A 72,089-nucleotide genomic window follows, 5' to 3' on the forward strand; every position below is an offset into this window, starting at 1 on the left:
AATAGGAAGAAGTCACTACCTCCCAACCATGTGGTTACCTAGTTAGGCTTCCACTCCCACTCTGTAGGAACAATAATGAATGATCCATGTACAACTAATTAGACCATAAAATATTCCTAGGAAAATAATCCTAATAGCCAAATCTACCTCAAGGGTAACACAAACTACTCAAAAAGAAAATATAACCAAAGTTGAAAGAACATTCTTCCAATACCAACACCACATACCAAGTCAACATGCATATACCAAGTATATATTGAGTGCAAAATCATGATATAAAATCCACAAAAGATATCCACCTCAAGTCAAAAGTACAATCACCATCACTAATCGTAAACTCCAACAATAAGTACAACATAAATTACTATACCACTAGAGTCATATACAAAATTTATGGAGGAGACTCGAGCTACATACTAGGGAGTGTCATCACATTGTCAAACTATTTGAGTTACCCTAGACTAGTCTATCATAAGACCCCAAACCCTCAAGCATTGAGTTACCCTATATTGGTCACTCTAAACCCTAGACCCTCAACATGAGATATGTTGAACTAGAAGACCTTCTCATGAAGATGAGGAAAACTAGTCATACCTCTCATTAGGTATCATCCCATTCCCATCCTTAGACTGTACAAGCACTCAAGACATGGGAAAATCATATCTCTAGCTTTTTTTTAATGTATCTCAAGGAAAAGGGCTAGGTAAGATATTTTATTTACTATTTTATCACTTATTACACAACATATAATAGGTTACCTTGGTATTGACCACATTGGGTCCCGAACCCTTATTACAAGCTACTCCCAAAGACATGTACCTAGACAACCTCCCCTAAGCACATACACCATAGTTGTGTCTCATACCAAAAAACTCATAATGATAGAATGTGGTTCCTTAAAAAGAAATCCAAAATAATTTTTTTATCAAAACCTAAGTCATCATATATGCTCACCAAATAAATCTCATGAATGTAAACCTGAACTTTGAATAATAAAGTATATCCTAACATCTAGTCAAATAACCCTAGATTGGTTAGCTAAATAGTTCACATAAAATCCATCACAAAATTAAATGTCACATTAAAATTTATAAAACCCATCACAAAACAAATACCACAAAACCTCAAATAAACATGCATCAAATAATACAAGGTTCCATCAAATAATTTAGATTAGATTGTTTTCAAAAAGTTTTGTTTGATTATATAAAGGGTATATAAGTGTAGATAAATTTAGTATTTATTTATCTAATACTTTTAGAATTAAATTTTATTTTATTTTTAAATCAATAATATTTAACAATAAAGATAAAAAGATTTTCAAAGTTCATAATGGTGAGTTTTTATGCATTTTTTCTATGTAAATCAGTTGGTAATTTAAATTTATAATCTCATATAGAATGATATGCATATAAAGCCTATATTTATGGAAATTTAATTTAATTTCACACATTTTTCATTATTAGATGTCCTAGAGGAAAGTTCATTATAATGGTGTAAAATATGAATCTTTCTAGCAACACTATTTAGATTTGAAGGTTACTAGTTTAGATGAAAGAGCATAACTTTTGTTTCAACTATTGGATCTTGTTGAAATTCAAGAAAAGTATTCATAATAAACTTATTTACAATAAAAAATAAGGTATTTTCCTAACCATATCTTTTTCAAAAGTTATAAGTGATAGTTTGTGTGTCTCTAATTGAAAAATCAAGCTCATATAGGCCTAGTTTTAGCATGACAATCAATATTTGACCATGTCTATACAAAATAATCATATATGATTTTTATATATGTTAAATATAAAAAGAATTAGTGTCTAAAAGTATCTTTACATATTTGATAAAATATATTAAATAAAAGTTATAGAAAAATCACATGTTTCAAACCCTCAAACTAACACACAAGTAACTGCAAACACATTTCTTCATAATCAAGAAAACAAAAAGAATACAATATTTCCAATAGAAAGTGAAAATAGATTTGAAAACCCCTAACTTCAAACACCAAGTTTATTTTCTAAGAAGTTGAAGAAAACCCAATTGCAGACTTTACTCCTAAGCTTTGAACAAAATCTTTTACTTCCAAAATCTAAATGCATAACTTGTAAATCTCTACTCTAAATTAGCTAGTTGTTCTCAAAAAATCATCCCGCTGAAAATTACTAGAATGATCTCTTAATAAAGAAAAATAAATAAATAAAACTAATAAAATTAAAGTTTCTAAAATGAATAAACTTACAAAAGAAGGTAACTCAACTAGAATAAAATAATAGTTTTGTGAAACTCTTCAAGCACAGGGGTCATCTTCTAGGCAAAAGGAGAACTACCATTCAGATGGCAGAACCAAGTTCACTATCATTAGAGGAAGAGGCCATGACTAGAACTATGTGTAGTTAGGAGAAAGCTCTTATGTGGGAGAGAGGGCACTTGACCCGCCTAATTTGCCTAACCTCAAAATTGGTTCTAAAGGGACCATATTGAGACCTTGGGATTCAATCAAATTATGACAACTAGAAGCCTATAAAATAGTAGGGGAATGAGAAACCATCAAGAAAACAATACGATTTAATTTCCTTTATGCATGAATGAAGACTCACATGAATCTATCTTCCTATTGATTAATTATTAAAAGCCTTAATAAGGCTATGGGTCCCCTAGAGGACCTCCTCTCCCTAGCCCTGCATTTTATTATAGATAGCGGTTGAGTGCTTATTCGGGACCTACCATTGGTTGTTTTCCTATGTAGGGGTAGATGTGGAGTGAATGCTCACATGAATCTGTATGCTCAATCTACATGTAGGTTTCGCTCAACATTTTATTGTCTTCATACTTGGGGTGTGAATAAAGGAGAATGGATTGGAGGTCTCGTTAGCTCAGAGAGAGAAAGATCTAGTGCCCAACAGAGTTGACTCTTCACTAATTCCCACTAGGGACCAAAGGAGGAACTCTAGTTAAGAAGACTCCATCTAGAATGAGAAATACCTAATTACCTTTTTTTCCCTTTCTTTTAATATTAAATAAATAAATATTCTTTCTTTTAAATTAAATATCTTATTTCTCACTCAAAAATCCTATTTTAATTTTATTAATTAATGTGCAATTAAATTGCATACAAAATTTAACCATTAATAATAATTAAGGCCCACTAATTATGTGCAACTCTGATTTTATAATCATGATTAAATATTCATGATAAATTAATATTTAGTCTTTAACATTTTAATTTTTCATTTTTGCAAGTTTCCCAATTAATTAAATACACTAATATTTTAAATTTTCCTTTTATTTAAATAATATTTAATAATTATAATGTAATGTGATTGATGTAAATATCATAATTAAACTTTTAACCAAAAAATTAACATAGTCAAATCCACATAAGCAAAACCATTCAAACCCAAACTCAAGCATTACAAGTAAAGATAAACTTGCAGGTTTAAAAAGGGGTAGAGAGTTAGATATGAGTCCTCTTTGCAAGAAAAGTGCTTAGGCTATGGCTAGGGTTGGACCTAATCATTATCTTCTCATTTTTACTGTTGAGTTATTTTGATAGGGCATGCTCATCCTGCCAATTCAGGGAAGTTGATGCCCGATACCTGCAACCTATATATATATATATATATATATATATATATATATATATATATATATATATATATATATATATATATATATATAAAACTAAACTAGATAGACAATGGCAAAGAGTTATACATCATGTAGATACCAAATAGTAGGTGACAATTACTCCCTCTCTTAACCATATTAGACACGTTAGATAGAAAAGTAAAATAGACACATACATACACATACAAGTATGGGGTAAGTACCATAATGAATTACGAATCAACCCATCAAATGCTCAGATATAACAATGTATTACTATGAATATAAAATAATCATCATTAAAGAAATATCATCTGACATCATTATAAAAGCAGTCACATTTACTAACTAGGAACCATTAAGGAAACATTAACACATAAGTAATCATAATTATAAGATAAAACATGAAATATAATAAACTATGTAATCATAAATGATGTTTTGAAGTCATGAAGTAACATCATACCATATATCTTTGAAATTAACACATGTATGAAACAAGCCTAAAAGAGTTCAACATATATAATATAAAGAAAACTATGGTTGGGCATTACATCCACCCCGCTAGAATTAGGCTTACTCCTAGAAGCCTGCTACTATAACTAGGGTAACAAAAGGTCAAAATGTACTATCCAAAAACTATTACAAACAAGTTAACTATGCATAAACTTATAATCAATAAGAGCAATATGATTCTAGTTTAAGAATAAACCAAAAACTATATTAATCTAACATTCATCTATTTAACAATTACAAAAAAAAATCTAGACTAGGAAGTCATCTCTCCTACTACTCCCAAAATCAAGAACAACATCTTAGAACCATTAGAAATTGTAAGGATACAATGCATAGACATAAATTAAGATTCCAAAACATAGATTTTATGAGTTTCCAAGTTTCACATTCAAAAGTTCTATCGTTCCAAATTATATTGTTCAATTTTTGGATCTAAGTTTGACATCACTAAATGTTTTATGTTTAGTCTTATTACAAGCTTAACTAATGGTGCACAATATGCCTAGAGTTCCCAATGTTGAAACATAGGATTTGATACTAGATGTAACACCCCACTTAGGAAACCAAAAGAAATAAACCTAATATGTTACAAATTTTATTGAACTATTTTTTTCTAAAGTTTATACAAGATTAAAGTAACAGTGTGTAATAGTGTGAACACAATATACACAAACACAACATTTACACATGTAATTATAATATAGATTTCATTCCTCAAGGGTTCCTTCACATTGAGTCACATTTAAGATTTTTTCATTAATTATTTAAGTCTTCATTAAAATATCCATAATTATAAAAATATAACATATTAATCTCATAAGAAAATACATGAATAGAACTAATACAATGAAATACATCTAATGGATAACATCCACTACACATGTCATAGGGTATGTGAGAATAGATACAAGTACATCAAAATACAAGATACATGATAACATATGAATACATCAATTAAATAGAAGTCTCCAAGATAGGGATAATAATGATAAAGGTACAACTGCATCATTAACCTTCCAACATATGTAAATTTGAGGGGGGACCCAAATGGTAAATGTATATGTGAATTGTGGGCGTCAAATTCTCACACACACTTCAACATGGTCATTATCTAAAAGATCATCCTAGGATAAACATTGAATTGTTCATCTGAGAAATATGGTCAATGGGACCTATTGCCTTCTAACTAGAAGGATTTTTCCTTGCTCTCAGACCGAGAAGTAGGCAACTAGATATTTTAGTACGAAGTATTTATGAAGCTAAATGATAATGCAATTAATCTAGATGAGAGATGCAATTTATCTAATGATAGGTAAAAACAATTAAACTATATGATTACATTTTAATCTAAATGATATTAAAGCTAAACAATGAAAGCTATGAGAATACTAAGCAAATGAGTATGAAATTCTATAGTAATTTGATGCAATTCAAATTCTAACCCCTGTAACAAGGAATTAGAAGCCTCTTAAAATTAGTTCTAGAATTGGTCAACAGTCAATATCAATCGAAATGAATGGTTGAGATTGAAGATCTAAGTGTGATGAGTAGTTAACTAAGCTTCACATGAGTGTGAGAACAAGTTAACTAAATTAATTTCAATTTGATACATAGTTCACTGAAAGTTTCCATTTTGGAACTAAAGAGAAGATTTGAAGAGATTATTTAATTTAATAAAAGGATATGTGACTTCATAAATGCATATTTTAATTAATTGAGTAATAAAATCTAACACTTAAAATAAGGACATTATTAAACTAAATAAATTTAATTCCTTAGTACATTAGCTTTAGGAGATAATTTAATTTAACCAAAGCATGAACACTTTAAATTAAATTAAATCTAATTAATAGGTTTAATGTAGCTAATTTGAGTCAATACTTTAGGAATTAAATAAATAATGTGATTAATGAAGATTAGGGTTTTTTGCATTTGATAATTAAGTCAAGTAGCAAGAATCAAAATGAGAATTACGTGGTGATATAGGACTTTAGGGTTGATCAAATAGACTAGAATTGGTTAACATGGCAATGTGCCAATTTTGGGGTATTACATTTGCCCCTCTTTGAATGAATGTGTGAGCATCATGTTTGATTCAAAGAAAATCAAAAGTATGATGCGTATATCAAGAAATGAGGTTGGTTTCAAAATTGATGGCATGGAGACCAATTGATAAGCTTTTAAAGATTATCTCTAGAATAGAGCTTAACCTTAGGGAATCTAGATAGAACACCTAGATACCAAGATGACAAGATTTTAAAGATTATCGCCAGAATGGAGCTTAACCTTAAGGAATCCAAATAGAACACCTAGATACCAAGATGAAAAGCTTTTAAAGATTATCTCCAGAACAAAGCTTAATCTTAAGGAATCTAGATAGAACACCTAGATACCTAGATTGATAAGATTTTGAAGATTATCTCTAGAATGGAGCTTAACCTTAAGGAATCCAAATAGAACACCTAGATACCTAGATTGATAAGCTTTTGAAGATTATCTCTAGAATGGAGCTTAACCTTAAGAAATCTAGATAGAACACCTAAATACCTGGTCATAAAATATAGCAAGATCCCATTATGAGTCATAGAATCATCCCCAGAATGAGGCTTGACCCTAGGAATCAAGGTTTAGACTATCCCAATACCTGTCCATCAAACTCTGATAAAGACTACTATAAGGTGTGATCAATTCATCAAAAGATGAGATATATGACATAGATGTTAGATAGAAAGGGGACAAGATGCCTTGAGCGATGACATGCCCCGAGTGATGAGGACATGAGTTTTAGATTGGGTTGAAATTTAGATTCAATGATGTAATCATCCTACCCTCTTAGGAGAAAAATCAAAAGATGACACACTAGAAATATGATATAGAGTAGTATATCAATAAATACAAAAGAAATTAGAGATTGAAAAGAATATAGAAGAGATCAGAATGATGAGGAGAAAATTTGAAGTCAATCTAGAGTGATTTCAAGGTCTAGAAGACCAAGTTTGACCAAAGGTCAACTAGAGTTGACCATAGTTGACTTTTTGATAATTTTTTGGAAAATTTGAAGAAATTGTGATTTGAAAAGATTCTAAGATTTATAAAATATCAAAAAAATTGGGCTGCACAAGCATTTGATTGCATTAGTCCCAAAATTTTAAAATGCAGTTTTGAGCTGTTTAAGTGTGTCAAATTTCAAATTTGATCCTGAAAATGGATTTAAAATGGTTAAATTAGTCAAGGGGTGATTTTCACACCAATTGGAGCAATTTGAAAAATTAGATCAAAACCTATATAAGGCCCACAAGGTCATTTTCAAATCATTTTCACTTTTTTCTTTAGTGAAGAATAGAGCTTTGAGGCAAAGATGGTGACCCCATTGTCTACATAGAGATTCAAGCACTCCCAATGACACAATCAGTTGGCAGACTATGAGCATATGGTAAGTGGTTGATAACCTTGCCCCACATTAACTTTTTCATGCTTTACAATGAATTTTTAGCATGTTTTTAAGGCTTTTAAGTAGTGTCATATCGATTCTTGTGCAAGGATGTCTCTCCTCATGCAAAGTTGATCTCTTCTCATTACTTCTTCACTTGGCATAGTGGGTTTTCTCACATGGGAGATGCCCATGTGTCATGTGAGAAGCCCTAGTTTTTGGGTGTTTTTTTTTGGTAGTTTAGTTGCTCATCATGTGAAGAGTTGAGTTCTCGTGCAAAGATGTGCAATCTTGTGCGAGAAGTTGAAATTTCGTGTGAAAACCTAGTTTCTTTGCATGTTTTAAAATTGAAATTTTGGTTTATTGTTGCAATTTTTGCACATATTTTCATTGTATTCATTTTTTGAGTGGAGATTGATCATTTGTATGTTGTATGTGTTTGTGTGTGTAGGTTACTATTGATGGTATCAAATTTTGATCCCATTACCCACCATACAAAGCTTTGTTGCAGCAGCTTGATGATGTAGATATGGTGCATATTGATAGATTGGGGTTATTGTATCTATGTTAGATTCCATCTATGTTGGTGAATCACAACCTACTGACTGCACTGGTGGAGCATTTCTATTCGAAGATGAAAACCTTTCATCTTCCATAGGGGGAGATGACTATTACCCCAAAGAACATCTACCAAATATTGAGGACCCCTTTCCATAAGCCAAGGGTGGTCTATGACATAGCTCTACAAGTAGGCACAGAGGCACTGTAGGCCATCTCTTAGTAGGACTTTCAATTATAGGTAAAGCGATCACATGGTATGATCTCATGCATATGTATGGTCCCACTCACATATTAGCATTAGTTTTGGAGATTTTCATCAGCTATTTCTTGATTCCTGATAGAGCCAAACATGGATTAAAGTGTGGATGAGGCAAGATTCTTTAGAGGATGTTAGAGAACCCAGAGAGATATGGGTGAGGATACTATATACTTGCACATATGTATCATGAGATGCATGAGATAGTGTATCATGAGAGGAGGAGCATGGCCGTTGGGGTCTATGTTCTTCAGATTTGGGTATGGGAGCATTTGTTCATTACAAGAACCATTTTTGAGGATGAGATGTAGTTTATGGAGCCCTATATTTGTAGATACAAAGGCTAGCTTATCTAGATAGCTCTAGGGAAGACTGAGTAGTGGAGGGCATGTCTTGATGATGTGGTGTCTGTAGTATGGAAGCCCTAGAGAGAGATCAAGGACTAGGATGATGTACCCCAAGAGTTGAGTCATATGTTTTCTTCACAACCATTGATAGGTCATTTTTTATAGATAGTAGAGAGATTTCCACTTACTTGCATGTGGTGTCAATATGGGTATTTTTAGGACATCTCCTAGGAGTATTGCTCATATGCACGACTGGTGAGAGATTTAGATCGTGGGTGGTCATAAAGGTTAGATCCGGGGAGGTATATGATCAATGTGTGCAACTTAGTTGGAGCACAGTGGGACTACTTATTAGCAATAGTGGATGGAGGGATGATGCCAGCTTACTAGGCATATTTTGTGAGTCATCCCTTCCCATGCTTTACAGATCTAGTGGGGATGGGAGCTCCTAGACAACTAGTGCAATCTCCATAGCCAACACCATAAGAGCTAGAGTAGCCACCATAGGTGAGACATTAGACCATATAGGTTTATATTTTTTTGTAGTAGTTTGGAATAGACCCTAATGCTGGTGGGAGTGGAATAAGTGAGAGACAATGATAGAGACCTTGGATAGAGAAACAACAACCATTAGACTAGGGAGATGAGGAGATGTAGGATCAACCTGCTATGGGATCCCAGGGCAAAGATCTCCTAACATAGACACAAGATGTTCTAAGGAGAGTGAGAGAGTGGATACAAACCACACAACAGTAGCTAGGAGATCTTCACATATAGGTTGCTATTAGGGATGCCCAAATAGCAGAGCGAGATTGAGAGATATGTGATTTGTGGGCATAGCTAGAGCTAGAAGTGCAGAGGGAAAAATAGAGATTTGAACAACAGTAGGATGAGATCTAACTATAGTCATCTAGAGCTACATATTACTTTATAGCTTATGTGGTAGTTGTACCAGATGAGGCTTAGCAGGTGCCTCAATTTTCATAGTATGCACAAGAGTCAAGAGGTGTATGATCAAGTGTGAGACTTAAGATGCCTCCTTCTCCTCCTCCTCATCCTCCACCACTAGGAGATGAGGGGGAAAGAGAGAGTTAGATACTTTTTTATTCTAATTTTGATTTGGCTCTATATCCATTGGTGTGTCAACACCATTTTTTGATCAACAACACTTGAGTAGCATACAGTTTTGCATTGATGTATTCTTTCTTATATATATATATATATATATATATATATATATATATATGAGATTTTGAGTTGAGTACTATTTGCATGTGTCACTTTTTGTATTTTAATTTGATGTACATGAGATGTTTTATGTTATGATTATGAAATGTAAATATGATGTGATGTATGAATGCAAATTAGTTTTGATATATGAATGTAGTGTAGATGAGATGGACTATGAAATTATGTATGAAATGCAAAATGTAAATAGACTGACATCTCATGTAGTGTTCCATGTTTTTGTTGATAGTGACAGGTATCCATTGAGGAGCGAGAGGATGAACCAAAGAACCAAATTCTTGTGCAACCATAAAGAAGAATGATACTTTGAAGAAACTAACAATCCCTCATCACAAAAGGATTTAAGTGAATTAGTCTTTGAACCATGTACTTATGCAATGCAAGCTTATACTAGATGTGAACCCTAGGCTAGATGCAACCCTAGGTTTGGTTACCAAACTTCACCAATTATCATTACTGAGCATTTAGATAAACCCCACATGTCATATAATTCTCACTATCATTAAAATCATGAGAATATGAATATGAGACATAACCCTAGTGAATACTAGAGGTTGGGTGGCCCCCCCTCTAAAAACCAATTGAGGCCCTTTACTTTCTAGTTTTGCTAGGATTAAATGTATGGATTCGAGACATAAGAAGCCAGAATGACCAGAACACCTATCCCTTTTAATGTAGAAAGTTAACATAAGCATCAAAGAATAAATTCTAGAATGAACCAAATGTTTCTTGCATGCAAACACACTAGAAACATGAGAGAACCTTCCTATGCTAAGTAATCAGTAAGTGTTCTATCTGCAATGACCCTTGCATTTGTATCTTGAGACAAAAATGTTCTAGATATATTCGCAGTGACCCGTATGTTCACTTAGCAGGATGAGTATCAATATTTACCATAGCATATAAAATTCACTCCAACAAGCAAGGAAAAGAACCAACCTCAAAGAAGAATCCATATAAAAGGAGTCGAGGTACACACGTCCATCCAATATGAGATGGAGGCTCTTGTAGTGCACACCCCTCTTATAGGGACAAACAAAAAATAAAGAAAAGATCATGCCCCCAATCCTTGCTTCTCTAGTCAAAAGAGACATCATCGAGTTTCTTGAATAGACATAATAAAGTGAAAGCCAAACAAAAAAAGAAAAACTCAATGTATCGAAACAAGTTTATCATTTTGAGTTCATTTTCTATGTTATAGGATTGATGTCAAGTGTGAATATCTAGAAAATAGATGAAATAAATCTCTTCAATAGGGTGACAAAAATAGATAGATATATTTAGAATAATTGGTGACTAAAGTCAAAGAGAAATCTTTAGTAAGAAGAACCTTAGTAGGAAACTAAGTAACAATAGATAGACATAGTTAGAACAACTAGTGACTGACATGAGAGAGATTGTTCATGAGAGGAATCTCAATAGTGACACAAGAGACAATAGGCATACATAGTTAGAACAACTAGTGACTATTGCAAAAGAGATTATCCTTGAGAGGAATATCAAAAAGTGACACTAGTGATAGTAGGTAGACATAGATAGAAAAATTGGTGATTATCATAAAAGAGATTATTGTATGACAGTGTAGGGTGTTGCCTCTGAGTTATGAAAAGATTTGATCTATGGATAGATGAGTGAAAGTAGCAAAGTAAAGTAGGAAAGCAATAGTACATGAAGCCAAAAGGTGTGCTGCAAGATGTAGCATTGAGAATAAGAAGCCCCTATTTTCCAGGTTTTCACCTTCTTGATAGAGATTCTTTTTTTTTTGCTACCATGATGCCTATTTGCTAGGTTTTCATCAATGGCACTTCCTTCTTCTTCTCTTTTTCTTTTTTTTTTGTATTTTTGAGTTTTTCAATTTTTCAATTTTTTTGGTATTTTTGATTTTTTTTGGTATTACCAAGGCACCTATTGCTAGGTTTTCACCAAGGTAATGATTTTTATGAGGACTTTTTGCAATTTTTAGATTTTTTTCAAGACATTGTGATATATATAGAGAGCTTTTAAAACCAAATCAACTATAGAACCACTTCAAGTGAAGAGTGTTGATGAGCTCCTTGAGCACCTCTCCCTTGGTTGTAGACAATTGGTATGCACTAGATCTAAACACTATAGTAATTATATAGGGACCAAGCTAGTTGGGTTCAAATTTCCCTTTTTGTACCTATTTTTTCTAATTTTTAGGGTTCTCTCTCAGAACGATATCACCCAACTAGAATTCATGTGGCTTAAGTTTCTTATTGTAACTTCTGGACATACGCTATTGATAAGCTTGAAGATGATCACACTCCACTTGTCAACATTCATCTAACAATACTATCTCTTGAAGCTAAGATAATCTATAGTCATGGTCATTAATGAGGCCCTTCATGGAGATTCTCAGAGTAGGGATATCAACCTCAATTGGTAGCACATCTGCTCCATAGACCAAAACAAAGGGCATTGTACCTATTGGAGTTCTGATACTTGTTCTGTAAGCCCATAAAGCTAGATTATTCTAAAGGTGCTATTCCCTTCTAGATTTGTTGACTGTGCGATGCAAGATCTTAAGGATTACCTTTTTGGAGGCCTTCACTTGACCATTACCCTGAGGATAATAGATAGAAGACTAGTGTTGCATAATTTTGAACTTTTTGCATAACTCCTTAAGATCCTTATTTTTAAACTATCCTCCATTGTTATTAATAATGGAGGAAGGTACACCATACCTACATATGATGTAATTCATGATAAACAAAGCTATAGTTTTTCCATTGGTGATAGAGAGAGGTATTGCCTCTACCTACTTAGTGAAGTAGTTTGTAGCTATAATAATGAGCTTGTGCCCATTTGAAGAAGATGGGTTAATTTGAACTAGAAGATCAAAGGCCCATTGTTGGAATGGCCATAGTGTGATAGATGGAATTAGCTCTGTGGCTGGAGCATGAATCAAATTCCCATAGAGATGGCATTGTTTATAGGACTTGGCATATTTGATTGCCTCTTGCTCCATATTTGGCCAATGATAACCAACTCTAATAAGTTTATGAGCTGTCAGGCCTTTTGAGTGAGATCCACAAATGCCCTCATGGACATCTATTAAAGAATGTTTGGACTCATTAGGTTCTAGAAACCTAAGGAGTGTTCCATCAAGACCTCTCCTAAATAACTTGTCAGCAATAATGACATACCATGAAGCATTATGGATAAGTGACATTTTTCATGTTGGGTTAGACCGTTTGAAATAGTTTTCTCACATAGATAGGAGTATATGTGGTGGTAGCAGGATGAATCATGTTCTAAAATAGAATAGATCATCTAAGATTCAAGAGTATCATAGGCAGGGTAGGGTAATCTTTCTACTAGAAACTTGTGTTGGAGATCATTCTCTAGTATCTGTAACATGGAAGCAAGAGTAGCCATGGCATCAGTCACTTTGTTGTTTTCTTAAGAAACCTATTGAAAAGTGATATGAGAAAAGTATTTATTTAGATCATCCACCATGTGTTTATAAGGGCTTAATTTCTCATCTTTCATCTGATATACATCATTGACTTGGTTGATTATGAGTTGTGAATCACTGAAGATATTCAACTGATCGATTCTCCATTCAATTACAATTTTCATGCCATTAATGAGAGCTTCATATTCCACAATATTATTTGTAAAAGGAAATAGGATCTTGTATGCCTTAGGAAGTGAATATCACTATGGTGTTATGAACAATAACCTAGCATTGGATCCTTGTTGTGTGAAGGAAACATCAAGGAACATTTCCCAAGTTTGATGTGTGAGTGTTAGAATTGATTAATCAAGAAAATCAATGTTCAATGGGAGAAGACTCTACATCGATGCTTTGGCTAGTTGATCAACAATTTCTTGTCCCTTGATAGCCTTTCGTTCAACATACTGAATGTCAAACTTGCTTAGTACCATGACCCATTTAGCAAACCTTCCTAGTAGAGTTTCTTTGCTGAGTAAGTACTTTAGTGGATCAATTTTAGCAACTAGTCATGTAGTATGGGCGAGCATGTAGTGTCTCAAATTTTGGGAAGAAAATATGACTACCAAGTAGGCCTTCTCAATGATACTATAATTATTTTCATAGGAGATCAATGTGCAACTCAGATAGTAGACGACTCTTTCTTTGTTGTCATTTTCCTCTTGAGCAAGCAAGATTCCTAAAGATGTCTTTGTTGCTAAGATATATAGAATAAGAGGCTTCCTGTGAATAGGAGACATCAAGATTGGTGGACTAGCAAGGTATTGCTTTATTTGTGTCAAACTCTGATCACAACCTTGGCTCCAGTTATATTTCACACCTTTATGCAAAGTCTTGGTAAAAGGTTGTGACCTATCCACCTGCTGTGAGATGAATCTGCAAATAGATTGGAGTCTTCCTTGTAAGCCCCTCATTTGACTGATATTATAGGGTGGAGGCATATCTATGATTGCTTTAACTTTCTCTAGATGAACCTCAATTCTTTTTGTAGACACAATGTAGCCCACTAATTTCCCTGATGTTACACCAAATGTGCATTTCTTGGGATTAAGTCTCAAAATAAATTTCTCTATGCAATCCAGGATAGGTCCTAAATCTTGAAGGTGAGTGTGGAATTTTTCACTCTTAACCAAGGTATCATCCACATAGTCCTCCATGGTCTTATGCATCATGTCATGAAAAATTGTAGTGACTACCCTCTGATATGTAGCACGAGCATTTTTCAAGCCAAATGACATCATGTTCCAATAGGAAGTTCCTCATGCACAGGTGAAAGAAGTCTTCTCCTGATCTTCTAGTGTAATTTTGATCTGATTATAACCAAAAAAGACATCCATGTGTGAGTACATGTCATATCCTACCATCATTTCCACTATAATATCAATGTTAGGGAGTGGAAAATCATCCTTCAGATAGGTTAAGTTCAGATCTCTAAAATCTGTGTAGACTCTGATAGATTTGTCATGCTTGGAGATTGGAATGATGTTTGATATCCATTCAACATAATGAATAGCATGGATGAAACCAACCTTCAAAAGGTTTTCTAATTAAGCTTTAACAAGTAATGCAACATGAGGATACATTTTCATAAGCTGTTGTTTGACTAGTTTAACACCTAGAGAAATAGACAAGTGATGCATAATGAGATCAAGATCTAATCCTGGCATGTCTAAGTATGTCCATGCAAATTTTATCTTTTTCTCTTAGAAGAAAGTAATGAATTCCTCTTTTCCTCTAGAGATGGTGACTATGCAAGATGTATCATGTGAGGTTGTTCCTCTATTCCCAAGTTGATTAGTTGTGTTGGCTCTATCAACACTAATGGTATTTCCTAAAAATGACTAGTAGGTGCATCAAATATCTCATCCATAAGCACCTCAGAGAGGTTTTCACCTTTGGATACATATTTTATTTTCACTTTGTTTTGATTCAAATACTGCCATAATGTGGTTTTCACCATCAAAACTTCTATTTTTTTCTTTTTGATTCTATGACTATGATATTTGATGTCAGTTTCAATCTCTTTGTTTGCTAGTGGAAGATGTTATTGGTTTGACAGTGTTTAAGCAGTAGGCAAGAGCATAGTCATTTTAGAATGTGAGGACTTCACTAGATGCATTGGAATTCTAGTCTATGAGCTTAGGATAGGTGAGTCAAAGAGACATGGTGGGTTAAGGTGTGTTCATAGTATAATCATTAATTGCTTTGACAAGCAATTCAAGACCTAGAGTGGTTTCATCCACAAGTGTGTTCAACAAGCAAGCAATGCCTCTGAGCACTAACATTGTAAATTGAAAACTTGAGGACACTAGTTTGATAGGACCCATCTAACCTAATCCTACTTCAAGGAGGTTTTCATAGACATGAACTTGATCTATATCTTTGTATATAGTTTCTTCTGAGAGAGAGTCAAATTCATACTCTTAAGAATCTATAAGGCATGGAGACAGGCTATAGAATTCCCTAACAGTGATAGGGACAAACTCTCCTTCATCATCTAGATTTTTACAAAGGTACTCAATATGTAAAGCATGACTAGACTCTCCTTATTCTTGTTAGGTGTGATGTGAATCGATAGTATCCTTAGAAGAATCACTATCACCATCCATGGCATTGACACATGGTACAAAGTCATTTAGTTGTGCAAAGAATTTAGCTAGAGGATAACAATAAGGATCCTAATTTTCAACATTGTCTTCATGATCATCAGACTCAGGTTGTGACTCATGTTTAGATGAGCTCTTAGGTTCTAGTATGAATTTGTTACTACCTAGATGGAAGGGAATCTTCTTGAAGCCTAGGCTAGATGTGTCTTGATTCCTTCTAGCTATCACTTTGACAAGATCAATCAAACCATTTATGTTGCATCCAACAGGGTTAGTTAATTTGTAGCCAAAGTGTTTCATAAGCCTAAGACCTGGACCATAGTTCTTAGGAGTGATCTCATGGGCCTATTTAGTGAGATCAACATGAGTTTCCTCTTTGTAGATCCATGCAATAGTAGCTCTATTTTCAACTTCCTCCTCAAGAGGAACAATAAATTTGACAAAAGTACCATCAAACTTAGTTTGAGGTGTCAACATGAAAGGTTTCTTTGTTTTAGAGGGTCTCCCATAATGATTAGGAGACTCAAGAATAGTGTTGGAATTAACAAGTGGGAAGGTTTACTTCTAGGGGGAGGGATCAATCAAAAGTAACTAATTTTAACCTTTTCAAATCCTTATAACTGAAACCATTCACATGCATCAAGTTTATCTAATAAACAAGAAAGTAATGACATGCATGAAAATAAACCACACACAAATTTGGTAAACCAGAAACCCTCCAAAATTAGAAGGTGAAACTAGGGTGGGGATGGCACCCAAAAAATATCACTATAGCAATATGTAACTATTCAAGGTTACAATGTTTGACCACTTCGAATGGTCTACCCTGTGAAAGACCTATCTTGTCAAATACTATACACTCTATTAAAAGTGACCTAGTTAGGGGATTTTACTACCCTACTAAAAGTAGGCCTAGTTAAAGGACTTTTTTATATTTACTTGGAATGCCACCTTGTTAAAGGATTTACAAATGGCTACTAGGCCAACCTAAGTCCATAGGATTTCCATATCTACTACAATTGCTAGAGAGCATTAGAAAACTTTTGACCTGATAGCTTTGCAATCTAAAATTGTTGAATCTAGATCCTTGTTCTGCTCTTTATGATTTGATCCTTGCTTGATCTAATATGTCACTCTATGAGGTTTTGATACTCTTTCTTTTCAACAACTAAATTCTACTATGCTACTCTATTCTTCACTAAGTCCTTTGCAATCCCCTCTAAATTTTGCTATAGTTCACCAATACACTTCTCTCAACTGCTCATACAATGGGGATTTGTCCTCCTTTTAAAGATTTTAAAGACTTAGGGTTAGGTATGAATCTATGATCAATATTAAATCTTTATTTCCCATTCATTTCTTGCACTTTTCCTATTGGTTGCATGCCTTCTCCATTTTTCTTATTGGTTGCATTTTGATTACATAGGTAATGTAAAAGATTCAATCTTATCTTCAATATCCTTTGAGATTCATCCATGTCAGCTCCAAAAATGATTTACATTTGAGTTTGTGAAGGCACAAGCTCATATTCTAATTTTGTGTTACTCAGCACATACTAGTTGTTGATGCTCAAAACATATAGGAAAATTGGCTCACTTGGCTCCTATAGTAATTCTGTTTCACTCGACATCTATAGTGACTCAACACCTATACTTTTCTTGGCACTTGAACTTTTCTCAGCACCTAAAGACTGCTTGGCACTTGAAGTTTACTTGGCATCTGTTGAATTCTCTAGCTTAACATACATTGTAGCTTGACTTCTATATTATAGTTGACATTGACTTGAGAATTTATTAAGTGTGTTGACACTCAAATGTCAAAACCATTCTAAGACTAACAATCTCCCCCTTTGACATGAGTGGAAAAAACACTTAACAAATCAATATAAATATGATCGCTATGAGTGAACTACATATTCTGTTTGGCATATATACAAGACTTCAAAGATTTATTCAAAATTGTGTTACCTCAAAATCTTATAACTCCCCCTGATTGATGTGTCATTTCCATTCCTATAACCAAAATTCTTGTGCATAATATGTCTCATGTTGATATATATGATACTCTTTTCCTTATCAGTGCTTATCTATATCTATGTACCCTGTTTCTGCTTCCTGTACTCTATGTCTATTCCCTATCATATCTGCTTGCAATTTTGCATCTTTTTGGCTTTATTTCTTTCTCAAAAATGTGAATATGAATACCTCCCACTTTGGATATTCTTTATTGCTTCCATCAAAGAGTGTATTAAGTAACCATTCTTACTCATATCTTTCCCAAAACATTATACCTCCCCCTTTTTATTAAATGCAATAAATAATGAATTGATTATTCTTATTCTCCCCCTTTTTGACACTTATGTCAAAGGGTCCTAAGGATGAATAGAATACTTTGCCAAAAAAAAATTATTTACCTCCATAATCATCTTGAGAGAAGCATCCCAATTGTCTAAAGCTATCTCCAATGACTTGTGTTGGATGGTTGTCTCTGCTACAAGATGAACAAGGCCTTCTAAAGTAGAAAGATTTGGGTCTTTCTTTAGTACATCTTTTGCACAGGCCTGTTCCTTATGAAGTAGTTCTAGATGTGGAGTTATGGAGGATTGACTCTGCATCAATTTTTCCATAATATTGGCCTCTTCTATTGTCAATATAGCTAATTCCTTCTATGTGTGACACATAGCTGCAAAATGCTTCTAACTCTAAGCTAGATCTTTTGGTAGTTGAGTGCTAGAAATATTTAGATTTTTTCTTGTGTGAAATATGAGGAATCACACAATTTGGTGTACAATGAGAATACATTCTCAAGTACTTTCTTCACTTTTTCAATCTTCCTCGCCAATTTAACTTGTAAAAGTGCTATTTCACTTGATATCTTCTCAATCACTTTCATCTAAAACTTCTTTTCTAACCATTCTATTAATTTGACATTATTTTCTATGTCCTCATTCTATACCTAGTCCACAATGTTGGATAATTGCTCCATTATGGGCTGGGTTTCATCAGGTACTTGCAAGCTAAATGCATCAAGAAATATTCCTTTGATTTCTACCAATGCTTTCTTTTTCCTATACTCATTTCTGAGTATCTCTTGTCTCTTCCTCCTCTCTAGTGCCTCTTGCACTTTAGTTATCTATTGCAAGTTCATGGTTCTTGAGTCATAGCTTCGTATGACTATTTCTTCATCAAGTATAGTTATTGTTTTTGATGCTTCATCTATATTTATTTCATACCCAAGAGGTCTCAACCATCTCACTCTTGGTATGGCCACTTTTATGTATGTGTAGTCTATATCTATAAGAAAAAAAACTTCATTTACATGTTTTTCTACCAAAGAAATTGGAATTCTAAGTATGTGCTTCATTGATTTCTTAAAATCCTCAAAATAACTAGTCATCAAGGTCTCAAAATTAGCCCCCATTTGCTCTATGTATTCATTGACTTGAGCTATGATTGACCTATCATTCTTCCATTCCACTTTACCAAAAGAAGGTAATTCATTCTATACATAAAAGTAAATACATATCAAAATTGCACCAAATTTGCATTGTGCTCCCTTTTTTCTCCTGCCTGCTGCTAGATTTTCATTGATCTATTGTAGTTGCAACTCTACAAGATCATATGTATAATCCTTCTTGACCAGTTTGTATCCTACATCCATTGCAATACAAGGCACACTATTGAGTCTGCTAGATTGGTAGAGTTTGTGTGCAATGACCCTCATAGCAAAGTCAACTAGAGGGTCTTGGATAGTGTCAATTTTTAGCCCTCTCTTATTCCACTTTGCACCTGTATTTTTCTAAATTGCTTCCTTAGAATCACTCCTAAGGGTCTTTGGCCGATCTAGGGTTGGGTATCTAGTCACTCATGTACAATTCTCTTTGTGATCTTGATAGGACCATCCTCCAACCATAAACTACCGTCATGCACTTGGCTCAACACTAGCCTAATCCATTCTATCTTAAACACTGTAGGGAATTCTAGGGCTTCCGTTAAACTCTTCCTCTTAATAATTTTGTATTTGTCCTTCAACACTCCATTTTCACACAATTTCTCATATGCCTTCCACATTTCCATGTTACCTATGGCTCCTATCTTGCAATTATAACATTTTCTTACATCTTGAACCATTACAACTTTTGGGGGTATGATGGAAAGGGCTCCAGCTAGGTCATTCTTGTATGCAACCTCTAGGATTGGACACAAATTGGTTTGTCTAACCTCTTTTGATACTAATTGAACTTCAAATGATTCCTTCTCCTAAGTTTTTTTAGAGCTAGATGCCAGTTTACACAATCTAGGGTTTCAACACAAAGAAAACATGAAACTGCTTAGCTCAACACAGTTTTAAATACCTTATAGTCGATGAAATCATGCTAAAATGCTATTGAAATCTTCTTATACACTAGATTCTCTACTTGGGATTCACTCTGCATTCTTTCTCATCTTTTCTCTTTGTTCTGAAAGAAAATATGATAATATACCCTATTTTCATCACATTTAATGCTCAGTATGTTATAGATGTTCACTTAGCTTCTCAAGGATTCTACATTACTCACCTTCCATTGCCTTTCCATTACTCGGCTTCCATAGGAGTATTACTTGCTCAGCTTCAACTAGATTTCTTCTTTACTCAGCTTCTTCTACCAACTCGGCTCCTACTAATCATTTGGCATGTATAATATTTGGAAATCAACTCGGCTTGTAGTAGATTTTTACTCAGTATCTAAAGGCAATGAAAACACTTGTGAAATCTTGAATTTTCAACTTTACACCTTTTTTCATGCTAATCTTCTCTTTTCAACTCTTGCTTGTTTTAGGAACTGATGTTTGATAAAACTTTGTAAATTAGTCCCTTATGCCTTCTCTTTCTTAGTTTGATGAAGTGTGACCACTTGACCTATTAGATGAAGTGATCCCTTCATTTGATGTGCTACTCCCATATTTCTTCTTCCATTTTTTGTTCATTTCTCCTTTGATGTGTTCAATGTCTACCTTCTCTTTACCTTTGTCATTCTTTGAGTTGGGTGCCTTAGACTTTGTTGGGAAATTCTTGCTAATATGAATAGTCTTCAAGCAACTAAAACATGTGGCTTGGCTCAACCATTTTCTATAATTCCCTCTAAAATATTTCCTTATGCAATTTTTAGGAATGTGTCCATATTCTTGATAGTAATGACAACTATACCTAGTATTGTAGTCCCAGTTGTAGTGATGACCATGGTTACCTTCCCTTGTTTCCTGATTTGATGTCCACATAGGCTTTTATCTACACTTGAAAGCTCTATGTCCATACTTCTTGAAATTTTAGTAGTGACCTTCAAATTTTGGTGTACTGATAGTCCTAGTCCTATAGTTATGTGCCTGATGTCCTTTCTTTTTACACTTATGACAATAACTTTCATTCTTAGGCTTATCATGCTAATGGGCATTCTTGCTCTTGCATACATTAGAAGTATGTCCCCTTTTACCATAGAAAGGACAAGTAGGTTTAGTGTTCTTACCTTTGTTACTCCTTTCTTCTACAATTTTGGATGATTCTCCTTGTTCAGTGTTGATGTAACCTAGTCCTAAAGTGTCATTGCTTGCCCTTGGTGATTTCAATAGCTACTCAAACTACTTGATGACCTCATTGGGCTTGTTGAAGCTTTCTACAATCTCCTTCTCTCTTTTTAGGTCATTTTGCAATTTTTCATTTTGCATCTTTCATATAGAGATCTAAATGCCCTTAACATTTAATTCATGATGTGCATTCATCATCTAACTTAGGGTGTCCAGCTGCATGTTTGAGATTCTTGCAAGCTCAATTGACTTCTCTTCCATTATGTTGGCAAGGTTTGTCTTGTCTTCTTCTAGCATAGCCTTGTCTTCAATGGCTCTTTTCTTCTATTCAATTACCTCACAAAGCATCATGGCTTGTGATTCTTGTTCAAGCTTGAGTATTCTAATTTCTTCTGCTTGAGCTCTATTCTTCTCCATCAAGTCTACTATTGCTACATCAAACTCTTTGGAATCTCCATTTGAAAACATATTTGAGGTATCAATCTCCTTGTACTATGTGTCATTATCAACTATGGCAATCTCTTTTCTTCTTTTTATGGATTTCTTTAGTTATCCTCTAGCTTCTTCTAAAGCATGTAAAGCAAGTTGTATGTTAATTTCCTGATTCTCTATGATCTTCCCAAGTTTGTAGACTTCCATTTCCAAATTTTTTCTCCAAACTATATGGATTCTCCTTGTGAGAACTTAGCTCTGATACCAATTGTTGGAATTAACAAGTGGGAAGATTTACTTCTTGGGGGGGCGAGGGGGGGGTGGTGAATCAGAAGTAACTAATTTTAACCTTTTCAAATCCTTGTAATTGAAGTCATTCACATGTATAAAATTTATCTAATAAACAAGAAAGTAATGACATGCATGAAAATAGACAACACACAAATTTGGTAACCCAAAAACCCTAAAAAATGAGAAGGTAAAATTGGGGTGGGGATGACACCTGCAAAATATCACTATAGAAATGTGTAACTGTTCAAGGTTACAATGTTTGACCACTTCCAATGGTTTACCCTATGAAAGGCCTATCCTCTTAAAGACTTTATACTTTGTTAAAAGTGACTTGGTTAAGGGATTTTACTACCCTACTAAAAGTAGTTCTAGTTAAAAGACTTTTGTACATTCACTTGGAATGTCACCCTATCAAAGGATTTACAAATGGCTACTAGGCCAACCTAAGTCCATAAGATTTACATAGCTAATACAATTGCTAGAGAGTATTAGAAAACATTTGACCTAATAGCTTTGCAATTTGAAATTTTCAATTCTAGATCCTTGTTCTGCTCTTTCTGATCTGATCCTTGCTTGATCTGATATGTCACTCTATTAGGTTCTTATACTCTTGTTCTTCAACAATTATATTTTCTTATGTTGCTTTGTTCTTCACTAAGTCCTTTGAAATCCCCTCTAAATTTTGCTATAGTTCACCCATACACTTCTCTCAACTACTCATACAATGGGGTTTCATCCTCCTTTTAAAGATTTCAAAGATTTAGGCTTAGGTATGAATCTATGATCAATATTAAATCTTTATTTCCCACTCATTTCTTGCACTTTTCCTATTGGTTGCATGCCTTCTCCATTTTTCTTATTGGTTGAATGTTGATTACATAGGTTATGTACAATATTCTACCTTATCTTCAAGATCCTTAGAGATTCATCCATGTTGGCTCCAAAAATGACTTACATATGAGTTTGTGAAGGCAAAAACTCATCTAATGATTCTGTGTTACTTGGCACATACTAGTTGTTGATGCTTGGCACATATAGGAAAATTGGCTCACTCAGCTCCTATAGTAATTTTTTTCCACCCGACATCTATAGTGACTCGACACCTATACTTTTCTCGATACTTGAACTTTTCTTGGAACCTAAAGACTACTCGGCATGTGAAGTTCACTCGGCATTTGTTGAATTCTATAGCTTGACATACATTGTAGCTCAACTTCTATATTATACTTAGCATTGACTTGAGAATGGTTAAGTGTGTTGACACTCAAATGTCAAAACCATTCCAAGACTAACAAATAGATCTTAGAGATAAAACTGGTTCCATGTAATATTCACCCATTCTAGTTTCCTTCAACTTGTTATCATGATAGTTTGTAGATTCCATATTAATATGCACAAAGTTTTCAAAAAATTTCAGCATGTTATAGGTATAGCTAATGCTTGTAGGTATGGTTACTTCAGTGCCATGAAATGGGAATTTTATGCATTGATGGTATGTGGATGGTACAACATTCATCTCATGTATCCATGACCTTCCTAGAAAAATATTATAAGCCAAGGGAATGTCAAGGACCTGACAAGTAACATCCCGTTCTACAGGACCAATGTGGAGAGGCAACACCATAAGACTTAAATATTTTTTCTCAACTTCATCATACACTTTGATAGTGATCTTGCAATGAGGATCGATGGACTCCTTCAAATAGTCTAGTTGTATGAGCAGAGCTACAGAGATAATGTTTAAATGACCTCCATTATCAATGAGCATACAATGGATGTATTTCTAGTGTATCACAACCTCAATGTGTAGAGGTTAATTATGTGGGTGACTCAATGAATTGTCATCCTCCTTAGAGATGGACATATAGTAAGGTGAGGTTAGATGACCTATCATAGACTAGAACATCTCAAGATCAAGATCATAACATATGTTTTCCTTAGTGAGGGCTTTGTCAAGAATCTACCTATGAGAAGGCAAGATTTTTGAGCAACTCAAAGATTGTTATTTGAGCATTAGTTCATTGAAACTAATTAAGGATACTATAGCTAGTAGCTACAGAGGTTGTTGCAAGTTTTGAATCTTTTCTAGATGGACCAGCAAGGAGTTTGTCTTTATTTTTTTCTAACTCAATAGTTGAAGGCATAGGGCCTTTGAGAACCAACTTAGCATGAGAGCATATAATAGTGTTAACATAAGATTGTGATGATTCACTGTCAAAGATGCTAGAAATAGGGACCCTTAAGAAAAATGGTGTCTTAGGTTTATTGTTATCTTGCTTGCCCCTGATGGTAATAACATCATAGTACCCAAAATCCACTAGTTCAACAAGGTTGATCACATTGTCATTATTAGAGTACTTATAGTCAACCTTGTTGTTAGGTTTTGGTTTTGAGTTCTCTCCTTTTCATAAGATAGGAATGGATCCTTAAAAACCTTGTGATCCAAGTTCTTGTTATGTCAATCCACAACAATGTCATTGTCATCAATCAAGTCCTAGACTTTGTGACGCAAGTTTATGTAGTTGCTAGTTTTGTGGCCTTTGTTTTGGTGATATTCACAAAATGCAATTGTGTTCCACCCTAGTGATTATGGTTTTGGATTGTAAGGTCAAGAGTTATCCAATGGAGAAATGAACTTTTTTTGTAGCAAGGTCATGTAGAGCACATCCAAAGGTTCACCAAGAGGTGTATACTCTTGTTTTGAGCATGAGACCCAAGAGTTCCTTGATTTGTTTCCAGATGCCTTATTGTTAGAAGGAGGTTTCTCAACATTATTAGATGCTTTGAGATTATTTGTAAGATTGATTTCTACCTTGGTAGGTTTAGAAGTAATGTTGTCAACAATCCCATCATGTACAACCTCTTAGTTTTTGTTCATGAACTTGGGTTTGTCCTTGTTAGAGGTGGATCCTTTTTTTCTATCCTTTTGAAGGGTAAGTTCACCATTTTTTACCATGAATTCCTCTATATGGATAGCTTGTGTAACCATGTCTTCGAAGGTGCATGGACCTTGAAGTTGAGCTCTATACCCAAAATTAGGTCAGAGGTTTTCAGTGAAGATATCAAGCTTTTCCATCTTAGGAATCTTTCATGAATTTTTTGTGTAAAGTTGTCTCCATCTCTAAAGGAATGTGAGGAAAGGTCCCCCAACTCTCTATTTAATATTACATAAGTCTTGGATGTTAATTGGGTGTTGTATGTTGTGATAGTACTATTGGAAAAATAGGTTAGCAATCTCATCAAATATTTTGATACTAGGAGGCAAGTGTGAAAACCACTCCATAGCCTAACCACCTAGACTTCTTTGGAATAGACACATGAGATATGTTTGATTATGCATAAATTCCATAGACAAGGCCCCAAATTCTCACAAATGATCTTTGGGGATCAGTAGTTCCAAAGTATTTTTTTTACTTAGGTAACTCAACTTCTCTTGGAAAAGGAGGCATGTCTATACTCTTGTCAAATGGGAATGGACAAAGAGTGTCTAAGGTGTATGTTTTTGCTAGTTTGTCTTTATCATGCAATTTTTGGGCTAGTTGGTCTTGAATGATCTTCAACTTATTTTTCAATTTGAAAATTTCAATTTCCTCTTTAGGGGTAATGATGGTTTCCATGTTAAAGTGATGAGGTAGCTTAGCTCCCTCTTGGGCAAGTTTGAGAAAGTATTTCTATTTCTCTTTGTTAAGAAAGATCTCCATGACTTTGTGGAAGTTTTTTTCTTTACGAAAATTTTTGATATGCTTGGGGAGTATTTCTACCTCTTCTTCATTCTCATCAGTAAAAGGTTCCCAATTACTTTCATTCCTATGTTGATCTTGGTCTCAACTATGTTCTCCATGTTCTAGTTCATGATCATCCATTATACGAATGTGAATGGTTTATGTATATTTTGATTGGAAAGGTCCTCTAAATAAGAATTTAGTCATGTTTTTTGGAGGTGTAGGACCTTTTATAGTTTTGGGATCCTCTTGATATAAGGGGTTCCTAGTTTGTTGTAAGTTTATAGAGAACTTTCTCTAAATACAGGATGATCTGGTGGGTGAAGGAGATCATGTAGACTTCTTACTAGATGAACATGACTTAGACTATATATGGAATGAAAAGTGGCCTCTACCATGATTATGATCCCTAGCTCTACCTCACCTAAGTCTAAGGGGATAAAACATGTTTTCACTTCTTATTGCCACAATCATAGACAAAAACAAAAAGAAAAAACCTAGACAAGGACCATACTACAAAATAGTCTCAAGGAAACAAGATAAGAGTGTTGTATACTAAGGTACAAGTAGTCTGAGTAAGGACTAGAACAACCAAAGATTATGACTATCATGACATGGAGTATAACAAGCACTAAAGGACATGAAAAAGATAATTGAGAGATGAGACTAGTTGAAGTGTAAGTTACAACTGTTTAGCTAAGTGAGATAACACTATTTGAGACTATTTACAGATAGAAAAAGAGCTAAGATGTTGCAAGTATAGACTAGACTTAGAGAAAAGATAGCTCTAGCAGATAGTTTTGGAAATTGCAAGGTAAGATCCTGTGTGAAGATTCTTGTGGATGCATGGGAGAAAGTTCAAAGAACCATGCGAAGACTTAGAACAATTTTTTTTGGAAAGGCTTGTTTAAAGTTGCACAAGGATGTACTGAACTATTAAGAAAATAGGATCCTAACACAAAAGGATGAATTTGCAAGATGTCATGTGGAGAATTACATAGGACCATGAAAAAAATTGGGTAGGGCCACATGAAGAAGTGCTGACCAAAAGGTTCTCATGAAAAATTTCACAAAATTGGGTGCGAAAATAGGAAATAGACTAACAAAAGAGACTAAATTTTGAAGAGATTTTATAGGTTTTAGACTATTCTAGACAAATTGTTGGTTGTTTGGAAATATTTTAGATGGATAGAAAGGTTGGTTTTCAAGTTGTCAGATAGCATTTGGTTTTGAACAAGATAAGTTTATTTTCAAAAAGACACAGGAAACAAATAGTAGTCACATACAATCCAATAGAGGAAAATGCAACTCAGACGGATGGGGGAGTCTTGACTTTTAGTTTTTTTTGATAGGTTTGAACAAGTTTAAGACCCAATAAAAAACATGCTTTATCCCTATAACTAAAAATGGTAGAGGAAGTAAAACCTTTGTCCCACAACTTATGTGCATGTGTTCACCTCACACAGTCGTGTCACCCCACTAGAGGGTGCCCATGTTTTTGGTGTATTCCAAGGGCTCAATAACACATACCCTAAATGAATACCCTTGTGGCAGGGGTCAAGCATACACACCACCTTCCAATGCCAAGGTACATGCTTATGGTGAGTTCTATAGGAGAAATTCTTCCCCCTCCTTACATAAAGATTATGTCACCTTTCATAAGTGAACAAGGTAGTAACTAATGAAGAAGTTTTTACTTGGCTTCCATTCATATTAATTCCCAATGGCTCCATAAGTAGAGTTGAGACTAGAAACTAACACCAGCATTTGAGAGTGCACACACTTGACTAGCAAGATTAGGGCTAGCATTGGCTAGTGCAAAAGACAAAGCTTCCTCTTGATATGTGATATTAGGAATCAAGAGGAAGAAATTAATATGGCTTTGGAGTCTTTCGCTCTAGAAAGCTTCTTTATTATAGTTAGTTGGAATATCTAGAGAAAGCAATGTGCTCATTTGGGTCATTGTCAAAGGTTGGATCACTTTGGCAGGTCCTCTAAGGATTGACTCGGATTGGTGGTCTAGATCTAAGGGTCCAATTTTCTAATTTACCTTAAGGGGAAAGAGCATAATCCTCTACCTTGTCACCTCACCCAAACATTCAAGACATGTTAATCACCAAGTTAGCTTAATCGATCTAGACTTTTCCTTTCTTAAGATTATGATTCCCTAAAAGGAAATCATTATCCCTTCATAGAAGAGGATTCATGCTAGAGAACCACTAACTTACTTGCCTCCCTTAGATTTAGAGGCTTCTAGGTTTATGATTTACCCTTGGTCATGACCTCCAAGTGGTAAAGAGCATACTTCCCTATTCCCTTGTCTTGCACGCTATGAAGTTCACAAGCCCTAATTATACTATGTATGGAAAGCAAGAAAAAGACATGATATTTAAAGTGGGTTTTAAATTGGTCTTTGACATGCATTTCTTTGAAAATGTCCTAAAATCACATATTCAATACATGTTTGAAGTGTTTATATAAAGATGTCTTAATCAAAATGTCTTACAAACCACTATTATGTTGTAGAAAAATTAGAAATTAAAAAAAAAAATGTTTTAGAGAAAACATGTTAGTCAAATGAAATGGTAAACTGAATTCTAGAAAAATTGCATTTTGCATGTACTATTGCAAAACTTTGTGCAAAATTTTACACAGGCCCACATGAGAAAAATTTGTGCACCATATAAGAAACTACACAATTATGCACTTTTTTGCACAAGGAAGTGCATAGAAAGAGGTGAAATATTCAAATCTTCAAGAAAAAATTAGATTTCTCATGTGAAAACCTAAAAATCTATATGGATATGTGTGATAGAAACATTAAAATAATAGAAAACAAAGCAAATGAGGCCAAAAATTTTGATTTTCTTGCCCCATAGTGGGCACCAAAAATGTAAATGTGAATTGTGGGCCTCAAATACACACATACTTCAACATGGTCATTATCTAAAAGATCATCCCAGAATAAACATTGAATTATTCATTCGAGCAATCTAGTCATTATGACCTTTTTCCTTCTAACTAGAAGGATTTTTTTTTTGCTCTCAGACCGAGAAGCAGGCAACTAGACCTTTTAGTATGAAGGATTTATGAAGCTAAATAATAATGCAATTAATCTAGATGAGAGATGAAATTAATCTAATGATAGGAAAAAGAAATTAAACTATATAATGGCATTTTAATATAAATGATATTAAAGCTAAACAATGAAAGTTATGAGAGTACTAAGCAAATGAGTATGCAATTTGACAGTAATTTGATGCAATTCAAATTCTAATCCTTGTAATGAGGAATCAAAAGCTCTTAAATAGAGTTCCAGAGTTGATCAATGGTCAAGATCAATTGAAATGAATAGTTGAGATTGAACATGAGATTCAGTTGAGATGGAAGCTTCCTTGTGCAAGTGAAGTTAACTATTTTAGATTTGAGTGTGACGAGTAGTTAACTAAGCTTCACATGAGTGTGAGAACAAGTTAACTAAATTAATTCCAATTCAAGAGATAGTTCACTCAGAGTTGCCATTTCAGAACTGAAGAGAAGATTTGAAGAGATTATTTAATTTAATAAAAGGATATATGACTTCATAAATGCATATTTTAATTAATTGAGTAATCAAACCCAACAATTAAAATAAGGACATTATTAAATTAAATAAATTCAATTCCTTAGTACATTATCTTTAGGAGATAATTTAATTTAACCAAAGCATGAATGCTTTAAATTTAATTAAATCTAATCAATAGGTTTAATGTAGCTAATTTGAGTCAATACTTTAGGAATTAAATAAATAATGTGATTAATGTAGATTAGGGTTTTCTACTTTTGACAATTAAGTCAAGTAGCAAGAATTAGAATGAGAATTACCTAGTGACATAAGACTTTATGGTTGATCAAATAGACCAGAATTAGTTAACATGGAAATGTGCCAATTTTGGGGTATTAGAGTAAAAATTCACTACCTCCCGATGGTGTGGTTACCTAGTTAGGCTTCCTCTACCACCATGTAGGGAAAATAATGAATGGTCCACATACAACTAATCAAACCATAATATATTCCTAAGCAAGGAGTCCTAATAGCCAAATCTACCTCAAGGGTAACACAAACTACTCAAAAAAAAAATTATAACCAAAGTTTAAAGGACACTCATCTAATACCAACACCATATACCAATTATATATTGAGTGCCAAGATCATGAGATAAAGTCCACAAAAGATATCCACCTAAAGTCAAAAGAGACATGTCAAAATTAAAATCACCATGAATCACCAATCACCATCAATGAAAGTAAACATCAACAATAAATACATCCAATAATAAGTACAACACCAATAACTACACCACTAGAGACAAATAAAAGATCTATGGAGGAGACTCAGGCTACATACTAGGAAGTATCATCACATTCTCAAACTACTTGATTTACCCTAGACTAGTCTCTCATTAGACCCTAGACCCTTAAGTATTGAGTTACCCTACACTAGTCACTCTAGACCCCAAACCTTTAATGTTACACATGTGGAACTAAAATACCCTCTCATGAAGATGAGGAAAACTAGTCATATCTCTCATTATGTATAATCCCATTCTCATCCTTAGCCTATAAAAGAACTCAATGCATGGGTGAGGCATATTTCTAACTTATTTTTTTAATGTATCTCAAGGAAAAGGGCTAGGTAATATACTTTATTTACTATTTTATCACTTACTACACAAATTACAATAGGTTACCCTAGTACTAATCACTTTGGGTCCCAGACCCCTATTGAAAGCCACTCACAAAGACATGTACCTTGAATATAAACATTTCAAGCTCTCTCATGTGGAGTGTTGATCATGTGAGCATCCTTCCATTTGCTAACTCATTGCTTCCAAAGCTTCCCTTCTTGGGAATCCTTGACTCATGTATTAACAACTAATCCTTCCATGGTTCAAACCTTGGGACCTAATTGACCGAGAACCTTCAGGGATTCATCTTCCCATGTTTTCTTGGAGATTTTATTTTTATTGAGTGACCTCCATCTTCTAGAATTTACATCACTCTTTGTCCAACCATTGTACCCAGACAATTTCCCAAGTCCTCCATGATGCAGAGCCACACCTTGGAAAACTTAGGAGGAATCAGTCACTCAACTGAGTTGCTTCAAGGGGCGTCTACAACCTTTAGGATCACACACGATATATTATAACCACCCATTGTGATTTGAAACAACTGTTCTTATCATTATTATTATTATGAAAACACAACTAGAGATACCTTAGAATCAACTCATAAGACTCCTATAACCATCCACTAGATTCAATAAACAAAACTTTGAAAATAAATCCCCCCAAAAATTTCTTCTTGCGGCCTCCAAATAGACCTGCACTCAGACATGAATAATTTTTGAACCAAAAAATATTTACTCAATCCAATCGTTGATATTTGGCGTATCTAGGTTTCAAACAACATATAAATTTTTTAGAGAAATCCAACAGTTCAAACTTGATATATTGACCCCGCATTAGAGTACATTTTTTTGCAAAACATTGCTTCTTGCTGTCTCTAGATAGGCCTGCACTCAGACATGAATAACTCTTGAACTAGATCAAAAATCTTTAATTTCTCTAGTGAAGATGGGCATAATTAGGCCTATAATAACATATTCAAAGCTCATGAAAATCCAACAGTGCATTTGGGAGATATTACCCATGCACTGAGACTAATTTTCTGCAAACATACTGAATTCGACCCAAAACTAAAACTTTTTAATCTTTTGCAAACTATCAACTTGTTTCCAGTGAGAAGATAAGAAAAATCTGTTCAAAACTCAGACCATCGAAAACTTGCACAAAGACAAAATGAAAAAACATTCCATATCTCTTCAAATTCGATTCCTTCTCTTACATAGCCGACTGGCTTTTTATTTAAAACTGACTCTCTTTTTCTAATTAAAGGATGTGAAATGTTTTTTTCTTATTTTAGAAAAGAAGAATGTCTTCTATCCAAAAAAAGGATAAGAATCTGAAACGTTTTTTCTACCCATATTAGACAGTCATTTTCTAAGTCAGGAATATTCCAAAAACTGCCTACTACCTATTATTGGATTCTAAAAATCATTAAACACTCCACCTACGAACTAAAAAAAAACTATTCTAATTTAAGATCCATACACCTGGTCCTAGGTGGCTATACCTGGAGAGCTTATCGAACTGCTACTCTAGGTATGCCACCACATGTAGGACATTATTACAAACTTCAAAAATTAATAGCATTTAAAAGATAACATTAAATTCCCTATTACATTTTCAACAATGTTGCCTCCTATAGCCTTTCTCTTCTCTGCCACTGTAGCACTCCAAAGATAGTACCCATCAACAACTATGGAGATAAGACACATGTTAATATCATGATCCTCTTTTCAAAAATAATTCTTCTATGAGACTCAAGACTTTAAGGTTTTCAAGGTCTTTTGTCATTCCATCCTTATGGAAGACAAATGTGCCACATGGGAAAGGAACATAAAACCTAAAATCCCAAACAAGTATATTAACTTTTGATAAAAGGAAAAGGAATGGTAACAAAAATCCATACCTCAAAAGAATGAAACCTATTTCACTAGTAGTGGGGGATAAAATAGCCAAATCTTTAGAACCTACAATTCCAAACCTCATGAATACAAAAATATATAGTTTCAAACTTACCACTATATTTCCTCTCTATTGGAAACCAAAAATACATCATCTAGACAAGACTTCTATCAACATGGCTTATGACACTTAGTTTTCCTTACATAGTTGACAAGACTACTATAAAACATTCACTAGCATGACACATAATATTAATAAATGCTAAGTAATTTTTATATGACAACCAGTTAATTCAAAATAAAAATTAAATTATTGTGAGTGACACAAGACACTATGCCTAGGGATGTTGCATACAGATAGATAATCAAAAGTGGAAAACCACCATAGTCACCCTAGAATTCCATGGAACTATTGGTGCCATGCAAAAAAACCACTACTCATCCTACCAAGACTAGATTTGTACGTGTACATGTAATACTAACAACATACTCATGCTCTATATTTTAGAGCCAGGAATCATCACCTAAACACCCATTAACACATGCCTATGATCCCTTGGTGAAGAAAGATAAAACTTGTCTACTGAGATCTTATATCATACAAAATTGAGGAACAAAAGAGGGTACCCAAGGGCATCCAAGATGGTGAAAATTAATTCTTGATAAGGAAAGTGCCTAGGAAAACCAATAGAAGTGAAACTTGCACCACCAACCCAAAAAAAAAACAAAGGAAAGAGATAGAACCAGACTTACCCTCGTACAACAAGATGTAATTCACACTATGAATTTGAATTCCCCCACGGGGGTCCAAAAATCTAGACTACCTAGCTCATTTATCTAAAAGAATGCAAACTAGATTGCCAAAATAGAGAGGGTGGAGACAAAGTGGCTCTTGCCAATGATGAATGACTAGAACAACTAGAAACCACATACAAGATCAACTGAAAAAGGAGCTATGCAACCACCAAAAACTATGCCAAAGAAGTAGGAAAAAAAGATAAGCACCAAAAGAAAGGAAAGAAAAGGAAGGAATAAACCACACAAAGACCATAAAGACATGACCTAAAAACAAAAGAAAATATAGAAGGAAGAATAGACACCAACCTAGAACACTAGAATGGAGAATTATCACAACACCAAGACCTATCCTCATCCACACATAAACTAGAACCAACCTAATCTTGAGAAAATTCCCTCACATACTTTCTGATTGAATTCTTATAGGAAGGGTGACAACCCAAATGATAACTTTTACTTGTAGAGAAAAATTGTGATTATCAAACAAAGTGACAATTAATCCCTTTAGGTACCAAAAATAACCCATAAACCATCATACTTAAAAGGTGCATTAATTTTACTTGTTCTCCATTAATTAAAATTTCCATGTGTCCAAACTTAGGATCATAGAAATATTTTCTCATTGTTGAAGACACACAAGAATAGACTCTTTCCTGAGATTGAACATAGCTATTGCAAAGACTAAGGATCTCTTCCCCAAGGTTAGAGATCTTAACTTACTTCCTCCACACACAAGGGTCCCATATCTTGGAAATGGATGTAAAATACTCAAAACTAAAAATCAAAAACAAACAAAAGAACTTACCTCATGTGAGGTAAGAAAAAGGCAAAAGGAGGGAACCCAATTTTTTCCTTGCAAAAAGTAGGGATGTGTATGTAGGGTATAACAAAACCCTTATACTAGAAGAATCAACCTTTCTTTCCTTTTAGCTCAAATATGCTAAATTGTGACCAAAATGCTTCTTTGTTGAAATTCTTTCATCAATTTTGATAGGTATTCTAATCCACTTACATTTGAAGTTGTCAATTTTGGTTAGTCAAGATTCAATAATAAGTTGACAAGTGTGGGTGTTAAAGTAACAACTATGATCACAATTGTTGGAATATGCACATGTACGAGGTCCTCTCTCCTAATTTTTATATGAATAATTTTTTCAAATTTTGATTTGGGGAATGATTTTCCATAGCAAGACAATGCTACACATGTCAAAAAATTAAGGAAAATGATAGATATCATTATAAATAATATCCTTTTCTAGTATCAAGATGTCATTATATATAGTTCATACTTTATTAATATGTAGGGGTTGTGAAAAATTGTATCTTAAATTTTACCATGGTCAATACTTCATTAGGTTGTAGAAAAAATTACTACTAAGAGGAGGTGGAGGTGGGGTATCATTTTAAAGCCACTAGTTTGATGCATTTTGATATTTAATATATTCAATTCATTGAAAGATATTTTGATGTGAAGCCAAAATGTATTTGGAAAATAAATAAGATTGATTTTGTGACATGTTAGTAGGCATTGGGGAGTTGAGGATTTGGCTTCAGAACTATAGTGGAAAATGTGTAAGAAAATGTTGGGACTTGAACCAACCCAAAGTAATGAAGTGTTGTTATGGAAATGTTTTTATGTAAATATTAGATGGAGCATGAGTCTATTGAATATGTAGGATAATTGGTAATTAATCATGTAGATTCCCGTAATAGTCTTTTGAGTTTTTTGCTTTGTATTTAATACAAAGGGATGAAATATACTTTATTAAATCAGTTATTTCTTCTTTTGATGAATCTTTTCTTCTATGAAGGAGTTTGGGTTGGAAGCCATTGGAAAAAGAACCAATAGTTTGGTTAACCCCTAATGCGTTTCTAACATATTATTTGTATAATAAATATGATATTTTGTTTTGATTTACAAAATAGTTTATTATTTGAATAACTTTATTTCTTTCCATAATAGGATTGAATTTGAGGTAGAATACTACAATAGCATGCATATTTCAATTTGGTATACCATACCAAAACATTATTTCATAACTAACTTTTCAATTTCTATATATAATTAGGTTTAAGAAGATTTGTGTACTTTAGGCATCATTCTTTTTAGTTTATGAAGGTTGTAGATTGATGTTTCCATAGCCCAATTTATTTTTTCTTGTGAAGAAGGATTGTGTTAAATAATATAAGCAAAGAAACAAATAAGGATACAATTGATAGATTATAGTCTAACTTCCAATGAGAAGGTGATGGAGAATTTTATCATCTTTGTAAATTTCATAAGGGCTTAAACACTAGAAGACTACTAATCAAAACATCAAAGAAACATTGTAGGGATAATGATCATGTTGAAGGGGGATTTAATTATCATCCATTGGTAATTTTATCATATATTGTTTTAAGAATTAATATACATATGAAATCACTTGATGACGAGAGCATGATAATGGTATATTTATGTTCATCATTTTTATATAGGCTGATCTCCTTAGGGAAGTATGTGATATGAACCACCACAACTTGAAGAATATGGTTTGGGAAGTGGAGGTAGAAATATCAAAGTTGAAGATTATGATCCCATGGAAGATGATGATCATGTGCTAGAAATCACATTTGAAGATCTTGGTACAAATATATTGATCCATGACACATTTGGTACTAGTGTAGATGATGATGATGATCAAGATGACGTTGATGTCATCCATGATATATCTCTACTTGAGAAGGTAGACACAACCCTTTTCCAAGGCTCACAAACATCTCTTCTCTCTATTGTATTGTTGGTGGTGAACTAGAAGTTTATGAATGATTTATCCAACATAAGATTGTCACATATGCTAAATTATGTCATATATGTTAGTATAGTTAATAAAGTATGAAATATGTACCATTCATATTCTCTATGTTAACAAATTATATCATTTTTTAGATTGATAGGTGAATTTTTGTTACCACCATAAACTATTCTTCCTTGCTCATACCAAGAATTATATGCCACTATAAAAGGTCTTGGAATGGAGTATCAAGAAATAGATGCATGTCATACAAGTAGATATCAAACAAATAAAATAACAAAAAAAGGTGCCTCACAATATTATTTTTTAAATCCCTATTATTTCACATTTGCAATGATTATTTAGGTGTAGTAGCTATCTCTAAAGGCATCATTAATTAAATTTCTATTTAATTAATCCTTTGCCATCCCCTAGCTGATTAATTTAATTAATCATCTATAGTCCTAATTGATAAATCAAATAACCTATCATTTATCAATTAAATCCTATTCTCCTATCTAATTCCAAAATCCCCATTTATTAAATAAATCTATTTGATAAATAAAACCCCCAAATATAATAACCCCTAACTTATCCCTAACCCTTCATTTAGCCTAATCCACCCCATCCACCCATACTAACCAAGCTTAGCCACTAACTCACCCACCCTCATGAATGCCATCCACTTGCACATCTCTAACATCCCTAATCTAATCCTAAACCCAAGCCTAAACCCCCTCCTAACCTTTTCACATTCCCTAAGTGAGCTTAAGACTTTCCTAAACCAAACCAAAGTCTCCTCTCCAAAATATCCCAACCACTAAGCCTTCAATGTTCTTACAAAGCCATCAAGACTCTTACAAGCCCAAATGAATGCTCTTACAAGCACTTATGAAGGCCATTTAAGGCTTTGAGCCTCCTTTGTTGACTCATCCTTGCCCTTTCCTCCATCCACTCACCCTGTGACATGTGTCACTCCCTGATTGGTGCTAAACAAGCACAATCCATGTGCTCCCCTTTGAGTGCATCCTAGACCTCCTTAAGCTTTCATCTCTCCTTGCATCTTAGCCCTCCATCCCTCAAGCCATTAGCCTATAAATTGAATCCCCTCCCAAGCCATTTCATCACAATCCTTAAGCTAAAGTTATAATGCTCTTTTGAAGACCAAATTTATACCAATCTCATACATCCACACCAAAAATCCCAAAAATCTCCATTGAAACTAGTTTTAAGCTTGAGCATGCATCCCATAATCCTACCAAACTAATCCATTAGACTCATCCATACATCAAGAGAATAATCTCATTAAGAGAGCCATTCCATGGCTCCTATTCTCATTTGAGGGTTTCTCTTTTGGTCTCTCTTATATGTTATAGTAATTTTGTTAGTTAAATGCTTTGTTCTTTTAATAGATTAGTGTTTTCTTGCTAACATATTTCTCATATATAGTATGGATAGTAAATGATGCCCCAAGGCTAAAACATTCTTGTGGTATGTTGTAGTGAATTCAAGTTGCACATGATAATTTTTTTTAATAAGGAAAATAGGCTTTAAAAGGGCCCTAAAACCAAAACATAATAAAAATTAGTCTACAATAGAACACATAAGGCTACAAACAGATCTAGAAAGCAAAAAGAAATAACATATCCCTAAACAAAGATACAAATAGAAGTAAAGCTAGGGAGAGACACCAAAAACCTAGGGCAACCCACAAAAGGCCGAGGGTACTTAGACGATGTCTCTCAGAATTTTAGATGCATTGATCTCTAGCTCTAATAGCTTGCTTGCTGCCTCCTTCATCTCAAAAAGCTCCTAATCTAGGGCTAGGGTATCTTTTTTCCTAGTGCAAGATCTGGTTTTCTTCCTTGTACTTTCATCCAAAGTCCTTTCCTTTAAGCTATGGGTATTAGGGTCTTGCTCCTCGCTAATGCTCTAGTCATCCACATAGTGAATGAACCTCTTGATGTTCTGATTATCCTTGAAGATGCTAGAGTTCTGCTCAACTATACCTTGCATTGTCTTGTCCATTGCATGAGTTCTATTGTTGACTTCTTCCGCTCTTCTATCCATGCTTTGTTCATCCTCATTGACCATATTCTTTAAGCTATAGGTATCCCTTTCTAGAGCGCTCATTTTATGTTTGAGGTTAAGGATTTTATGGAAAAGCCACCTAGTGGTACTGAAGTTGTCCACCACATTGTTTTTTGCATTGTTAAGGACATCCATGACTAGATTCTCCTTAGCAATGTCATTGAGAATGACCAGAGCAAGATTGATCAACTCCTCTAGCTAGATGTTGCCCTCTTTATTTTCTTTAACCTGAGTTTGATTAGCTCCCATTTGATACCCATATTAGCCAAAGAATAGTCAAAGTTCTACCACACCACCTTCCTATCCTTCCCCATGACCAAGCATCTTTAAGTACTAGTGCCAAAATGCTTGAAGCCTTTTTTGGGTTCCTCCTTATCAATGGGTTCCCCTTCCACCTTCTCCCTCTCCTCCACCTATTTGTCCTTGTTGTCATCTAGGGTTTTCCTTTTCTGATTCCTTGACACTATGGCCTCCTTCTCTTTGCTTGCCAACACTTTGATAGTGATGGTTCTCTTACTCTTCTTTTGTTTCTTACCATTTCCTTCCCTGATTTTCTCCTCTACCTCTACACTATCTTTTCTCATGTCCATCCATTTTGGTCGTTCATTGTAACCCCTATCTAAAGAAGTGTCAATGTCTTTTGTGGGCTCAAGGAGCACATTTTTATCCTTGCTATCAATTTTGATGGTTTTTTCCCTGAGCGATGTTGTGGGGACTCAGAGTCCTCTAAATCTGTGTGCATCTCAAGACTTTCCTCCATATATAAAGGTGAATAAATCTCATCAAACTCATCTGATTCCCCTTTTATTTTCTTTCCTTGTTTCCTATCTTTGATTTGTTTACTTATAGTCCTAGCTTTAAAGTATTCATAAATTAATAGTATCAACCCCTCATGGAATGCTAGATTCATAGTTTTCCTTTCTTGATACTCATTAATATTATCAGTCATGGAAGAGTAAAGGTAGAAGGGGATAGATATTTTCACCCCATACCTAAAATGGCTAAGTAACATGAACTGGTAAGTGCATATGCAATCAAACCTTGTATCAAGAGTGATGCAGAGCCCTCTGTATTTATCTTCAAGGAGTCTTAGTTCAACTCAAGGGATTCACAATAGTCTGGTACACCCTCAAGGAACCAAGAACATCTCAAAGATTACAACAAAGAACCCTGACATTATACACCAATAAAGACAAAATCTTCACTCACACAATCAGATTTCTATGTTTGATTCTATTGTTCATAACTCTAGTTCTAAATATCTTATTGAAAAACCCTTTGGAGGAGTTGTTTCAAATTAGTAATTCTAAAACATATCCAAATTTGAGACCAATAAAATAATCAGATTATAAATTACATACTCTGAACCAAGACCCATTTTCTCTTTCATAAACCAGAAACAAAACTGGTAACCCTTCCTAGGGCATCACATAACGTTCACAAAAAAAATTCAAATAACCCCAAACCAATTCCAAATCATCCATTTTTGAGTCTAGTTTTTAAATCTGTAAGCCATTAATTTATCCAATACATAAATCAATGTATAAGCACAAATCTTTTCTTGCAACACCATTGAAGGCATTTAAAAACCAGTTTTCACTCAAATCTTCATAACTTTCCCAAATCTAAATGAAAATGATTCAAACCAGTTGGAAATGAAAGGTAGTTCACATATATTTCCAAAGAATATCATTAGAGATCTTGAGTCTCCAAAATATGTCCACATCACACACTGTAACATGACTGTATTCAGCGAATCTCAAATCTGCAAACATCCACTTTCACCAAAATACCCATAACTTATTTATTTCTTCATAAAATTGAACCAAACAAAAAGAATAAAAAGAAGGATTCATCATACTATATATCCATTATTATATTACATAGTTTCTAGGCTGTACATGGCCGTACAAGACCTGGAACCAACACTAAAACAGAAAACCAATCAAAATAACAACTCAGAATATTACCAAATTTGCTTCAAAATGTATCTATTCCTTTCATTCATGCTTTGGTTCGACCTTACATACAGTTTTATAGATTTTTTGGTTGGTTATAACTTCCAAACCACCCTTTAAACCAACCCATTACATTACTTTAACCCTTTTGCATTTTTGACAACATTTTATGCACTTTATGCATTTTTACATTACAACTTTCATACAAACCCAACCTAGACCAACATTATGACTCAAATGAATTTAGATGGATGTCAATAGATCCATTCACCAATTAAATAAAAATTTTACATTATTTATCATATTAAGACCTCCTTTGACAACTTATTACAAATGGCTTCTCTAGCTTTTATATCTTTGTCTTCTTGAAATTTAGGTGCCTCTGCACCATACTCCCAACCTTGAAAAGTTTTCAAGTCCCTTGGAAACATGGAATCAATAACCTGCAAGAAAAAATATTAGATCAAAATCCTCATCTTTTCCTTTGCCTCTTCACCATCATCACTGGATCGATGCCTCCTCCACTTTCCTATCTCTTTCACTAATGACTCCCATCAATGGAGTTATGCTGGTTGCCTCTATGGTGCTTCTCATTCCTTAGTCCACTCCTCCATGCTGCATCACAACCTCTTGTCCCTCACCTGGGAGTCCCATCATGCCTCTCTCCCCAGTCTATTGGCAACACACAAAGGACCATCCTCTCTAGCCCTGGATCATCTCCTATGATCCTTTGGTAGACCTCTCTTGCCCACCCATCTACAGTGAGTGAACTAGCACCTGCAACCACAAAAACTTCACTAACAAAAATCATATACCCAACTTTGCCTGGTGTAGGTTACCTTCTACACACTCAGAATCTTCTGAGCTCTGATACCAATCTGATGCAGAGCCCTCTATATTTATCTTCAAGGAATCTTAGTTCAACTCAAGGGATTCACAATAGTCTGGTACACCCTCAAGGAACCAAGAACATCTCAAAGATTACAACAAAGAACCCTGACATTATACACCAATAAAGACAAAATCTTCACTCACACAATCAGATTTCTATGTCTGATTCTGTTGTTCATAACTCCAGTTCTAAATATCTTCTTGAAAAAAACTTTGGATGAGTTGTTTCAAATTAGTAATTCTAAAATATATCCAAATTTGAGACCAATTCAATAAGCAGATTATAAATTACATACTCTGAACCAAGACCCATTTTCTCTGTCATAAATCAGAAACAAAACTGGTAACCCTTCCTAGGGCATCACATAACGTTCACAAAAAAAATTCAAATAATCCCAAACCAATTCCAAATCATCCATTTGTGAGTCTAATTTTCAAATCTGTAAGCCATTAATTTATCCAATACATAAATCAATGTATAAGCACAAATCTTTTCCTGCAACACCATTGAAGGCATTTAAAAACCAGCTTTCACTCAAATCTTCATAACTTTCCCAAATCTAAATGAAAATGATTAAAACTAGTTGGAAATGAAAGGTAGCTCACATATCTTTCCAAAGAATATCATTAGAGATCTTTAGTCTCTAAAATATGTCCGCATCACATGCTGTAACATGACTGTATTCAACGAATCTCAAATCTGCAAACATCCACTTTCACCAAAATACCCATAACTTATTTATTTCTTCATAAAATTGAACCAAACCAAAAGAATGAAAAGAAGGATTCATCATACTATATATCCATTATTATATTACATGGTTTCCAGGCTATACATGGCTGTACAATACCTAGAACCAACACTAAAATAGAAAACCAATCAAAATAACAACTCAGAATATTACCAAATTTGCTTCAAAATGTATCTATTCCTTTCATTCATGCTTTGGTTCGACCTTACATACATTTTTATAGATTTTTTGGTTGGTTATAACTTCCAAACCACCCTTTAAACCAACCCATTACATTACTTTAACCCTTTTGCATTTTTGACAACATTTTATGCACTTTATGCATTTTTACATTACAACTTTCATACAAACCCAACCTAGACCAACATTATGACTCAAATGAATTTAGATGGATGTCAATAGATCCATTCACCAATTAAATAAACATTTTTACATTATTTATCATATTAAGACCTCCTTTGACAACTTATTACAAATGGCTTCTCTAGCTTTTATATCTTTGTCTTCTTGAAATTTAGGTGCCTCTGCACCATACTCCCAACCTTGAAAAGTTTCCAAGTCCCTTGGAAACATGGAATCAATAACCTGCAAGAAAAAATATTAGATCAAAATCCTCATCTTTTCCTTTGCCTCTTCACCATCATCACTGGATCGATGCCTCCTCCACTTTCCTATCTCTTTCACTAATGACTCCCATCAATGGAGTTATGCTGGTTGCCTCTATGGTGCTTCTCATTCCTTAGTCCACTCCTCCATGCTGCATCACAACCTCTTGTCCCTCACCTAGGAGTCCCATCATGCCTCTCTCCCCAGTCTATTGGCAACACACAAAGGACCATCCTCTCTGGCCCTGGATCATCTCTTATGATCCTTTGGTAGACCTCTCTTGTCCACCCATCTGCAGCGAGTGAGCTAGCACCTGTAACCACAAAAACTTCACTAACAAAAATCATATACCCAACTTTGCCTGGTGTAGGTTACCTTCTACACACTCAGAATCTTCTGAGCTCTGATACCAATCTGATGCAGAGCCCTCTGTATTTATCTTCAAGGAATCTTAGTTCAACTCAATGGATTCACAATAGTTTGGTACACCCTCAAGGAACCAAGAACATCTCAAAGATTACAACAAAGAACCCTGACATTATACACCAATAAAGACAAAATCTTCACTCACACAATCAGATTTCTATGTATGATTATATTGTTCATAACTCCAGTTCTAAATATCTTCTTGAAAAAAAATTTTGAGGAGTTGTTCCAAATTAGTAATTATAAAACATATCCAAATTTGAGACCAATCCAATAAGTAGATTATAAATTACATACTCTGAACCAAGACCCATTTTCTCTGTCATAAATCAGAAACAAAACTGGTAACCCTTCCTAGGGCATCACATAACATTCACAAAAAAAATTCAAATAACCCCAAACTAATTCCAAATCATCCATTTTTGAGTATAGTTTTCAAATCTGTAAGCCATTAATTTATCCAATACATAAATCAATGTATAAGCACAAATCTTTTCCTGCAACACCATTGAAGGCATTTAAAAACCAGTTTTCACTCAAATCTTCATAACTTTCCCAAATCTAAATGAAAATGATTCAAACTAGTTGGAAATGAAAGGTAGTTCACATATCTTTCCAAATAATATCATTAGAGATCTTGAGTCTCCAAAATATGTCTACATCACACGCTGTAACATGACTGTATTCAGCGAATCTCAAATCTGCAAACATCCACTTTCACCAAAATACCCATAAATTATTTATTTCTTTATAAAATTGAACCAAAAAAAAAGAATAAAAAGAAGGATTCATCATACTATATATCCATTATTATATTACATGGTTTCCAGGTTGTACATGGCCGTACAAGACTTGGAACCAACACTAAAACAGAAAACCAATCAAAATAACAACTCAGAATATTACCAAATTTGCTTCAAAATGTATCTATTCCTTTCATTCATGCTTTGGTTCGACCTTACATATAGTTTTATATATTTTTTGGTTGGTTATAACTTCCAAACCACCCTTTAAACCAACCCATTACATTACTTTAACCCTTTTGCATTTTTGACAACATTTTATGCACTTTATGCATTTTTACATTACAAATTTCATACAAACCCAACCTAGACCAACATTATGACTTAAATGAATTTAGATGGATGTCAATAGATCCATTCACCAATTAAATAAACATTTTTACATTATTTATCATATTAAGACCTCCTTTGACAACTTATTACAAATGGCTTCTCTAGCTTTTATATCTTTGTCTTCTTGAAATTTAGGTGCCTCTGCACCAAAGAGTAATATATTTGATAATGGCATAGAGCAAAAATTTGCACAGAGCCTTGATGGAGCTTGGGAGATAATGGGTACCTCTCTTCATTAGCACCTATTTCTCCTCTTGGTTCTTAGTGAACTCCACCATCACTTGCCCTAATACTTTCTGATTTCTATAAAATTTATTGCTAGTAATAGGGATGTTAGTAATCAAGGTGATAATTTCTTCCATAATAGAGAAGTCCACCTCGTTGATTTTGACCATGCCCTCATTCTAGTTTCTAAACATACTTTTGGTTATAGAGGGTTTCCATCCATGGAGGCATTCAATATAATTCATAATTTCTCCTTTCTTCAGGATGTTCCACACCTTGGATCTTCTTCTCCACTTATGGGCTTCATCCTCTGGTTTCCTCCTATGTCTTTCCCCAACCATGGTGTTCTTCTCAATGGAGTCTCTATAGTCTATATAAGAACCCTTCAAAACTTGAAAGTGCTTGGCTCTTCTTGTTTTCTTACACCTTTTTTTCCCTTGTGAATTCACTTCCAACAAGTGAAACTTGACATAGGCTAATGGATATTGTAGATATGGGAAGTAAAAGAAATATTGTACTTCCACTTCACAACTTTGTAATTCCCCATAAATCATTGATTATCATAATAAATCCACACATGTTATTTTTGACTACAACCCACAACTTACTAACTTTCATTATGGCATTTAATTATACCCAATCTACTCAAGATACGATCCCTTTTGATGACCTCATGAAACTTTGATGGGATATCATGTCCGTCCATCCACTTAACCACCTTATTATACTTGTTACCCAATTTGCCAACCTATCTGCCACATTGTTGGCCTCATGGTACTCATGTGCCACATAGATTTTTTCATAAGTTTGAAGCTTCTAGATGTATTCATCAACAATATTTTTTGTAATCCAAGTAGGCTTGTTCTTCCCATTAAGCAATGGCCTTTGCATAATGATTAGTTTGAATTCCAAGGTGTGTGATGAATGTAGCAACCCCTTTCCCATATGCATTTCTTATGATGCCACTAAAGCTAGCCTTTCCCAAGTTTCCTTTGACTACCCCATCAAAATCAGTCTTAAGCCAACCCTTTAGTGGGAAAGACTAGCTATAACCGTCCCTTTTGTCTTTGACCCTTGTATTAAGCGGGGGTATGGGACCTTTAGTGTTGATGTAATTTTCCAACAAAGCATTGAGACATTTGTGAAAAATCACTTTGGCATTAGACTCCTTATCCCTAAAGATTTAGTTGTTTTGTTCTTTCCAGACCCCCTAGCACACATGAGGTAAGGCCCAAATCCATAAAGTCTTGTATTCCTTATTAGCCATCCAAAATTTACATTGACCAAAGAGCTCCAGAATATTGGAAGGAAAACACCATGACAAGTTGAAATAAGACAGGAAAAAAGACTAGATAGAATTAATAAAAGGACAGTGTATAAACATATGGTCAAAACTCTCACTATTATTTTTGCATAAGATACATATATTGGGCATCATGAGACCTCTTTTTTTGAGGTTATCCACTGTGAGGATACAATTTTGGAGCAAGATCTAGAAGAATATGTTGATCTCTGGAATAAGGCACGAATACCAGGCTTTGGCCCACATAGGGGCATAGCCCTATAATTGCAAAGTCTTATAGCTAGAGGCCACAATATAAAGAACATACATAGTCTCCCCCCAAATAATGGCATCTTTATTGTCCGCTAAAGAAATATTTCTAACCATGTCCATCAACAACTTTGGCTCCTCAAACACCTCTACCAAGTCAATCCACCCATTGTGAATTCTATAGTCACGCACCCTACTCCCAAATCTTTCAATACAAACATTAGCCCATCTGTTGAAAGCCGCATTTTCTTAGAGAGGGCTAGAACTGAGCTAGTCATCAAGCCAAAAGTTAATATCTTCCCCATTTTGCACATGCCATTTGGCTTACTCAGCCTAGATCCTTAGTTCTCATAAGACCATTCCAAATGGAAGAGCCTCTGGCGTCAGAATTCTTGTTAATGAACTATTTAAGATTGAGATCACTAGCATATTTGGACAGTAGAATATCTCCCCATTCACCTTTTTTGTTGAAAATTATCCAAATCTATTGCACTTGAAGAGCTCAGTTGAACTATTTTAGCTTTTAGATCCCCACACCCCCTTGCTTCTTAGATTTGCAAATGGAATCCCAAGCCACCAACGGGTATTTCTTGCTCTCATTAGTGCCTAAAAACATAAATTTCCTTTGGATAGCTTCAAGGTGGTCAACCACCTTGGAAGGAATAGTAAAAAGGCTAAGAGCATAAGTAGGTAAATTCTATAAAGTAGACTTAATTAGTATCACTTTACTCACCTAGGTCAAAGTAATACCTTTCCAACTAGCAAGCTTCCTATTGAATTTGTCCACAAGATTATCCCAAAAAGTGTCTAGAGGTTTAAACCCCAAGGGAAGACCTAAGTAAATGGGTGGAAGAGATCTATCCTTACACTCAAAGTATCCACTATTTTCTTGTCTCTTCTTACTAAGGTATTGAAGAAAAACACCGAGCTCTTGTCCTAGTTAGTGAGCTAACTAGAGGCCTTGGAGTAAGTGCTCATAATTTTTTTAATAGATCTAGCTTCCCTCACCAAGGACTCACCCCCATAATAGTATCATCAACAAATTGTTGTGTGTAGACATAGAAGCACCAGAAGATAGTTTCAACCCCACCAAATCCCCATTGCCCCCACTAGAGTAAATGAGCCTACCTAGGCCTTCAGCCAGAATGATGAAGAGGATAGGGGATAAAGGGTCACCTGGTGAAGACCCCTAGAAGGTTTAGAAAAATTAGAGGGGGCCCCATTCATAAGGACTACAAAGGTGGGAATGGAAACTAGTTAGGAAAACAACTTCCTCACTTTACCATTGAAACCAAAAGATTCAAGAATTCTATCCAAAAACCCCCACTCCACCATGTTGTAAGCCTTAGAAAGATCTAGCTTGAGAATAAATCCTTCTTTCTTCCACACCTCTAGAGAATGGATAACTTCATGGACTTCCATGATAGAGTCTAGAATTTTTCTGCTAGGAACAAAGCCTGACTATTGAGGTGAAATGATCTGTGGAAGAATTTTGATAAGTCTATAAGTAAATTTTTTTGTAAAGATCTTATAAAAAGAGTTGCAAAGATTGATAGGCCTAAAAGAACCAAAGGTATTTTCCCCAATAAATTAGGAATTAGAACTAGAAATGTAGCATTAGCTTCTTTCATCAGGTCTCTAGCACCGAAGAATTCCTAAATAGTTTTAACAATATCAACATGAATAATATCCCAATACAACTGAAAGAAGAAAGTGGGGAAACTTTCAAGGCTAGGAGCCTTCTCAACTAAAAGATCAAAAACCATTTTTTAAATTTCATCATACTTAGGGATAGCCAGTAAGGCTCAATTCTAAGCATTATCGATGATTTTGGGAATGGACTTAACAACCTCATTCTAGTCCTCAACATTCAAGTTGAGATCTTTCATAAGAATCAGTGAGAAATACCTAATACCCTTCTCTTATTGTTAGGATAAACCACGGACAGAAATAAAAACTACATGCAAATATAACCAATAACAAAAATAATAGAACACACAGAAATGAACACAAGGCACCAAGATTTAACGTGGTTCACCCAATCCCTGGGCTACGTCCACCAAACAGCAAGTCCGATCTTATTACAATCCAGTGATTACAACCTGATTACAATCTGTAATCCCTTACAGCTCAATACCGCCGCAAGAACCAATTTCGTATCACCATACATCAAAAAATACCCAACCCTAAGCCCTTTTTATACAAGTATTAAACCGCTTTAGGGTTATAACATGTCGGCCATATGTCGGCCATAATATGTACTTTCCTGATCAGTCACCACAATCTAACAATCTCCCACTTGGAGACTGATCAGGCTCCACACTAAACAACAATCTCCCACTTGGAGACTGATCCTGTAGCAATACAACTACTGCATGGGGCTCCCACTGGATCAAACCACCCTGGACTCCTCTGTTCTTTTATTCACATTTAGTCTAGAAGACCAACTGAAGCTGAAGAGGAGTTCAGCTTCTCCCTTGTGACAACCTTTGTCAACATATCTGCTGGATTTTCATTGGTATGTATCTTCTCCAGCTTTAACTGTCCATCCTCCAAAACTGACCGAATGAAATGGTACCGCAACTGTATGTGTTTGGTCTTAGAATGCAGAGCTGAATTCTTAGCAAGATGAATGGCACTCTGACTATCTGTGAACAAAAAATTATCCTTCTGAGGATGTCCCAATTCTTCCAAGAAGAACTGAAGCCATATCATCTCTTTGGCAGCCTCTGTAGCAGCAACATACTCTGCCTCTGTAGTGGAGAGAGCATTAATCTTCTGTAGCCTAGAAACCCAGCTCACGGCTGCCCCACCAACAGTAAAGACATAACCTGTAGTACTCCGTCTGGTATCAATATCCCCAGCCAAATCTGAGTCAACATAGCCCTTTAAATCAGTAGTAGAGCCCCCAAAGTGTAAACACTTATTGGATGTTCCTCTCAAATATCTGAGAATCCACTTGACAGCATTCCAATGCTCAAAACCTGGATGACTCATATACCTGCTAACGACTCCCACTGCATGTGCAATATCTGGCCTAGTGCATACCATAGCATACATCAAACTTCCTACAGCTGAAGCATAGGGTACCTTGGACATCTTATCCTCCTCTTCTTGTGTCTTGGGACACATCTCCTTAGTCAATTTCAAATGACCAGGTAAAGGTGTGCTGACAGCTTTAGCATTCTCCATAGAGAAACGTTGCAACACCTTCTCAACATAATCAGCTTGAGATAGCGTCAATGTTCTGTTCTTCCTATCTCTGCAAATCTTCATACCAAGGATTTGTTTTGCTGCTCCCAAATCCTTCATAGCAAATGCATGTGCTAATTGGCGTTTCAGCCCCTTAATATGATCCATGTTAGACCCAGCTATAAGCATATCATCAACATATAAACATAAAATAATGGAGCTATCATCATCCAACCTCTTAAAATAAACACAGTAATCTGAATGACACCTATTATATCCATGCTCATGCATAAAACTGTCAAATTTCAGATACCATTGCCGAGGTGCTTGCTTCAGGCCATATAAACTTTTCTTCAATTTGCACACTAAGTTCTCCTTACCTTTGACCTCAAAACCCTGTGGCTGAGCCATATATATTTCTTCATCCAAATCACCATGAAGAAAGGCTGTTTTAACATCCATCTGCTCTAAATGCAAATCTTCAGTAGCCACAAGACTTAAAACAGTACGAATAGAAGTCATTTTAACAACAGGAGAAAATATTTCATCAAAATCAATTCCCTTTTTCTGTGCAAATCCTTTTACAACTAACCTGGCCTTAAATCTTTTCTTACCTCCTTCCTCTTCTTTCAACCTGTAAATCCATTTATTCTGTAAAACCTTTTTACCTGCAGGCAACTTGCACAAATCCCATGTCTTATTTTTCAGCAAAGAGTCCATTTCATCTTTCATTGCAGACTCCCACTGAATCTTAGTATCCACCTGCACAGCTTCATCATAACTTTCAGGTTCACCAGCATCAGTAAGTAAAATAGAATACAAAGAGGGAGAAAACCTTTGTGGAGGTCTAATTTGCCTTGTTGATCGTCTAACATTCACTGGTGTATGTGGTATTTGTTGTTGCGGTTGTTGCACATCATGAGGAATGGCTGGAACATCAGCTTTTGGAGTATCATCCAGCACTACATAATCATCTTCTTTCTTCCCATGTTGCTGCAACAGATCTTTGTACAACACTTTTTCATTGAATATGACATCCCGGCTTCTTATAATTTTATGATTTTCAAAATCCCAAAGCCTATAACCAAATTCATTAATGCCATATCCAACAAAGACACATTTCTTTGATTTAGCTTCTAGCTTGGTTCTATTTTCAGAGTCTATATGAGCAAAAGCTTCACAACCGAAGGTCTTGAGAAAAGAATAACTCACCTTCTTACCAGTCCATGCTTCCTCTGGAATACCACAGCCCAAAGGAGTAGAGGGACCTCTATTAATCAAATATACTGCAGTATTGACAGCCTCCGCCCACATGTGTAAGGGCAACCCAGCATGCAACCTCATGCTCCTTGCGCGCTCCATTATAGTCCTGTTCATGCGTTTAGCCACTCCATTTTCCTGTGGAGTCCTTGGAACAGTTTTTTGTCTACGAATACCATTAGTGGAGCAATAATCTTCAAATTCATGACTGCAATACTCACCACCATTATCAGATCTGAGACATTTTAATTTCTTACCAGTCTCATTTTCAACCAAGCATTTCCATTTCTTAAAAGTTTGAAATACATCAGATTTCTGTTTAAGGAAATAAACCCATACTTTTCTAGTTGCGTCATCAATAAATGTAACATAATAATGAGAGCCACCAAGGGAAGATACCTGAGCCGGTCCCCATACATCTGTATGCACAAGTTCTAATTTCTCCTTTTTGTTTTCCTTCCCTGTCTTTACAAAACTCACTCTCTTTTGTTTTCCATACACACAACTTTCACAGAAATCCATATTCACACATTTTAGACCTGGTAAAACTTTTCTTGAATGAAGTACTTTCATACCTTTCTCACTCATGTGCCCAAGTCTATTGTGCCACAGTGCTGTATCAGAATCCACAGCAGCTATTTGTTCTCCCTGCTCATCTGCAGTAATTGTTCCTGAATATTCATTTTTCTCTGAAACAATCAAAGTAGAAGGAACAATATGACCTGTACAAAGATATAAGGTGCCTACTTTCACACCTTTTGCTACTACAAGGGAACCTTTTGAAACCTTCCAATTTTTATCATTAAAAGTAACTACACAACCCTCATCACCGAGTTGCCCTACTGAAATTAAATTTCTACTTAATTTTGGAACATGTCTTACCTCATGTAGTAGCCAATGATTCCCATTCTGCAACTTAATCTTAATTTTTCCCTTTCCAACAATCTGACAGGGTTCATTATCCCCCAAATAAACAAGCCCAAAATCCCCTTGGACATAATCAATGAAATAACCTCTATGAGGTGTAGCATGAAAAGAAGCACCAGAATCTAAAACCCATGAATCATCAACACTCTCTAAAGACAGAAGCAAAGCATCCTCTTCGGATTTGTTACTTACCACATTTGCCTCTTTGTCTCCATCTGATTTATCTCCTTCATTTTTCTTTCGAGTCCAGCAATCTTTCTTTTTGTGCCCTGGTTTCCCACAGTACCAGCAATCATTTGGTCCTCTCGATTGAGACCTCCTCCCCTTTGACTTTCCTCTTGATTTCCCACGATTTCCAGAGTTACTTCCTCTTTCAGTCGTTCTGCCCCTGCTTTGTGCATTTAAAGCACTTCCTGATGTAGATCCACCTGAGGATTTTCTACGAGTTTCCTCACTTAAAATAACACTGATCACATCATCATATTTTAGGGTACTAGATCCAGGAACAGAATTACTCACCGCCATTACCAAGCCATTCCAGCTTTCAGGCAAAGAACACAAAATCAAGAGAGCCCTAATTTCTTCATCAAAATTGATACCCACAGAAGATAATTGACTAGTAATAGTATTAAACTCATTTAAATGATCTGCAACAGATCCACCTTCTGCCATTTTCATATTAAATAAACGCTTCATGAGAAATACCTTATTTGAAGCGGAGGGCTTTTCATACAGTGTCGCTAGGGTTTTCATCAAATCTTCTGTCGTCTTTGCTTTTGTAATATTAAATGCCACCGATGGTGCCAAGCATAACCGAATGCTTCCAAGTGCCTTTCTGTCCAAAAGATCCCATTCAGCCTCTGACATAGTTCCCTGATTCTTGGCTTTTCCTTCCAACGGCTTCCACAAATCCTTCTGATATAAATAGTCTTCCATTTGCATCTTCCATAACTGGAAGTTCTGCCCATTAAACCTATCAACCCTCAGCTTACCATCATCTGCCATTGCTCCCACTCAACCGTGAGACTCCCACTTAACTGTAAGACTTTCCTGCAGAGGATAACTGAGAAACAACTAGGCTCTGATACCACTTGTTAGGATAAACCACGGACAGAAATAAAAACTACATGCAAATATAACCAATAACAAAAATAATAGAACACACAGAAATGAACACAAGGCACCAAGATTTAACGTGGTTCACCCAATCCCTGGGCTACGTCCACCAAACAGCAAGTCCGATCTTATTACAATCCAGTGATTACAACCTGATTACAATCTGTAATCCCTTACAGCTCAATACCGCCGCAAGAACCAATTTCGTATCACCATACATCAAAAAATACCCAACCCTAAGCCCTTTTTATACAAGTATTAAACCGCTTTAGGGTTATAACATGTCGGCCATATGTCGGCCATAATATGTACTTTCCTGATCAGTCACCACAATCTAACAATCTCCCACTTGGAGACTGATCAGGCTCCACACTAAACAACACTTATATCTCATTATCTTCTTTTAAAGTATCATTACCCTTTTTGATCTCACTAATTCTATTGGTTGTCTAGTGTTTCATTGTGAACAGGTGGAAAAATCTAGAATTTTCCCTTCCTTGACCCATACTGACCTCAACCTCTGCCTCTAGAAAATTTCCTCTCTCCCAACAGTGTTGTGAAGCTCAAATAGGATTTACTTCTCAGAGTTAAGAAAGTTATCATCATAACCTCAACTCTGGATATTGTTTCGCACCTCAGCCAAGTTCTCCAAAATCCTCTCTTTGTCCTGAAAAATATTTCTGAAGTCAAATTTTTTCCATTTGTGTATCTCTGATTTAATGAACCTAAGTTTATTTGCAACTTTATACATGGCTATCTCATCCACCTCAATATCCCACCACTCTTCAATTTTGTTATACAAACTAGGGTGATTCAACCACATTTTTTAAAATCAAAAGAGGAAGGCCTTCTTTCTATTGATTTTATTCAAAGTAAGAGAAATAGGAGAATGGTCTAAACCAAGACTCACAAGAGTATAAAGCTTACTGTGGAAGATACCCAACGAATCCAAAGAAATAAGATCTCTGTCTAACCTTACTTGAATGCAATCCTAGCTAGTTATCCTATTGGACTACGTGAACTTGTAGCTCCCAAGGTCCACATCCAAAAGTGCCAGATCCCATATCAAATTAGCCAAGTGTTCTCTACTTTCAACATTAGGCCGTAGCCCTCCTAACTTTTTAGAAGCTAAGAGAGGAGTTTTAAAACCCCCCATAATAATGCATTTGGTGTCACCTAAATTAATAACCAATTTTAGAATTTTGATCCAAAAAATCCTTCTACTATTCTTGGTATTGGGAGCATAAAGATTCAACAAAAACCATTTCATTTGATCTTTGGGATTAAAAAAGTTCATAAGAAAAATATAACCTTTATTAAATATGATACTGGCCTCCAAAGAATCCTTCTATATGGTTAGCACCCCGCTTGAAGTACCCTTTGAGCCAGTAGCCACATTTTTCATACCTTTCCCAAAGGACATCTTCTCAGTCTTTTGCTTCTTCATTTTGGTTTCCTAGATTTTTTTAAAAATGGTTTATGGTCCCTTACCATATTCCTAACTATTTCCTATTTGTGGATTCCATTGAGCCCATGAATCTTCCAGGAAATGATCTTCATACTTTTATTGGAGTGCATGATTCTTGGATGGTTCTTTATGTGCCATCCATTAGATTCCTTCTTATTTCTTCCTTTCTAATTTGGTTCTTGCTTTTTCTTCCTAGGGTGATGGATTTTTTTTCAATATCAACTTTTACCCTACTCCTAGCGGTAGTTGGAGAGATTAGGGAAGGATCCCTGCTATTATTCATTTTCTTCTTGATAGATATCCAAGGGGCCTCATTTACGTCCTTACAACTATCAAAGAGAGCCTCTAACTAGGAGAGGTGCCCAAGGGTAGTAGCTGAAAACCTTTCTAGGATTTTGTTCACAATTGCAGGGGATACCCCTTTATTAGGGCTAGTGTTTTATTCCTAAGAGAGAGGATGGTCTTGAAGCTCTCCAATAGGCCCTACTTGAGAATATAGAACACAAGAGATACCCATCTCCTTCTCTTTGGTATCTAAAGTAGAGCACTTCCCACCCTTCTCGAGAGAGGGAATCCCACCCTTCCCATCCATAGGGTTAATGGATCTTAGAATAGCAGTCAAGTCACCGATGTTCATAGAGTGATCCATCTTCTTAGATTCTTTGACATCTACTAGACTATTCCTATCCTTTAGTAGATTCCTCTTATCATTACCTTCTTCACCCCCTGGTTCTTTCCTTTTCAGGTTTTTTCCTTCCACACCTTTCTAGGTTTACCTGCTTTATTTTTACCTAGTTTTTTTTGGGCTTTACCAGACTTTACCTTCTCTTTGAAGATTTGGAAAGTCTTCAATTTATGTCCATCATTTTTGCGATGGAAATGGGAAAATGGAACATTTTCATAGTCAATCTATTATACCCTTCTTCCCAAATGAGACTAAAATTCAATCACTTAGGGCATATCCTGACCCTCAACCACCCCAACACATATTCTGGGATATGTAAATCTTTTCTTGGCTACAATAATAGGATCAATTGAAAGAATTTCTCCAAAGGATCTGGCTATGCCATTAAAAACATCCTCGTACAATATTCTAAGGGAAACTCTGGCAACCTTATCCAAACTAGGGCCTAGGTTAAAAAGTCATTATTTAGGTCAAGGTTGGAAGTCCACTTTTGAAGGATGAGATTAGAGTTACCCATCGACCAATTTTCCACATAGAGAATTCTGCAATAGTCCTCTAGGAAAGAGAACTCAAAAGACATAAAACCTTTAGCTATGACCATTACTTTAACCTACCCTTTCAGTTCCCATTTTTTCCTTCCAAAAATCTTTACCAAATCAATAATTGGTCTAGGGCCAATAAATTTACCCATTAGGGTAGTCCCCATACTCTAGATGTTGTGGTCGATAATTTTAGTGGGTACTTCTAGAGCAATGACTCCCTTTTTTATCAAATTTATCAATGATTTTGGGGAGGATTGACTTACCTAAATGTTTGACCCCATAGAGATTCATCCACCATCCCTAGGCCACAAGGGCCCTTCCTCCTAAAGACCTAGGAAAAGGATGAAAGATATTCTTTTCACTTGGATGTGGCTACAAATCATGTGGTCCCCATCCTTTGTAGCATCAACATCTTTCCCATCCTTGTCCTACTCTATCCCTATGATTTGATCACCATTTCCTATCTTCTCCATGTTCCTTCCCAGCTTCTAATTCAAAATTCCACCTTGCTCCTCTCCACTCACCATTCTGCTCCTTTGGATTATAAATGACCAGTTGCACATGATAATTTTAATTATAAAACTTAACATATTTAATCAAAATGTATCATTATCTTGCAGGTCCTCAAATGGAGGGAAATTTTGTATATCCAATTTGTGGCCCAAAGATGAAATCTTATCATTCAATTGTTTTAGGAGAGGAAGTGTCAAACAACCAAAAAAATATTTTCAATGGGATAAAAAAGACTACATGAAATCCACAAAGAATGATACCTCACATATGAAAGTTGAAAAATATTGGAATTAATTATCAAGGTAAGGCCATTCAACCTAATGGTTTATGATTATGAAGGTCATCGAGGCATTATTGCTCACCTTCCAAAGGGATTAAAATGTTATCCCAAACAAATTACTAGGTTTCCATACAATGAGAAGCTACAAATTGTGCATTTGTTTGATACTATGCACATCGGAAAGAAAATAATAGAGCTATTGTGCAAAATATTGGATGGAAGTCATGACAAAGATTTTAAAAAGTCAAAATTTGTAGTGGCATTCATGAACCCAATCATGCAATAAAAAAAGCATTCAATCAAATAGCAATGGAGATCAAATTAATATAAGTGACCTTCCTTGGTTATTAATAGAGCAACAAAATGATGTCATAAAAAAGTTAAATAGAAAAATTGATTTCCAAGAGGATTTGTTGTGAACATATCAATACCATATCAAAGAAAAGTGAATTTGGACTAGGGTTGAAAATGCATGATTTGCATACCTTAATCAAGGTATTTTATGTTCTTTTATATTTATAATATATGTGTAAATTGCATGTAATTTTCATTGTATTATATTAGAAAAAATAATTTTGGCTTCACAACATAGGCCCCATTTTGACTCAAAATGGGGGAACCCTCTTCACTTTTAGGGTGAGGGATCCCATTCTCCAAAATAGGCCACCTTGATCAATATGGTATCCCTCTGAGTCTAGGTTGGACTAGGACATCCATTTGATCAATCAAACAAAGACAAATAACTAGAAAGTCAATTTTTTCCTAAGACAAGTCAATGTGTGCGCATGCACACCCATTAAGCTTGTATAATGTGCACTTGAAATTTTTTAATTTAAAAGGGCATACATTTGCACATGTACACCTTTAGTGGTGTGCTAGGTGCATTATGATAGCTCCCATACCATTAAATATCATATTTTCTCACTTTTTCATTCTAGAGCATCCCAAAGTCACACTTGTTCATGTTTACATTCTCCCACCTTCATTCTCATCATCTATCCTCAACATTCCAAATCCATGGAAAAACTTAATGCACTTATGCATACTCATGCACATGTACACCTCATAATAGTGTGTGTGGTATACTATATGTGAATGACATACATAAGTAGAGAATCTAGCTAGGTGTCACACATTCACATGTTGTGCATGTACTCTATGTGATGTAGGAGCATCCTAGGTGTAAGGAAAATCTTGCATCACCCAAAAAATATATTTTATTTTCAATCTTTTCTATTTTAATAAGGACTAGTAGACAGAGTGGTAACTATTTATGGGAACTTGCTATTTTTAGTAAGTTTGTAATACAAGCTTAGAATGTTCTCATTTTCTACAAGAAGGTTCATTTTAGAGATATAAGCCTACCATAAAAATCTCATTGCTCTAACTTAAGTATCAGGGAAGTTATTGCAGATTTATGGTGGAAACATTTGCAAAAAAATCTTCAGGCTCACCATTGCAGGCCTTAGAGTACCTAGATGAGGTTCAAAAGCTCAATGGAAGGGCACTAATGCAATTTTGAGCCTACAGGTTAGGAGCCAACACTTTGAAAAAGTGGTTATAATAGCTAATTAGAGCAATGGTTTGTGAGTTATGGCCTTTGGAAGTTGGGCTACTAAAATTTCTAAAATAATTTGTCAAAGATATATTTGGCCAACTCTATGTGTATTGTTAGGGTCTGTTGGCCCTAGGTATTAAGTTTGAGCATCTAGGACCTTCCCAGGTGGCATAAAACTGCCTATTTAAGAAAGGCCCAAACATAGTCTAGGACAGCTCTAGGTGATAGTTCACAGCATTGTCTTGTAGATTACTATAATGAAGTCACCCATTTGGGTTAGCATATTGTAAATGAGAATTTTGTAATTTCACATTTGCGACAATAATAAGAAGTCCATATTTTGTTCTCACATTTGTTGTTGTTTCTTTGTTTCTCTTATGAGTTTATGGTATTAAGGGGAGTCCCCTGCATCAAGTGGTATCAGAGCTAGAGTTCTTGAGTGTGTGGATAGATCACTAATTACAAGGCAATTTGTACCAAGACCATGGTTTGGCTAAGTGTATAGATAGATCATCGATTGTGAGGCAATTTGCACTAGGGTTTTAGCAAGAGCACGAAAATGCCTCCATGAAGAGAGCATGGTGAAAGAGTTGTAGGTGTTACACCTGAGGGTTTCTAAGCCCTCCAAAGGAAAATGCAAGCATTACAAGAATAAATGAAAAGAGGAATAAATCTTCCTATAAGACATGAAAGCGAGGAAGAGGATGAAGTAGAAGAAAATATTGAAGCAGAGGTAGTTCTAAATCTAGAGGAAGAGAAGCTTTTTAGGGCCATCTCCAAGATTGGAAGAAGACGTAAGTTTGAGATTCCCACATTTTCAAGAAATATTAACCCAAAAGAGCTGATCAATTGGATCAATGAACTAGAGGAGTACTTTGAGTATGAAGATATTGAGGGTTCGAATAGGGTCAAGTTTGCAAAGGAAAAATTGAAGGGACATGCGAAGATCTAGTGGCAAGAGGTTCAGTTGGAGCAAAATAGAAAGGGAAAGAAAAAAATCACTAGATGGGATTAGATGATAGCTAAAATGAAGTGACAATTCACTCCTATGGATTATGAGCTTTATCTATCAAAGAAGATGCAAGGAATGGAGCAAGCAAGAAAATTTGTTCAAGAGTGTGTTGAAGAGTTCTACTGAGTTCTCATTAGAACTAGCCATGCAAAAGCTAATAAGAAGAAAGTTTCCTATTATCTTAATGGGTTAAGGCCAAGCATTCAAGATGACCTAAATATAGTTTAAATGATTACTATTGAGGAGGCATACTAGTTTTCCCTAAGAGTTGAGGAGAAACTGAGCAAGAAGTTTGACAATAAGAATAGTGGAAGAGGTCATGGTGGAAGATCTGGTGGATGATCTTATGGAGGCTATAATGATGATTACAAGAATAAGGATGAGGCTATAAGTAGCAATCAAAACCAAAGGGAAAATAGGAAGAGGTAGAGGAAAAGGATTTAGAAGAGGAGACTTCTTTGGTAGATGTTTTAACTATGGAAAAGAAGGGCATAGAGCATTTAAATGTACCCAACACCAAGGAAGGACAAATTGAAGAACAGAAGGCTAGGCCAAAGTTGCACATGTTGATGAAGATGCTAGATCCTCACATTCTAAAGATGTTAAAAGAGGAGAAGTCCTAGTTAATAGAAGAGTCTTGCTGAGTGGTGAGAATGAACCTGATTCGAGAAGGAGTTTGTTTCACACAAGGTTTAGATGTGAAGATAAGTGTTGTGATGTGATCATTGATGGTGGAAGTATTGATAATCTAGTGTTAGAAATGATGGTCACCAAGTTGAAGCTGAAGAGGCAAAAACACCCATGTCCATACAGTATTGTTTGGGTGCAAGATGACCACAAGGTCATGGTTAATGAGTAATGATCATTGAAGCTCAAGATTGGGAACTACTACGATGAGGTACTCTATGATATCATACCTATGGACATATGTCATATGTTTTTGGGTAGGCCATGGCAGTTTTACAGGCATGTTGTACATGATGGATGAGCAAATACCTACACTCTAGCTAACAATGGAGTGAAACATAAGTTGAAGTTGTTGAAGGATAAAGAAGAAAAGGTATGTAGTGTTGCCAGAATATGTTTTGTTGATGGAAAGGAGTTTCACAAAGGTAAGAAGAATGAGAATATGTGTTTTAATATAATTCCTAAAGATAGTAAGGAAGAAGTAGAGGAGGTACCTATAAAAGTTGTAGATATGTTGAGAGAGTTTTATGATATTGTATCAGATAATGTACTTGATGGATTGCCCCTAGTGACAAAACCCAAGTAGACTAACTCCCTTTTTACAAAGCTACACTTCTTCAAATTAATCAACATTTTCTCTTCCCTCAATCTTTCAAGAATGGTACAAATGTGCAATAAATGTTCATCCAAAGTCTTGCTGAAAATTAAAATATCATCCAAATAGACAATATCAAATTTTTCCAAGAATTTATTTAGTACCTCATTCATAAGCCACATGAAGGTGCTTGGCACCTTGGTCAGTCCAAAAGGCATGACTAGCCACTCATATAGACCCTCCTTGGTCTTAAATGCAGTCTTCCACTCATCTCCTTCTCGAATCCATATCTAGTGATAGCCACTCTTGAGATCTATCTTTGTGAAGTACTAAGCTCCACTCAAGGAGTCCATAAGATCATCCATTCTTGGCAAAGGAAACTAATACTTGATGGTTATCTTGTTTATATCTCAAGAGTCAATGCACATTCTCCACTCTCCATCCTTCTTTAGTGCTAGTTCTGCAGGTACTACACATGACTCAGGCTCTCAAAAATCAAACCCTTCCTCAATAGCTCCTAAACCTGTGTATTTAGCTCCTTAGTTTTAGTAGGAGTTGTAGACACCTAAATTTGATTACACTACTTTGGTAATCCTTTGTCATCCCCTAGTTGATTAATTTAATTAATCATCTATAGTCCTAATTGATAAATCAAATAATCTATTATTTATCAATTAAATCCTTTTCTCCTATCTAATTCCAAAAATCCCCATTTATTAAATAAATCTATTTGATAAATGAAATCCTCAAATTCAAAAAAACCCTAACCTATCTCTAATCCTCCATTTAGCCTAATCCACCCCATCCACCCACACTAACCAAGCTTAGCCATTAACTCACCCACCCTCATTAATGCCATCCACTTGCACATCTCTAACATCCCTAATCTAATCCTAAACCCAAGCCTAATCCACCCCCTAATGTTGTCACATTCCTTAAACAAGTTTAAGACTTTCCTAATCCAAACCAAAGTCTCCCCTCAAAAAAACCCAACCACTAAGTCATGAGTGCTCTTACAAAACATAAAGACTCTTACAAGCCCACTCATGACTCTTACACCCATCTTCCACACTCTTCCCTCTTCCACACTCATTCCTCTTACATCCCTCTTACATACTCAACCCCACTCATCATGCCCTTAACCAACCCTTAACCCTACCCTCTCACACTCATCCTCCTTGTGACAAGTGTCACCTTCCCATTGGTGCTAAACAAGCACAATCCATGTGCTCCCCTTTGAGTGCATCTTAGCCCTCCTTAAGCCTTCATCCATCCTTGCATCTAAGCCCTCCATCCCTCTACCCCTTAGCCTATAAATTGAATCCCATCCCAAGCCATTTCATCAACAATCTTTGAGCTAAAGTTACCATGCTATTTTGAGAACCAAAGCCAACAACCATACCCTTATAATGCCAAATTGAGAGCTCACAAAGCTACCAATTTGCCATTACCCATCTCCATTGAAGCAGCTTTTGAGCATCTTGAGCATACATCCACAGCAAAAGGACACATCTACAGAATCAAGAAAGCATGGAGTGTTTTCTCTTGTGAGGTTTGCACTTCTTATTTTCTTTCTTAGTCTAAGCATATATGTGAATTTAGTTTTTGGTTTGTGAATGTTTACTTCATTTGTTAATGTTCTTTGCATACTGATTCTGGTTCTACATTTTGGCACGCCCGGTGGGACCCCACTATGGGTCATTTAATCATCTATTTTCATCTATATGTCATTTTTCTAACCATCTAATGTTTGCTGTTGTTTGAGTGTGTTGTGAGGGTGTTTTGCTTGTTTTTTCAGGTTAAAGAACGCACTTAGGAAGAAGAAATACCATCTTTCAAAAAAAAAAAAAAAAAATTCGCATTTTCAGCTTTTTTTTGGCGTAGTTTTGGCGTCTACAACCTGTTCTGTCTGCGAAAATCGACGTCTGCAAAAATCCGCGTCTGCAAAAATTGACATCTGCGCAAATTCGCGTCTGCAAAAAATCGACATCTGCGAAAATCTGCATCTGCAAAAATCGTCGTCTGCGAAAATCCGCACCTGCGCAAATCGGCATCTCACCTGTGTTCTGTGCTGCAAATTTGTTTTGTCCTCTTCGTATTTTGGCGTCTCTGTATTTAAGCGTCTTCATATTTTAAGCATTTTTACGCATAGAAAAAACAACCAAAAAAGTTAAAAAATTTTTTTCCATAGTTAAGCTCTCATTTTTGAAGATTTTGGCTAACTAACTAAAATTGCTTTTTTTTTTTCATTGCAGGTTGGAGCACATATGGAACCACTAACCATGTTTCTTGTAGGTTTTCATGTTGCTAAAAAATGAACTTGAATGGTTAAACACATTTTTCATTGAATGAATGTTGCTCAAAAACACACTCTTGAATGTCATGGGTTAAAATCAACTTTCTTTGGAATGCATGCTTAAAAACAAAAAAATCCAATCTTGAATGCCAAGGATCAATTAACCATTACAAATCTCCTTTTTACATGCAATCTAGGTAAAGTTGGATTTTTGGACATTTAAGAAACTTTGTTAAGTTAAAATACAAATTTACAAAAATCAATTTGAGTAGTTCCTTGGACTCACCTCTTTTCTAATCACCCATCAAATATTAACCATTGGTTGCAATTTTAGCGCCATTTATGGGGATGGGTCTACTTGAAAAAGGTGTTAAATGTTCCACAATCTAACTCACTCACTTGGTCTTTGAACGTTTGCTTTAACTTTATCAAAATTCTTAAATGGTCAAAACTCTAGATTAAATCGATCACACTTTGAGTTTGGGCACTAAAATTGAACAACAACTGACGTGGAGAGCCTCTGGGCACGCGCTTGAAATCGAATCTCACACACTTTTGTTTTGGGCTTAAAACAAACTCACACTCAATCTTGAATGCCTTAAAGAAAATTAATTGATACTTGACGTGGAGGGCCTTCGGGCGCGCGAGTTTGCTTTTGTTGACCCTAACTCTTCTTATTGTGTGCATTCTTCGATCGATTTACTTTTTGTTGGCGCTTCAAGTTGGAATTGAACATTGTCTCTTAAACATGAGTGCTTGCAAAGTCTAGATTAGCACACATAAGAGTCAGTTGGTAAAAGAACAAGTGTGTTTTTTAGCCCAAGGTCATCCGAGTCTTCTCTCCCCTTGTCGTCTTTCGAGGCCATCTTGGGTGCATAAGATTAGGATCCAAAACCTTGTTTCTTTTTTTTAGGAGGCGTGCTTGGGGATTTCATCACCCTTTGGACGACCTCAACTCCAGCGTTCCGGCGGAGTATAAGAATCGGGAGGTGAATCGAAAGACACCTCTCTTGGGATCAAGATTTTGTCATTCGGGCTAAGCCTCAAGGAACTTTATACCCTTGAGAAGTGAAAGAGGAGAAGTGGGTTACCGCTCCTCTCGGCTGTGTGACATCCTTTTGGTATCATCTACGGATTTGGGCCTCACGTACCTTGCGTATATCGAGGACTCCCTAGCTAAACCAATTGTCTGCCTTGCAGAAAACCATCTAGGATGTTAATGTGTTTGGAGTGACTGATCGAAACATTTGTAGAACATACACACTCCTTGGTGCAAGTACCACATTCTGAGAACCACAAACTTCTATCTGGGTGTTCCTATCTATTGCTTGTTTTTATTTTACTTGTTGAATGAATGTTTGCCAAACTTGGTCAATCCTAGCTTAGGGCACACTTAACGTAGTCACTGCCTATTTTGGAAGTTGAACAAGTTGAAGCAAAACAACTAAGATTTTTCCCAAAGCCAAGCAGATTCAGGAATTTATGTCGAAACAACCCAAACCCAAACAGAAGTTTCACAAGGTCAAACTCAAGCCATCTCTAGCATACCAAGAACTTTCAGCCAAGAGAAAAGCAATAACACCAAGCCCACGAATTTCTAAACTCCACAAAGCAGAGGACAAAGCTACCGACGAAGCACTTCAAGAGGCCTGGTTAGAGCGCACCATCAAATTTAGCCAACATCCAGGAGTTAATCCTACTTATGCCTTACCAACTAGGCATGATTTCTATGATTAGACACCCTTGTTTCTCCACATCTTCTTGGATAAGCTTCACTTTAGAGTCATCTTTGTAGAAAAGCCAGCCATCTTAGCTTATCCCCTTAAGCATTATTAGCTCATCCATCTCATTTAGAATCATACCATCTAGCTAGTAATCAAAAATCTGCACATCTAAACTTTAAAAATTGTTGTCACCTTGCTAAAAGTTTGCCATTCCTAAAATCTTCCAAATCCACCAATCTCACCAAGGTTATCCCTTTGACAGAGCTTTGTCTAGGGTAATCTAGCTTTGTCACTTGTTATCCCTCATCACCTTGAGCTAAAGGTTGGGATTTGCAAGTGGTCAATCTTGTGTTCTTCCTAAAGGATAATCAGTCTATCCTTAAGTTGACACAATCACCACCAAGCTTGCACATAGGAAAGCAGACCTTTTGTACTTTGACAACATATCTTTGAAGTTAGAATCCCCAACCCAATCCTCTTTAGGTTTTGTCATATAGCTTTGCCTCAACCTAGGAAATCATTTGCATAGAAAAGCCTTCCCCCTTTTGCATCCATCAGCATTATTGCATCTCATCCCTAGGAGCATTTTTCATGCCACCCGTCACTCGCTTAGCCAAGAAGAAAGAAACAATGGAGCCCTATCATTTAGATCGAACAGCCTCACCCCCCTTGAGCACTCAGCCATCCTTCAGCCCAGAGCCAGCTATGCCATCACCTACTGACATTGAAGCTTTCATGAACCAACTAGGAAATGCAGTATTGGTAAACGCCATTATAGAAAAAAACAAAGAGACAATCATGGCTAATTTTTGAAGGGACAATGTAGGAACCTTTGACTTTGGAAGACCCCCTCCATTATCAGATCCATCTCACCCATTGTTTGGGCAGCTGCCACCACCCATAGGCTCTTATGATCCAAATTATCCTCAATTTATTCCAAAAGAAGAGCCTCCAGCCAATCCATATGACCCAACAGACCCAAACATACCATCATCCACCCAAGTTGAAATCTCCATGCCGCAAGCCAACCCAGCCACCACCACTCCATCCTTGGTTCATACCTCTCCACTCCAAACCCCCTTTACCCAAAACATCTCACCGTTCACCCCCTTCACTATTGCTGCTACTCCCACACCTAGCCTTCCAAATCCACCCATCTCCCAAATTAGTGCTAGCATCTTTGGCCAACCTCAGCAATACACAACAGGGATGCCACCCATGGGACCAAGTAATCAACCTTTCATCGCCCCCAGCTTGTTCACCATAGCCCAAAGCACAATCCCATCATTTCCATTAGGTCTTGGGAGCTCAATACCACCAGCCACAAATCCACAAGCTACTACCTTCACTCCACAAAGCTATCAAAACCCACAAGCTACTGCCAATCTTCTACCAAGCTCCCAAGTGACCCTAGCTCCCACCACCCCTCTACCAAGCTTCCAAATCCAGCCACAAAGCTATCAAACCCCATCAGTTCCATTTCCAAGCTTTCAATTCCCACCACCTCCACCACCAACTAATCCATTACCTCCAATTACCAACTACTTTTCAATGCCACTTCTAGGAGGTAATCCACTACCCCAGCCAACCACCAATTATTTGCAAATGCCATCCCAAATGGGGGCACAACCCACATACATTGGTCAAACCCCACAAGCCCTCCGATCCTTTCAACAAGCCTCACAACCACCTTATACCTTACATCCACAAAGCAATCCATTTATCCCACAGCCAGCTTATGTTCCTCAATCCCAACCTCAAATCCCATATCAACAGCAAGCCTCGCAGCACATGCAGCAATATGCGCCACCTCCCCCTCAACAACCTATCATCCACCATGCAGCTGCCCAAACAATGTACAATCCCTATCAGCAAATCCCTCATAACCATCCATATTCAATGGCCCCATCCAGCACATACCTACCTCAAGGCACTCCTACATTGGGGGCACCCAAACCATCACCTATCAATTTAGAGTGGGAGCAAATGAAGACAGCTCTGAAAGCCATCCAAGAAGGGAATGATCCAAAGACATTCAAGTTTGAGAATGTGTGTCCTTACCCATTTGACAGAGCCATTACCACGACACCATTTCCCAAACACTTTGAGGTACCTAAATTTGACAAGTTCAGAGGAAAAGGAGACCCTGTCACACATATCAAAGAATTTTACATGCATTGCCAGGACGTGGCATACAATGATGTCTTCCTCTTGCGCCTTTTTCCCAAAAGCTTGGCTGGACCAGCTCTTGAATGGTTTTATAGAATCCCCTATGGTACAATTAAAAACTTTGCTGAATTATCTGAGGCATTTGTAGCCCAATATGCCCATCTTGTTGAAACAGAGCTATCAATAGTTGATCTTGTCCACACCAAGCAAAAAGGTGGAGAAAGCCTTGCCGAATACCTGCAAAGATGGCAAACCCTTACCACCCGCATATCCTGCACCTTGCCAGAACGCCATGTGGTGAAAATGTTTATTGATAATGCACATCCCAGCTTGGCTCACCACATGACCATGAACTGTTTGCAGACATATAAGGATATCAAAGAGAAAGGAATGATCCTTGAGCAAGGACTCATCAAAGATGGTGTGGTAAAGATTTACAAAGAGGCCAACCAAAATCAATCACATTCCAATGACAAGTCTAGGTATTGGAACAAAAACAAGCATGTTGCAACAGATGGGGTTACTGACACTAGACATGTGAATATCATTGGTCCTTCTCGAAACCAGTCTAACCCACCATATCAAACAAACAACCAACAAGCTACCAATTACCAACAACGAAATAACCAAAGCTATCAAAACCACAATACAAGACCCAACTTTCAAGGGTCTAACAATCAAGCTAATGCCATCAATGTAGCTGTAGGGCAAAAGCCCAGATTCCAACCTGCACCTAGAAACTATACACCCCTTGGTGAGCCATTGGATGTTATTTTTGAGAAATTGGCTAAAGAAAACCTTATCAAATTTCCTCCTACCCAGCAAATTGATCCAAGCCAATCCAAAGCTGCATGGTACAAGGACAATGAGTATTGCAAGTTCCATAGGGTAAATGGTCACACCACCCTCAAATGCATGAAACTGAAAGACTATGTGCAAGACCTCATTGATCAGAAGGAAATCACTGTTGGTGCCCAAAACTCTCCCAATGCAGGCTTACAAATTTATCAAAATGCTTTTCCTCCACACAACAACCAAAATCTTGGAAAAGCACCTATCCAAAACAACACCAACAACCGCCAGCCAAACCAACAGCATGGGAAGAACAATGACCACACTTCATCCTATATAGACTATGGTAGCCTTATAGGTTGTATATCTGAGAAAGAGCCTTCAGTCAATGTTATCAATATCCGAGGACCAGACAATGAGTGTGCGGTCACCACTCAAAGAGCACGATTTAACATCGCAGGCCCACCAGTTTCATCAACACCATCAGCTCCATCAAAAAGCCGGTACAATATCTTGGAACACCTTGGGAACATGCCAGCCCAAATATCCATTTTAGACCTTCTCCGCACTAGTCCTGTGTACAAAGACATCCTTGACAGTGCTCTCATAGAATCCCGTGTCCCTTCTGATATCAATGCTACTGATTTTTCGTAATCTTGTTGGACACCTTTCATCCTCATGTGCCCTATCTTTCAAACCCACTGACATACCCGCGGTTGAGCCAGATCACACCCTTCCGCTTCGCATAGCCATCATGGTATCCAATTTTTCCGTGAAAAGAGTAATGATAGATAATGGATCAGCCTTGAACATTTGCACCCTAAAATTCATAAAACAAGCTGGGTATACTGAGGCAGATATGATCAGTGAGGTTATCACCATCAAAGCTTATGACAACTTGGAAAGGACCACAGAAGGGACTATTTTGCTACCAATCAAGGTTGGGCCAGTCATTCAAGAGACAGTTTGCCATGTTGTTGATCTAAACCTACCATTTAACATCCTCCTCGGTCGCCCATGGATTCATGCTATGAAGGCCGTTCCATCCACCTACCATCAGTGCATCAAATTTTCGCATCAAGGCACTGAGGTAACCATCCATGCCGATCCAGAACCCTTTGCTTACTGCAATGCGGTTGAAGCTTCATATACAAACCATTTCCCTAGAATAGACATTGGCACAGCCATCGCCAGCTCATCCCACACTTGTAATGACGTAGAAACCATCCTTGCCTCCACCCTATCTACTGTAAAGATCAACAACAAAGGATGTGGAGAATATAGTCTATCAGATGCATTTGTTGTCGGAGCAATCCCACTTGATCCACATAACCATGGACGGCCAACATATCACAAAGCTAAGGAGATTCCACCTCCTCGATACAAACAGTTTGGCCCAACCACCTTTGTGTCCTCAAAAACCCCTCTTCATGAGGAGCTCACTCCAGACATCAATAATTGGCCACATAAGGATGCACCTCCAAGAAATCAAGCACACCTTGATCACTTCAGCCAAAAGTATCCCCAACAACATAAGCTCGTCACTGAAAAATGGAACTATCAAGGAGGTGGACTAGGACCAGAAGAAAGGGGCATGCAATGTCCCATCGAAGCACATGATTGGGAAATAAAGTCAGGTCTTGGCTTTGGCATACCCACAACTGGGGGCACCAACGAGAATGGTCACGCTTTTTCAAACATCCACCGCGACCTTGTTGAAATCGAAGACATTCCTGAGGAAGTTGAAAAGAGAGCCTACGACGATATCCCAGACCAAATCTTCCTAGGAGACTCTGTTCTCCGAGAACTATCCATCCATCTCATTGACCTACCACTTGCTCATCCACAACTCATAGATTGGGACCAACCAAGTGTCATACATATTGATGAGTTTGCATCAGAGGAAGCGCTTCTAAGATTCATGGGAGCCGAAACTCCTCATAAGAAGACAAAGCCAGATTCTGCCTACATCTACAAGCTAGATCCCAAGGGGTATTTTGGAGAAAATCCCCAACCTAGTTTCGATACACCCAAAACTGGAACTAAGGTAAATCTGGGACTAGCTAAGGCAGTGAAGAGAACCCCTCAGCAAGAAAATCTAGAGCCACAAGCAGAACATGAGGATTTATTATTGCCTCCTCAAGATAATCGACCAGAGGTGTCTTCTATTCTAATAGAGGATACTAGAGAAGTCAACATTGGTTCTTCAGAGATCCCTAGAATTGTTCACATTGCTGCATCCCTATCACAAGACCAAGCTGACCTCCTCTTTGAGGTTTTACGAGAGAACATTGGCCAATTTGCATGGTCATATCAGGACATGCCAGGACTTGATCCAAAGCTTGTAGTTCATCATCTTGCAGTCGATCCAAAGATCAAGCCCGTCAGACAAAAGCTTAGGAAAATGCACCCCAAGGTGGCATTACTAGTCAAAGCTGAACTAGAAAGAATGTTAGCTGCTAAGGTTATCCGACCTATCGACTACTCAGAATGGATCTCCAACATGGTCCCTGTCACTAAGCCTTCTGGTGACATCAGAATCTGTACTGATTTTAGAGATCTTAACAAAGCTTGTCCAAAGGATGATTTTCCCTTGCCCAACATAGATATGATTGTAGATCTTACAGCTGGACATGAAATCCTGTCCCTTATGGATGGATTTTCTGGGTATAATCAGATCAAGATTGCAGAAGAGGACCAGCATAAGACAACATTCACTACCCCTTGGGGAACCTTTTGCTACACCATGATGCCTTTTGGCCTAAAGAATGCTGGGGCTACCTATCAAAGAGCTATGACAGCCATTTTCCATGATCTTATCCATAGCATTTTGGAGGATTATGTGGACGATATCCTAGTCAAATCTCACACCTTCATGGATCATCTTGCTGACCTGGAGAAAGTCTTTGATAGGTTGGCCCAATATCATCTCATGCTAAATCCCAAGAAGTGTGTCTTTGGGGTCACATCTGGCAAGCTTCTAGGCTTCATAGTTTCTAAACGAGGTATAGAGATCGACCCCAAAAAGGTCAAGGCTATCTTAAACATGCCTCCTCCCCAGACACTGCGACAGCTTCGCTCTCTTCAGGGAAAACTTCAATCTATCCGGTGCTTCATCTCCCAACTTGCAGATAAGTGTACACCATTTTCACACTTGCTAAAGAAGAATGAGAACTTCAAGTGGGATCTTTTATGTCAGCGCAGCTTCGATCAGCTCAAGCAGTATCTCACCAATCCCCCTATCTTGGTTCCACCAGTTCCTGGTCGTCCCTTGATCTTGTATATATCAGCAACACCTACTGCTCTAGGGGCACTTCTAGCACAACATGATGATTATAGCAGAGAGAGAGCCATCTACTATATCAGTAGAACCCTAGTTGGTTATGAAATCAATTACACTCCTATGGAAAAAGCTTGTTTGGCAGTTGTTTTCTCAACTCAAAAGCTTCGCCACTACATGCTAAGTCATACCATCCAACTAGTCTCCAAGATTGACCCTCTCAAGTATATGCTCTCCAGAACAGCACTTACAGGCCGTTTGGCCAAATGGGTTATGCTACTAAGTGAGTTTGACATCCAGTATGTGGACAAAAAGGCAATCAAAGGGAAAGCTATAGCAGATCACCTAGCTGATGCACCTCTAGTAGATGCATATCCTTTGCTCATAGAATTTCCAGATGAGCATATCTGCCTAATTGAAGAACAGCCCCCATGGAAGCTTTATTTTGATGGCTCATACACCTCTCATGGTTCAAGGGCGGGAATATTATTAGTTACACCTCAAGGAGATTACATTCCAAAAGCCTTCAAGCTACAATTCCCTAGCACCCACAATATAGCAGAATATGAAGCTCTTGTAGCAGGATTAAAGATAGCTGCAGAATGGAATATCACTGAGTTACAAGTCTTTGGTGATTCCCAACTCATTATCAAAAAAGTTTTAAATGAATATCAAACCAAAGATGAAAAGCTATTACCCTACAAAGAGCTAGTTGATCAGCTGACCCAACATTTTACAAAGCTTCAGTTTACACAAGTGCCTCGAATGCAGAACAAGGCAGCAGATGCCATGGCCACTATCGGCTTGCTCTTGGAAATTCCCCAAGAAGCTACGCAATATGAGTTTTTAGTTGAGCAGCTCCTCACACCTGCCTATGCGAATGAGGATTCAAACCGTGTTTGTATCTTGGTTGGTCCCCAATCCCCTTGGTACCATGAAATTCACACTTACCTTAACGATGGTATCATATCCCCTCACCTCACACGTACCCAACGCCAGAACCTCATCCAAAAATCATCCCGCTATGTTATCATAGCCAATACCCTATATCGTCGGGGTTATCACGATACTCTCTCTCGATGTTTAGATGAAAATGAGGCCGCGATGGCATTAAAAGAACTACATTCTGGACTTTGCGGTGCCCACACGAGTGGTATTGTCCTAGCACGACAAATCCTTAGAGCAGGCTACTGTTGGCCTACCATTGAAGAAGACTCTTGTGACTTTGTCAGAAAGTGTCTCCCATGTCAGCAGCATGCAAATCTTGTGCACGCGCCAGCACAGGATCTACAGCCTATTGCACCACCTTGGCCTTTCGCTTGTTGGGGCCTTGATCTAGTTGGAACTATCACCCTCTCTCATCTGATGGACATAAATGGATAATAAAAGCTACAGACTATTTCACTAAGTGGGTGGAAGCAGTCCCCCTAGTCTCAGCTACAGGAGTTCAAGTCTCCAAGTTCATCTTGTACCACATTGTTTGCCACTTTGGCATCCCATCCACCATCTTCACTGACCACGGAGGTAACTTTGAAAATCTCAACATGAAAGAATTATGCACTTCCCTCCGCATCCATCACCGCTTTTCTAGCCCATATTTCCCACAAGGTAACGGCCAGGCAGAGGCAACTAATAAAACCCTCCTCAAAATCCTAAAGAAAGTTGTCAATGATTTCGGCCGTGATTGGCACCTTCAAATAAACCCAGCTCTATGGGCCTATCGAACTTCCTTCCGTACATCCATAGGCACAACTCCATACTCCCTAGTCTATGGTGCCGAAGCGGTATTACCTATAGAAGTTGAACTTCCCTCACTACGCATATCTTTGCGAGGACAAATCTCAGATGAAGAATACAGAGTAGCTCGACTCACCCAGCTAGATCTCTTAGACGAGAAGAGACAACAAGCCTATGACCATCTCACAGTATATCAAACTCATCTCAAAAGGAATTTCAACAAGAAGGTGCTCCCACAACACTTTCAGCCAGGTGACATGGTCCTCAAAGAAAATATGAAAGTCCAAGCAGATCGAGAAAAGAAAGGCAAGTTTGAACCTACATGGCTTGGTCCCTATGTGGTTACTGCCTCCTTTGGCTCCGTAGCCTATCAATTATCTACACCAGAAGGAGAACTCTTAAATGATCCCACTAACATCATTCAC

This window comes from Cupressus sempervirens, chromosome 5, assembly GCF_028749045.1.
Source record: "Cupressus sempervirens isolate cs-2001-9-10 chromosome 5, ASM2874904v1, whole genome shotgun sequence".
NCBI lineage: Eukaryota > Viridiplantae > Streptophyta > Pinopsida > Cupressales > Cupressaceae > Cupressus > Cupressus sempervirens.